We start from the raw sequence: 70658 nt of genomic DNA on the forward strand, positions 1-70658 counted from the left end.
CTATTCCATTAGGAACGAGGACGAATCCACACGGATTCTCCGTGTCAGACCCGTCAAAGGGAAAGTAGGGGATCAAAACCACATTTCTAAATTTAACTAAAAGTGCCCATTAAAATTATAGCTTTGCTGTTGGTAAAGAATCTATATTGCGGAAGAATCCAAAGCTCAAAAACGTAATCCAAATCGTACTATTAGAAACGGTACTGATTTATGCAGTAGGTACTGTACTGTACTGTACTATGTACTGCACGCGTTTCCGGACGGTTAATAAAGTTCTGGAAATTGACTCTAGCATTGTCCACCGATTCCTCTAAGTGTGTATCTATGTCGAATGAAAAGAAACGATTTAGTAGTATATTTTCATCACGTATACAAATTTTTCCAGAAATAAGCCCTCCTAACCCATCCTACTCCAACATTACCTTTATCACTGCCATGTACGGTGTGTTCTATTTTGGTTGAGACTGGTGTGTACCTAGCCGTTTTTAGTGATAGAGACTTGGGGTTTTCGCAACTCTGTGACACTTTTTTGTGAAACTTTTAATTCCACAAACGAAATCAATCTAGCTATAGGTTTTTTTTTTCTGAGATACAGGGTGAAATCGAAAGTTTGACTTTTTGGAATGTTATCATATTTCACTACCCATGTAAGAAAAAGGTAAAATCAGTTTCTTTTACGCAGAATCCAGTAGTAAAACAAGTTTTGGGTCACCGTTTCTGAGATTTGATCCAATGATGGTATTTTTTAGATTCAACGTCCTATCCTATCTACCTTAACGTCAATTATTTGCATCCGTTGTCCTGATTACACCCTGCATTTCTTGATGCAATAATTATTATATATTATACTAAGTATATCATATTTTTCAGAAATTTGAAATGAAATGTTTCTACCGTCAGCCATTTTGATTTATGGTTCATGCCTAAAATTAAACAAATGGAGGTTGTAATACATCATGTAAACAGGAAAAAGAATGAAAAAATTGATGTTAAGATATACAGGGTGTTACATTTCAAAAATACCAATATTTAGGTCAAATCTCAGAAACGGTCTTCCTCACTGGCGTCTACGTGAAAATATCTAGAACGGGAAGTTTTGACCTTTTTTTTATCTCACATGGGTAGATACGATAACATCCCAAAAAGTCAAACAAACATGGCTAGATTGATTCCGTTTGTGGTATTAAAAGTTATTACGAGTGGGTACGGGTCGCAAAAACGACATCTCTATCTTTAGAAACAGCTGAGATACACCGCATAGTCTCAACCAAAATATGGTACACGGTACATACACGAACATCTTGAACGTTGTAGTAGTTTTCTATTGTACAGGTTGGCCAACTAAGAATGCGAGGTACTGAGAACCTATCCATCGTAGAGGCTTGCGGTAAAAAAAGTTATTACTAAAACGGCTACGAGCAAAACCTGCATAGGTAATATTTTTAAGTTTCTGAAATGGCCACTAGGGGGCGTAACTGCAATCTGGAATCTAAAAAAGTGATGTTTCCGTGAATTCCGCTATATTAACCTAACAAAAAAATTTATAGGTAATACTCAGAATTCGGCTGTGCAACAATACAGCATTAACAGAGTAACATAATGGATATGGTAACTTGTAAAGTGAGCGCACGAGTGGTAAAATTCGTAGGGTAAAGTTACTAAAAATGTACGCAGATAATGAAAATTCCATCATACAGTAAAGATCTACTACAATTTTGTCACGCATTCGTTAATATAATATATAGTTCACATGTATCACAGGATACTTTAATATAATTTCTTTTCATTTAAACTTCATTAATTAAATTGAATAATATACAGTGTTCTTTTGAAAACTTTCCACCACGGATTTATCGAAAAACACTCTACCCTCCAGGTTCATTCCCTTAAAAGTTTTAAATGACAAGTGGTATCGAGTTTTAGCTTGTTTGGAAGGTCTTTGAAGCACTTTCTTTTGAGGTTTGATTTTTTCAAATCGGTCGATTAGTTTTCGAGAAAACTAGAAAAATATGCAAGCCGCTAGTAAATTATACAGTAGTGTACTTAACCCCCAGGTTCACGCTAACTTCACACTACAAGAACACGGAAATAAAGTCAACACGGCAACGTTTAAAAATGGCCACCCGAATGACAATTCCCTCCACAAAAAAACAAGATCCCGCTTAAATTTGAAAAGTGGCACGTGATCAAACATCTAAGGCAGAACCCCCTTACGTTAGTTGTAGACAACGCTTTGACCTGAAGCACGGTAGGGAAGGAACGTAAAATAAAACACTGAAATTGTGAAAAGTTTGTTTAATAATGATTGTAATTATTAAAATTGTGAAAGCCTGGAAAGATGCCAAACGTAACCCCCGTTCGTGCTTTCTAGGTGGCGCAGGCAGCTTTTCCCCACCTAGAAAGTGCATGGTTGCCAACTCTCAAAAATGTATGTATCGTCGTAAGTTGTATATACAGGGTGGAATCTTTCAAACTTAACGACAGTTTTGCCAGAAACACCTAAATTAAGAAATACTACTTACATAACTTTAACCCTGAGAAGGGGGTGAATTGTACCTCAAAAATTTTAAATGGGAAGGGGTAGTAAATGTTAGATAGGTCGAAAGGAATGTGCATTATGTTTTCAGTACTGTTTTTATTTTTCAAATCCGATCAGTAGTTCCAGAGAAAACTCGATTTAAATGGATTTGCAGAGCCGTTTTAAATGTTAAATAAGTAGGCGTTGAAGTTGAAATAATTGAGAGCTTGTGTCATGAAAAGAACATCTGACATAAGTGCAATAAGTGCACAAGCAAAGAAGCGAATTTGTGAAGGCAGAATCGCCATTTTGAAAAAATCTAAACAATTTCCATCCCTTGCGCTAGAGTGTAAGTAAACCGTCATTGTTTTTGAATTTACCACAAAATTAAACAAGTCAATCACAAATTCGCTTCAATCAACGACAGGAATGATTGAGCCTCGATTCTGTAGTATAGAAGCTAATGATACAATCCACAGTCCTTATTGAGTTTAGCAGCAATTTGTTCAGTTTATTCAGATTCAGATTATTTTGTTCTTTCTAATGCATTCTCATCCACGATTTCGATTGATATCTTTGAGTATAAAGCTTTTCAAACCAAACGCCGAAGGGCCCATTTATTGATAAAAGTTGGTGTGGAATGCAAATTAAAAAGAGTTCATTTCCAAAATGTTAAAATACTACAAGACACAACGTAAAATCTGGGGTCCTAACGCTATAGCATCTAGGAAGTCTGATTCTATATTTTGACTTTAAGATGGTATTGTTTTTACACAATGTACGACCCGCCACTGATGCTGTATGCAATTAGCATTAGCATATCGTAAAGTGCACAATTAAACGCGACAATCAAATTGATGACAATATCTATCCTGGCTCCACCATTATTAATTGCACATATTTGTCGACGGTAAATTACCCTAACAACGGAAGAATTAACGATTGATAAACGTAGTAAACAACAATCCCCTGTTTGGTATTTGTGCATACGCAATTTTGGATGAATTCAATTACTTTGTCCATTATAGAAAATTCGCCAAAAACTTAGTACCCAAAGGCAACATGTACATTTAATTTGTAAGTGGAGGTCCAATTACGCCAAAACCTTTCACGACAATTACGCATTATTCCGTCATAATTGCACACCCAACCCTTTAAACTAAAGGCCACAATCTCAAATTGTAATTAACAGACGCATCTTCACGGAGAATTAAAGCGTTTGAAGTGTAGGTATCGTACCTACGCGCGAAGATAATTGCGTTTACCAATTTCGGCAAAATTAACTTCGACAAACAAAAATTACTGTCAAACTTTTGTATTCAATTAATAAAACGTTCATTATCCTCGGGCCGTAATAATAGAGCGAATTGATCCGCCGAAAGGGCCGACGGAATATGAACGAAATTATTTCATTTGCGATCGGATCACATCGAATTTACTTTTTATTTGGCGGGAAGTCGGTTTAAGCCTAGAAGAATTATCCAGGTCGTCCTCCTTTTCTCTGGCTGTAATCACATTTATCCTACTCAATTACTTGCACGTCTTACGGTCAGTACTCGCCTGGGAACTTCAACTTCTCGTCTTTTGTACTTTCAAGTCTTGTGCCAATTATTATTTCACTTATTATTCCTCCTTTCATCTCTTGTACGAGATTGCCTTCAATGGGACTAAATTCTTTATTAAGGATTTTAATTTAGAAAAAAAAAGAGGAGACTGTTTGAGATTCAATTTTATAATATAATGAACGTATTGTACGAGGCCGGGGTTATTAAAGCTAAAAGCACATAATAAAGCGTGTAGAAATACTGAATTTATAATCCGTTGTTGAAACTTTTGGACGGTAGACACTTCTATCGATTTTCCCTACACTTACGGTTTATTTATTTATCTGAAAATAGGAGCTTTTAATAGAGGATACGCAAGATTTTCCTGGAACCATTAAGGTGTCTATCTCTCGCGCTATTTAATTATACATTTTAACACATCAAAGCGAACTTTTGTTCATTAATTAATGTGTTTGTTTTCTTGTTTCAGGGACTACTACTACGACAGGTAAGTTAATACATGAGTTATTAATTAAGCCAGCTTTGTTGTTCATACAATTACACTATACTTTGAACTATTGTTCTCGTATACCATAAAACTTCATGCTTTGTCGTGCGTCAACACTGATCTTTATTTACCTGAACCAAGATAAATTCTGAAACTTTCCGTGGCATTACTAGTATTTAAATGAAATATTAGTTATTACTTTATAAGATTTCTAATACAGCTTTAGTTCACGCACAAAGTTTATAATATGTTTCATCTTTGCTGGCTGAAAGCTTTTCTCTAAAGCATAATAGGCAACAACGTAACAAAGGAGTTTTCACTAGCGGCTAACTGTTCATTTTGGGACCTAAGGTTTTCGCCTTACTTTTAAATGGTAGGAAATTTTTACCAAAAAACGCCTTGCAAAAGCAACCCTTAATTTTAGTTGAATAATGGATAAATCTAAAGTTCGTCCTAAAGTCCCTGTACGTATATACACTGTGTCCAAGATAAGGGTGTTCATCATGGGTATCTCGGAAACCATAGAAGATGCTCAAATTAGGGAAAATTTGCGCAATTTAACAGTTATTTAGATGCATTAAAAAAAACAGAAAATTCCGATTACTTTCGAAAATATGCCAGTTCGTTTGTTTTTCTGATGGTATGTGAGCAAATGTTGAAACCAGCGGCTTCAACTTTTGTATTTTTTGTGTCGTAGGTATCTCTTTGTACTCGTAAGAGTAAGAGTAAGAGTGTTTACTTTTTTACGTGACATACAAAATAAAGTTGGTGATGATTTCTTTGACACGAAACGTATTAAAATTCTCTCCTGTAGAGCTCAGAAAATGGCAACGAAAAAGTGTACTGGTTTATTGACAATAAATATCAAATGAAAAATAAACTCCACATTGGGATAGCGGAATACGCAAATATTCGAAATGATAAGTTACGTTACACAAAAATCGTAGATGGCGCCCAACAAAATGGCGGAATTAGAGACTAATAAAATGACGACCGATCCATGATGGTGGATATAGTGACTAATAAAATGGCGCCCAACAAAATGGCGGGATTGGAGACTAATAAAATGGCGCCTAACAAAATGGCAGATTTAATAATTAAGAACCGACCGATTCAAGCGGATTGAGTGACTAATAAAATGGCGACCGATCCAAGATGGCGCCCAAAAAAATGGTGGAATTAGAGACTAATAAAATTTCGACCAATCCAAGATGGCGGATTTGGTGACTAATGAAATGGCGCCCAACAAAATGGCAGCCCACACTGCTGATTGGCTGTGACGCCACAGGGGGCGGCCCCTAAAGGCTCCGCCTAACGTATCCCATTGGCCAAGTGGAGGGGCTTGCTCGTCTCTGCTTGGTTGTGACGTCACGAGCTCGTCTCTGATTGGTGTGACGTCACTTCCTGGTCCAGAACATACATAGGTCTTCTACTTGATTGCAATTAAAAAATTTTTCAGTTTAACAAACCTCCGATCAAGAATGGTCGATTAGCAAACTAATTACTGAATCTTAGAACAAGCTTCCACAAATAAATTGAAAATCCGGCCATATTCGCACGTATGGTGCCAAGGACTCGTGAAACTAGGCAACGCTTCCCTGACATCAAATTAAACGTTGATGCCAAGAAGTGAGCTCAGTTCTCGGATCCCAAAACCTGTAAAATAATAAACTAATACTAATACGCAAAAGTTACGGAAGTAGTCTTTTTGTTGAGGCTAGAAATCCCACTATCAAATCTCGTTAATGACCTGTTGACTCATTTCCAGCAAATGGCTGCTCATTATCGTCAGGTAGAAAATATATCAAAGGTGTTGGCACTCGCAGGCAAATGGGAAACATAACCCAAGGTTATCAACTTCAAACTCGTACGTCGACAGAATTGTAGGTAAAACGTCTCCGAAACTTAAGCCGATCCTTACAGTTGAATTAAATTGAATTTGTACTGGTCCGTTAAACTGGTAGCAATTAATAAAATTCATAAGCTAAAATGTGCATACCTCTTAAATAGAGGGTTAATTATAGATTAATGCAGCAATCGTCGATAGAAATTGTAATATGACAAATATCAGCTGAAACCTAAAGAAAATGTCGTACTTACGATAACAAGATAAAAGTGCAATTAGATCCTCCTACGGAGTTAAGGGCGAATCCTTTCACTAACAATATTTTCCAAATTCCCAAACTAATGAACCAAATCGCCAGAGATTAATAAAATATGGATGACGGCAATTAAAATTCCGTGCGTTTTCAACTAACGCACGCCTCAGCTGTTTAATTAAAATGAAGTGCTCTGTATCGCAGCAGAAGAAAAAGGAAGATGAAGGTCGAAAATCGATAAGCAACACCACGCCACCGGCAAAATGCGGCTATAATTGCGTGATTCAAATTCCAACAATAAAAAGACCGCACACAAAACACCAAAACAAAAACCTAGCTACCTCTTTCCCTTTACTTAGGCACAAAACCTCTCCCCAGCACAGAGGATAGATTCGACTCTGCTCTCACTTAACCTGTTAACTTTATTTACTTATTTATTTATTTATTATTCCTCTCTTGTTCTGCGCCCTCAAATTGTTAAATTGTCACAAATAGACTAAAATTATTACCTAACTTAGATTACTTGTCCGGGAATTGTAATATCCAATCAAAAAGGTATCCGTGCACAGTACAAAAACCATTTTCAATGAACACACTTTACACTAACGACCGGGTTCATCTTCTCTTCGGGTAGACCAGGAGGTTCCAATAAAAAAAACTGAGTCACGTTGAAAACACACTTATGGGGGAGCCGACAAACACCTCTTCTTGCAGCACATTTGATGGTCAAGACTTCAAAATGTATAACAATAATTAGCCGCAAATTCGGCTTCAGGCTACGCAATCGGAACTTCTTCGAACTTCTAACTCACATTAGTAAATTCTTCAATGAAATGTAACTCGATGCTACACGTAGCAAAAAGCCGATCTTAAACCTTCAACGAAACATAACTCTTCAATGATACGTAGTTCTGCGTTGACTGAAGCTAAAAGCGACGCTTTTTTGTTGGTGTCCTATTTAAGGCGAAACCCTTCCGAAAATCAAAATTATAACAATCAATCATACGCAGTTGACAACACCACTCCCGGTACGTTAATATACCAAAAAATAGAGGTCGAATAATTGTTATAAATAAATTTGTTATCAGACATTAAGAGATAAATCCAAACTTAAATTCTAGGAAAAAATAAAATTTCATCTCTCTTAACAACACAAAAAATGAGATAAATCATATCCACCTGTCAATTAAATTAAGCATTTACAATTGATAACAGATAAAGACTGTGGCAACACATAGAAAAATCCTTATTATTTGTTGCTAAGATTATCATTAAGTTGTTGCTAAGCGAGTTGCGAAGTAAAGAATGTTATGTCAGAATAATAAAAATAAAAATACAAAGATCAAATCAAGTCAAGAAGCGTATTTTTATTGAATAAGAGTGGTTTTTACGGGTAGTAGAATCCATTCTCAACATTTTGGTGACCCCGACGTGATTGTGTTGTGGATAAGCGTATACGATTTGTTTGTACTATGGATAAATTGAAGAAGGCAAGAGCACCAGTACGGACCCAATTAACAAGGTTAATAAATACAATAGGAGATTTGCTCAATCAAGAATCGGTCGATGAATTAACATTACAAGTCAAGTTAGAAAGTTTACACGAGAATGCTCGAAAAATCGACGATTATGACAGTAATATTTCGGAGTTAATGGCAGAAGATGATAATATAGGAGAAGATTGAGAAGATTCACAAGAAACTGAGTTTCTCGCACAAGAAGAGTATAGAGAATCTTATAGGATGGCTAAAATAAGAACTGAAAACTATTTTGAAGGTAAAAGGGTCGCGACTAATGATAAAGCTTCAAATGTGATAGTTAGTGAAGGACTTTCGTCTACAGTAAATGTACGAACACCACACAACACCAAATATCCAAAAATTACAATTAAAAGGTTTGAAGGCGATTTAAAGGAATGGTTAGGGTTTCTGGGCCCAATTCAAAAATATACACGAAGATCCGCAATTGCCTGTTTCAGAAAAGTTTCAATATTTGGTGCAGTCAATTACAAAAGGCTCCAAAGCATATGGCGTCGTGTCAAGTTATCCTCAGGCTGATGACAACTACAGTAAGGTGATAGAAGCTTTGAAGAAGAGATTTGGAAAGGAAGAGATTTTGGTTGAAGTATGCGTACGCGAATTACTAAAATTGGTAATCAGCAATTGTCAAAACCCAAAATCTAAAGCGTTAAGTGTCATGTTTGACACTCTAGAATCACATTTAAGGTCTCTAGAGTCATTGGGTGTTACAAGAGAAAAATATGCGGCTATGCTATTTCCACTGGTTTGCCCAATGAAATTTTACAAGCTTGGCAAAGAAGTTATTTTATTCAAGACACTAAACTCGATAAATTAGCCAATTTGATGAAATTTCTAGAAATCGAAGTAGAAGGAGAAGAGAGGATTAAATTGGCTCGAGATTGTCTTATCTCGAGATCTATACAAGACCAGCAAAAAGCACGCAATGAAATCGATGATAAATCATTCCATACAGCAGCTGGGTTACACACGGCTAGTCATATAAGTGCAGTTCGTAAAGACGGCAATTGTGTATTTTGTGATGGGAATCATGACAGTGACAGATGTGTAAAAGCACAAAATTTAACTTTAGAAGGGAGAAGGGCAAAGGTGCATGAGAAGAGGCGTTGTTTTTGTTGTTTGGCAGGAGGCCATGGAGCAAGGTTTTGCAGAAAACAAATAAGTTGTCCAGTATGCTCAAGGAAACATTTTGCTATTTTATGTCCTATTCCACCTCGTTCGCAAGATAACGACAAGCCAGAAGAGAAAACAGTACCAGTTACGACTATGGCTACTCAGAATAGAAATCATGTTTTACTACAAACCATAATGGTGAAACTCATTGGTTCAAAAGGGAGTTTTAATGCGAGGGTATTACTTAATAGTGGGGCACAGCGAAGCTACGTAAAAGAAGATGTCGCGCAGAGTGTAGGAGCAATGTTTGTGGAAACGGAGTATTTAGCACAAGCAGTTTTTGGAGGATCCATTACACCTGCTAGAACAATAAATAAATACAAATTTATGCTACAGTCTTTAAACAGTACAACAACTCAAGAAATCGAAGCATTGGGACAGAAGACAATTTGTGAATATATTCCCAAATTAAATAGCGGTCCGTGGTTACGTGAGTTATCCGACAAGAATATTTGGATTAATGATATGACGAGCGAGAACACTGATGTGGAGATAATTATTGGTTGCGATTACTACGGTAGTATTGTGTTCGGAAAAGCAGTGAGGCTCGAATGCGGACTAACAGCAATGGAGACCATTTTTGGATGGACAGTTCTTGGTGAAATTAAAAATAATTTTGTTTCAGAAGGGTTGGCAATGGCTGTCTCATGTTTAGCTTTGAGTAATGTTGATGTTTCAGATTTGTGGAGGTTAGAACTTTTAGGTATTACTGATCCAATTGAGGTACAGTCAAGGGAAGAGAGAGAACGTATATGTTATGAGCAGTTTTTAAAAACTATTCAAAGAGATGCTGAAGGGCGATATGTGGTGAGTTTACCTTGGATTAACGATAAAATTTCAATGCCTGATAATTTAAAAATTGCTGAAAAACGTTTGTCCAAGTTAACTCAAAAATTAAAATTATCTGATCAATTTAAAGTTTACAACAACATGTTTGTGGAATGGGAAGGGGAAGATTTAATTGAAAAAGTGTGTGATGGGGACATGAAGGGATATTACTTGCCCCATAGACCCGTATTTAAAGTAGAAAGCACGACGACACCGGTGAGACCCGTGTTTGACGCTTCAGCGGGAAATCCTTCTTTAAATGATCATTTGGAAAAAGGGCCTAATTTTTTGCAGCTTATTCCTTCCTTAATTTTAAAATTTCGTGAAAAACGTATTGGTCTTGTCGCCGACATAAGGAGGGCTTTTATGATGATTAAGGTTAACTCTAATGACCGTGATTATTTGCGTTTTTTATGGTGGAAGTCAGATGACACCAAAGAAATGCAGGTGTACAGGCATAAAAGAGTTGTGTTTGGAATAAATTGCAGTCTTTTTTTATTAAATGCAGTAATTGCTTATCATTTAGACAATGCTGCACCATCGAATCAAAAATGTGCACAAATTTTAAAAAATAGTCTCTATGTAGATAATTGCATTGTCTCTGTTGATTCGGTCGAGGAAATGGAGCAATTTAAAGTAACAGCTACGGAACTTTTGGCAGAAGCCAAAATGGAACTCCGTATGTGGGAGAATACTGTGATTCATAATAATGAAACTATCCCTACTGGTTCAAATCAAGTAGTAAAATTGTTACGCTTAAAGTGGAACAAAGTAACTGATACTTTAAGTTGTGATATACCTGAAGTTGAAAATGGTAAATTAACCAAACGACAAATGTTGTCTATTCTTAATGGGTTATACGATCCTTTAGGAGTCTTGGTAGCGGCCACTATTGTCCCACGTATTTTATTGCAACAAGCATGGGCAGAAAAAGTAGGGTGGGATGAGTCACTGCCAGTAAATATAAAAAATGAATTTGAAAAGTGGTCAAGTCAAGTTAAACTTTTAAACAATATAGAGATACCGAGGTGGATATCTCATAATTATGTAGATAATACTTGGGTTTTACACGTGTTTTGTGATGCAAGTAAATCAGCTTATGCTGCAGTAGTATTTTTACGATATCCTGTCAGTGAAAATAAATTTGTTGTTCAATTTGTGCAAGCGAAGGCAAGAGTGTATCCTCTCAAACCGGCATCAATACCTAGATTGGAGTTGATGGCTTGTTTGATTGGTGTTAGATTGGTTAAATCAGTAAAAGCTGTTTTACCAGTCACTAATTTAAAATGTAATTATTGGAGCGATTCAACCACGGCGTTAGCGTGGATTAAAAGAAAACAAGATTGGTCAGTATTTGTGCAGAACAGAGTTAATGAAATTTTAAAAAATAGTTCAATTAGCGAATGGAATTATATTCCAACTAGTAAAAACGCAGCGGATTTGCCTTCACGTGGATGCACTCCTGAAAAATTGTTAGAGTCACGTTGGTGGGAGGGGCCTAAATGGTTGGCAGATTCGACCTGGTCATTTGAATCAGCTAATGTCGATGAGTCACAAGTTGTTACAGAACTAAAAAGAACTCGGGTAACTCTAGTTGTTGGTGAAAAACTTTGTAACTGGTCAGAGGAACTATGCAAGCGGGGGGTAAAATACTCCAAAATATTAAAAGTAGTATCTTGGATTAAACGATTTGCATGTAATTCACGTGGTGGCAAGATTACAGGCCCATTAACAGTTAAGGAAATCAATGAGGCTGAAATTGCAATAGTTAATTTGATTCAGAGAGAACGTATTCTGAACCAAGGAAAGAATAAAATACGAACGATTATTGATGATAAGGGCACTATTCGAGTTTTTACAAAGATTTCTCGGAAAAATGACTCGTATGATTTTAAGTATCCAATATTATTACCTGCTAAACATGTACTGGTTGATTCATTGGTTAGGGAAAGTCATGAAACTAATTCTCATGCCGGGACTCAAATAATGATGAACAAACTTAGAGAACGGTTTTGGATTTTTAAAAGTAGAAAATCTATCAAAGCGATTCGTGAAAAATGTGTTAGGTGCAAAAGGTACGAGGCTAAGAGTTTTTCGACTGAGGCGGTCCCTCTGCCTAAAGATAGAGTAGATGAAGCCTCAGTGTTTCAGATTATCGGAATCGACCTAGGCGGTCCACTTTATTTAAAAGATAATAGTAAAAGTTGGTTTGTTGTTTTCACTTGCGCTGTGTACCGTGCGATTCATATTGAGCTGGTTTTTTACGAGCATTACGTAGGTTTATTGCTCGCAGGGGGCGTCCAACCATTATTTTTATACTGATAATGGAACAAATTTTTTGGGAAGTGAAAATGAATTTCGTGCATTAGTCTGGGATTATATTTCTTCTATGTACACCACTCAACGTATTCAGTGGAAATTCATTCCTCCCACTGCACCATGGTGGGGAGGATGGTGGGAACGTATGATTCAATTAATAAAAAAATTATGAAGAATTGCTATTCTGCTATAAAATAGAGTTTTGTATTATACACGACGATAAAGGGAAACTAGCATCTCAGTGGCGCAGCAGTGGTTTCTAATTGTTTCGAAGAATTTTGTATATATGTAGTTACCTCTTACATATCCTGTTCAATAAATTACTGTTACGATAGAATATACTTAATTTGCATAATCAACCAGCTGAGTTAATAATTCTGATGGACATTGAATATTCCAAAATCAAGCATTGTTAGTTACAAACATCCTTGGCATCTTCGAAATTATATTTGACCTACTACCGCATAGATTTCGGAAAGAACTTTGTCCTCGTCGGAGGGAGGCACCTGCATAATGCGTATGTTTTGTATTTAAAGGGCGGCCTCGATTCGCTCGATTTATGTTCCGCTTATCAATTGTACTAAAATGGTTATGGAAAAAAACGAAGGAGTCGCACTCGCTCATCCCTTGCAAGGAGAGGAGGTCGTCATTACTGGTAAGTGAGTTGAGGTGGTGATCAGACTGATGATGTTTAATGCAAAGGAATGGCTGGACGTTTTCCCGAGTCGGACGACATCTACCAGTACAGGAGCAACATCTACAATAAAGTTGACATGATCACCAGTGATAATCGACGCTGGTTACCGACCAACCCCGAGATACCCCATCGTATTGGTAAAATTAATCATCTCGACAAGCTGGATGCTGGTCACTTTGGTATGGCATGGACCTGTGGCTGGGCGTAGGTCTCATCGTGAGTGTTGCAGATTTGCATTACCACGAAGCCAATCAGATGGATCCCATGGTCAAGATTGCCTTGGAGAAGGCGTACGAGGCGATTATTGATGCTGGTTACAACAAGAACGAGATGGACGGTGCGAACTGTGGTGTCTTCATAGGGTGCTGCTTTTCGGAAAGCGAGGAGGCGGTGCATATGGCGACTAACATCAGTCCGAACTTTTCACTGACAGGGTATGTGATCATTCCCATTACGTTGCTTATATTATTTTCCATATGCATTTGAATTGATTTGATTTGAAAACGCCCTGTAGAAATTTCATTTCAGCATAGGCCATTACTAAAACAATAGATCTCCTGTCGCTCAGACTCCGCTACCTTACCTTTTCTGTTTCTTAAAACCAAGCCCAACTTCAATTCTGCAAGAATGCAAGGCTTAGAAGTCTCAAGACCTTATCCCTCAAATCTGCAAAACTTCAGCAATTTTAAAGTTAATGAAAGGGATAAAAACTCAACCATTATCAGAGATAAAAGGCATTTGAGGTGAGGTCCCAGACCGAATTTAGTTCATTTACTGGAATGGTTACCAATCTTCCGCAGTATGGAAATGTCCAAAAGACCCTTACAACTTGGGTTGTGGCAGCCGACAAAAGCGCTAATTAAATGTCTTTAACCTTTTTACTGGTTTTGCCGGTTTGTTTATAATATTAGCACAACTTTGACTAGTAATCTGTCTTTTAACGAAACTTGCCATTCCAAATATAGCGCAACGCAATGTTTTGCACCTTGAACCTTAACGCTTTCGGGGTAATAAATTATTTAAGTGTGAGCAGAATAATCCAATAATGCACCGCTGACGTACCAATATTAATTGTACACTTTTGCCGTTTATTGTGCTTATAAATTCTATACACTGGAATGCTTCTTGTAAAATAAAATTGAAATGCGTGCCACAGCTGAGCTAAATACCGTATTTGTGGACGGATCTTTACGAAATCTTAAAAGAAGTTGCACCTTGAAAATGGAACATGCATGCAAATGTCAAAACGTGTATTACTTATGGGCACATCTAACTTTCTTACTTGTGTTTGAACTGTAGCGTTAGGGTTGTAGATCCAAGGAGCCATAAGCCTTCTATCTAGCTTAGCGGTTAAGCGTTAGGCTTTATATTTAATTTCGAGCATTATGCCGGTCGAATTAGGTTTTCCTGTAGTTTTCCTAATTCGTAAGGTAAATATCGGCGTAGTAGAGAACAACTTAAGACCATCTGCAGGGGCACCTCAAAAAAATCATTATATGGGTCACTCTGTACAGAGAGAGAGAATAAATAAATAAATAATTATTTCGTTCAGGCTTTTCCCTGAACTGGAAGTGGCAGAGGCGTCAAAACACCCCCATCCTCCGATAGGTAATTTTGAGGGTTATTGCAATCAATTGTTCAATGGACGCTCAATTCTTGCTGGTAAGGCTTTCTGCCTCTTGGTTTTGGACGCGTCCATGATAGAGACCAAGCTTGTGTCTGGGTTCTGCTTTCGATATGAAACTTGGATGAAAAAATAACATATGAAACATGCTGCGGTGTTGCCGTTTGCAACTTCTGCAAGAATGTGCATGTAGCGCTTTAGACACTTGAAGCGTAACTAATTTTTCTTGGCAATTTGCCAAAGTTCCATTGTGGACAGTTTACCAAACTTCTTGCAGGGTAGCAGAATGTGGTGTGGTGTGCTCGTGCTCAACATTTGCACGTCCGGTGTGGGTTGTTGCCCTTGACGAAGTTAGTAGGAATAATGCAAAAAATCGCAATTGAATCTCTCCGTACTTGATGTGATATACTAATGCATCCTTCTCCGTTAGGGCTTCTCAATCGATGACCGCGCAACGAATGAGTCACTACCTCAATCTGCGAGGGCCTTCGCACACTGTTGACACGGCGTGCAGCAGCTCACTTTACGCTTTGGAGCACGCGTACCGAGCCATTCGGACTGGTCGATGCGACAGCGCGTTGGTTGGCGGACTCAGTTTGTGTCTAAACCCCATGACATCCCTGCAGTTTGCTCGGTACGTGATGGAGGATGTGAAAGTATCTGGTAACCGCGTTGTTGCAGGCTAGGTGTTCTGAGTGCTGACGGGATGTGCAAGCCGTTTGATGAAGACGCGAAGGGTTACGCGCGCTCTGAGACCGTTTCCGTTGTCTTCCTACAGAAGGCTAAGGATGCTCGACGAATTTACGCACAGGTAACAACCTTCCTTCGTCCGCTTGGGTCTAGTTCTCTCTTGCAGTTGCTGCACACAAAAACAAACAGCGACGGCTACAAGGAGCAAGGGATCACGTTCCCGTCGAGCGAAATGCAAAAGGTCCTCTTAGACGAGACGTACGAGGAATGCCGACTAGATCCCGCCGTAATCGACTTCGTCGAAGCGCACGCCACCGGCACCAGGGTCGGCGATCCCGAAGAAACGGCCGCGATGGAGCAAGTCTTCTGTACCAACCGTGTCAGACCACTAATTGTCGGATCCATCAAGTCCTATCTTGGTCATCCGGAGGGAGCGAGTGGAATGTGCTCGCTTGTCAAGGTTCTGATCGGAATGGAGGACGACTGCATTTTGCCAAACATTCACTACGACAAACCGCGGCAGAGCATAAAGGCTTTGGTCGATGGTAGAATGGTGGTCCCTCTGGACAGAACGCCGTTGCCGAAAAACGGTTCGGGGGTGGTTGCGATTAACTGCTTCGGCTTTGGCGGGTCGAATGCGCACGTTATCCTTAAGAAGTTCGAGCAACGAAAGGTCAATGGAGGACTGCCCGAAGATGACTTACCGCGACTGATGTGCGTAAGTGGTCGCGTGCCGGAATCGCTCAATGCCATCTTTGATGACATTGGTGGACGTAAACTGGACGCTGAGTATTGCAGGTTACTTCAAGAGGCATTCAAGTACGTATCCTTTTCAATTTCACCTCACCAAAATGTAGTATGATCTTTGACCTCACTTCTCTTCAAATATGCGGTTTAAAAAAGCAATACGCTATTACAACACGAATTCTCCTAGCCTATGCAAATATTTGCAAATGTTGTAGGTGCACCAAATTTGAGCACCCATACCGTGGGTACATCATCCACTCCAAGGCTGGCGAGCTGAAACGGAGCTCGACGAGATTCAATAGTAAGAGTCGCGTATGTCTGCTCTTTCCAAGGCCAACCTTAGAGCTCCTGGACATCGGCAGTGGACTCTTCAAATTTTCAACGTTTTCCGCGACCGTACAGAGGTAAGTCGATAATCGCAAGACCGCAACCTCAACCTCACCTTACAGAATCGCCTCACTACTACCGCCCCAAGTTGATGTGATCAAGATAATAAAAAATTGCGAATGTAAAGACGGACGAGAGTTAGTGCTTGCGAGTTTAGCCATTCAGCTCGCCGTCGCCGAGCTGCTCAAGAAGTTGAATTTATCGTTAGACTACACGGCGGGGATGTCCATCGGGGAGTTGTCCGCCAATTACGCAAACGAGAAGATCAATCTCGAGCAGGCAATCGCGGTCGGGTACGAAATTTCTCGACTGGTGAGCGATGACCTACGTCTCGATTACGCCTTAAGTACCAAAAGCTCGGTGCTGTTGAGCCGGCTACAAAAAGTGATACCCAATCCGGAAGGGATAATTCACAGTCTCCTAAATCCTAAACCTTTGGAAGCGCGCGTATTGGAAAGAAAACACTATCCCCGGTTGGCGCTTGTCGTGCTGGGTTCCCAACAGATACGGCTGAACGGTTTCACCTCCTTGAACATTTCAGGCTCGGATGCAGTTACCTCATTTCTGGACGTGGTGGGAAGGTGAGTAGCGACGATAGCGCGATCTTCTCCTACAGAGATCTCTTGCAGTATTTACATGCTGGGCCACAATCTCAATGTGGAAACTCTGTACCCGCCAGTCAAGTGGCCGGTTAGTTGTAGAACGCCCATGATCTCGCCGCTAATAAAGTGGAACTACAACATAGATTGGCTTGCAGATTTTCACTCAGTCTTCAAGAAGGTCTTGCATGCGGGCAGTCAAGTTATTGCTTTGGTTAATAAGGAGATTGACTGGTCTATCCTACCAGGTCACGTCATTGATGGTAAGTCAAGAAACTTCTTTATCAGGTCCCCCCTGGGTCGCTTTCTGAAAGGAGTGCTTCCGACTATCCTTGGCACCCTCCTCATTGCCGTCACAGGGAAAAACGCCTGATAAATCGCATCGATGACATCAGACGTAAGTTGGAACGGATTACACAATACATACAAGGAACTCGTTCTTCAAAACTAAACAATCACACCACACGAGAACAAAATACAAACTATAACGAACATAGAGATGCACAAAAACTATGGACACTACTGATAACAACATTTTATAACAAGAACAAAAAGGGTGTACCAAGTATTCCAGAGGCTGTAAAGAGCAACTCATTATAGACACTGTAATACTTGAACAATTCAGACATAACAAACGAAACGTACACCTTGCATACATTGATTACAAAAAAGCATTCGATTCAGTACCACACTATTGAATACAACAAATGATTATTGCAGATTTAACATACAAATAATGTAAAACATTTTATTTCATACTGCTCTTTTTTCTATTAAAATGCCATACAATTTATCATTATTTATCATTAGAATGTTGTACGCATTCAAATGAGAGCAAAAGTTGATCACTTGATGTGTTTGATCTGACAGTAGTTGGACACATTAATATATGTATAGGTTTCTTACACCGTGGTTTATATGGATGTCAGTTGCTAGGCAACATTTCCAGTCTGGTAAAAGTTTTCAGTCTGGTAAAATACGATTTACCAGACTCAAATGGGTCTGGGAAAGCGGCGATTACTAGATAGTATGAAATAAATTGTATTTTATTTCATACTGTCCGCTATACAGTACATTACATCATTTATTTGAGTCCGGAGAGTGACCTATTACATCACGAGGCCGGAAAGTGTTGCGTAGCAACTGATAATTTTTCTGACAAGAACAAACGTCAAATTTATTTAAGACGATAGCTACCTATTTACACTATTCGAATGCTTTTAAGAATTAATAGTACTATTAATTATACAATGAGAATTATTACTAATTTTAATAGTGGCCCTCGTAGTGGCCTCACCCCCCGTCGCTGGGGACTGTGATGATGGAAGTTCAAAAAGTTTACTCCATCGCACTCATTAATGACTGTAAATACGCGTCTACAGTGTGTTTTTGTGTGCTTCGATTATACAATTCTTCCCGTCGACAGCTACCAGGAATTCCTATCATAATTGCTACTACCTGATGAAACCGAAATTAAAAAGTTGTACAGTTAAGGCGTCATCTAACATTTACTAAAAGGTAATCCTTTGTAGGCGCCTCGTTCATGAATTTGTGTACATCTTCTCCGGAAAAAACTTCAGATTTATTTGGCTGATATCCCATGGATTTTTTAGAAATGCTGTCAACTTGCTTCGCCTTTTCATTTATCATGGTTTTGCACATTGAATACTTTAACCACAATGTAGAACTAGAGAACTTTTCGGCTTAGAAGATGTTTTATTAGTTTAAAGATTGGCTTGTTAGTCCTAATTATTTTCATACCGCATCCAAAATAACTATTACCAGACTGAAAATTTTTACCAGACTGGAAATGTTGCCTAGCAAAATTAACTGATATCCAGGTATATTGATGTGTCAAACAACTGTCAGATCAAACAAATGAAGTGATCGACTTTTGCTTTCATTTGAATGCGTACAACATTCTAATCAAAAATTGTATGGCATTTTAAATAAAAAATAGAGCAGTATGAATTAAAATGTTTTACATCATTTGTATGTTAAATCAGTTAAAGTTACTCGTTTCGAAATTCCTGCATCAGCTACGCTTCGGCAGTAAACATCTCACTCGTTGATTTAGCATACTCATATGTAAATAACTATATTTTTAATTACTATCATTTACTTTACGGGCATCTCCTCATGTTATCCCACATTAATAATAAATTGTCTCACATGGACAGGTGCTCCTCTCCTTCCTCTACTTCATTGGAATTCTAGATCCAAAACCAAGTTTGAAGTTGCACGTGTTTAGGTATGACGATAATGCCCGCAATCGGATACCTCTTCATGATCTGGGAGACGTACTGTAAAATTATGAACGTTCCAATGAACGTTTCTCGGGTGCGTTTCAACAATGTGCGATTCCATAAAGCCGTCCACATGACCAAATTATCGGAAATGAGTTTCAAGGTCACCATCGGCAGAGGAACCAACCGATTTGAGGTAAATTGTGTCTGGACCAACCCCCCTACATAGTACACTTTAGATCGGAGACATCGACGAAGTGATCGTCTCCGGAAGCATACGCACTCTCTCAGACACGGACGAATTCATTGACCTCGCTTTGTCACCTGAAGATGACAGGGGAATCTCCTTCGCAACAAAAGATATTTACAAAGAGCTACGCCTGCGGGGTTACAACTACTCGTAAGTGACTTGGCGAAGGTGATGGTTTGTATTGAATTCTTCTAGGGGAGCGTTTCGCGCGCAGGAAACAGCCCATATAACGGGATTGATCAGCTGGATCAAATGGGACCGTAACTGGATCGCATTTATCGATAACATGCTGCAGACGAAACTTCTCGGAGAAGATACCCGAAGTCTGTACGTCCCCACGTTCATCGGCCAGTTGAAGATTGACGCCATGAAGCACTTCGAGTACGTTAAGCAGTTGGACAACCCATCTCTACTGCCTGTGTACAATCACCGCGAGGCGGATGCCATCAGGTGAGTTAGGCAAACTCTTCGCTGTGATTTTAATTAGTGGAGTAGTTGTGGGGGCGTCGAGTTGCGGAACCTTTACGCGACGCCAATTCAGCGCCGTAAGGTGACCGCCGAGCCGGTCCTGGAGACGCACAAGTTCGTGCCGTTTAACACCGAGCTGCCCATGCAATCTGCTGTGCGCGTCCTGGTGCAGATCTTCCTTGAGAACACACTCTCGCTGAAGGTTAAGATCGTGGAGGTCGCGCAAACTGACGCGATATCTCCAATTCTGCAAGAGGCTTTGAATGATCAGCCGCTGGTTAAGACTGAAGTTACAATTTTGGGCGATGAAAGCTTGAGTGTTCCAAACATGAAGGTCCATAACAAGGCGTTGTCCACCGAAAAGCAGTGCGCGATAGTCATCCTCGAGGGGGCATCAGGTAACCTTGAACTACTCCAGGAGGCTGAAGGCGTCCTCAAGGAGAACGGCATTATTATCTCAAGGGAGGGAGATTATCTTTCTCCAAATTTCCCTGGCCTCGCGCTTCTGGCGCAAATAAAAACTGAAACGGAAACGCTAGTGTTGCTGAGGAAGGTTGTGAGCTACCCAAAAGAGCACGTGATCATGGCTAAGTTTGATGGTACAACTTACGACTGGTTGTCCAAACTTCAGAGTGCCATGCGAAATGAAACCAAAACGTTGGTTGTTGTTGAAAATGAGCCCTTAAGCGGCGTACTTGGATTTGTCAATTGTCTCAGGCGCGAACCTGGGGGGATGAACTTGAAATGCGTGTTCGTTCAGGACGAGGACGTTAAATTTAACCTCTCCGATCCACTCTTCAGCGAACAGCTAAGCAAAGACTTGGCGATTAACGTGTTGAAGGACGGCGCTTGGGGTAGCTATCGCCATCTGCCGCTGGAGCGCTTGAGGGAGGTTGAAAGGCAGCACGTCTTCTGTAACCAGAACGTCGTTGGAAACATGTCGACGCTCAGTTGGGTCGAAGGGTTACTCTCTCATGACAACGCTAAGGAACCCGAACGGACGGTCAAGGTTTGTACAAAGGTTCCACCAGGTGGTGGTTTAACGACTTGTCTAGGTATACGCCAGTTCCATCAACTTCATGAATGTTATGCTGGCTTCCGGTCGTGTTCCTTCGGAGGCGTACACAAAGGATCGGCTTGCTTTAGCCACAGCGCAAGGTGTTGAGTACGCTGGGATTGATGCAAAGTAAATTCTCTTAGTGAGTGAACCTGATGTAACGGGTAATTGTAGGGGCGAGAGGGTAATGGGAATTGTACGGTTGGGGGCTATGGCCAGTTCCGTTGTCCCCGACGGTATTATGACCTGGAGGATACCGGACGAGTGGACTCTGACGCAGTCTGCCAGTGTTGCGATTACCTACTCGACGGTGTTGTGCAGTTTCTTCGTGGTAAGTGTCGGCGTAGCCCTTTCGTCGTTTAGTAGCACGGTTTTAGAGCGCCCATCTCAAACCGGGACAAAGTCTTCTGATTCACTCCGGTGCTGGAGGCGTAGGGCAGGCCGCCATCCACATAGCCTTGTTTTGCAAGTGCCAAATATTTACGACTGTCGGTACCGAGGAAAAGAGGAAGTTCATCATGGAAACATTCCCAGAAATACCAGGTGAGCAAGTAAACTAATCCACACGAACTTATTCGGTCCCTAGCTAGCCACATCGGCAACTCTCGTGATACCTCCTTCGTGCAGATGGTTTTAAAACACACGAAAGGTCGAGGGGTCGACTTGGTTCTAAACTCCCTGGCCGAGGAAAAATTGAAAGCGACTCTTCAGTGCCTTGCACCGAAAGGATACTTCGTCGAAATAGGCAAATACGACTTAGTCAATAGCAACAAATTTGCTCTTTCTGTACTAAGGAAGGGGAGTAGTTATGCCGGTTGCATGTTGGACATGTACTTCAGAGACGCCCACAATCAAAAACACAAACTAAAACAAATCCTGGATCAGTTCTTAAAACAAGGGGCGGTTAAACCCTTGAACATTACCACCTTCAACATGGACCACGTGGAAGAAGCCTACCGTTACATGGCGGCAGGTAAACACATAGGAAAAGTTGTCGTCAAGGTACGCGATGAAAACCAGCAATCGCTCGATCTATTCAAGGCTCTCCCAAGGTATAGTTTCTATTCAAAGGATCGCTAGTGACCGACCATTCCAGATTCTCCTGCGACCCTTCCATGACGTACATCATTTTAGGAGGCTTGGGAGGGTTTGGACTAGAACTGGTTGATTGGTTGATCCTAAGAGGTGCCCGAAAGTTAGTTTTAGTATCTCGAAATGGTGTCCGAAATGGTTACGCAGCGTCCAGAATTAGGTGAGCCCAATTAGGTTTATCCCTTCACAAACATCTTCCCGTAGAGTTTGGAAAATGTACGAGGCTACCATAAGGGTGTCCACAGAGGACGTCACCATCGAAGAAGGTTGCGCGCGACTGTTAGAGAGCTCGGAGAAGCTTGCGCCTGTAGCCGGGATCTTCAATTTGGCGGTAGTTCTTCAGGACGACCTCTTCGAGAACCAGAAGGAGGAGAACTTCGTGAACACGCTCTCGCCGAAGGCCCGTGCGACGCAGCACCTAGATATCCTAAGTCGGCAGCTCTGCCCCCGCCTACAGTAAGCTACCCCAACCCGGTACTTCGCACTGTACTAACCGCCCCTTAGGCACTTCGTTGTCTTCTCGTCGGTCTCGTGCGGAAGGGGCAATACAGGCCAGACCACTTACGGCATGGCCAACTCCATCATGGAAAGGATATGCGAGAAACGGAAACGGGAGGGCTACCCAGGTTTGGCAATACAGTGGGGGGCAATCGGAGAGGTGCGCCTTTCGTCACCGTCCAGAATTCTTCACGTACTATTTTAGGTCGGCCTGGTTGCGGAAATGCAGGAGCAGCACAAAGAGATTGTTATCAGTGGCACATTGCAACAGCGTGTGGCATCCTGTCTGAGCACCTTGGAAATCTTCCTCCTGCAAAACGAGCCCATCGTAGCAAGTATGGTAGTGGCGGAAAAAAAGAACGTCGCGGAAGGCGCCGAAAGCGTCATCACCGTGATCAAAGGCATCATGGGTACGTTTACTTGAACTAGCACCCTCAACTACCTTGCTTTGTTCAGGAATAACCGATTTGAAAACGATCAGCGAGCACGCCTCTTTAGCCGAAATAGGCATGGACTCCATGGCCGCCGTTGAAATAAAGCAGATCCTCGAACGCGACTGTGAAGTCTTCCTAAGCCCCAAGGAACTCCGAACCCTCACTTTCGCCAAACTAAAAGCGCGGTTATCCAAAGAAGCATCCGACCCCGTAGCTTCAAGCCTACCCCCACGCAATAACATCTTCATCGCCCACTTCCGCACGGAGGAGGAATCAAAAATACCATTAAAACAACTGGAAAGTTTAGCTAAAAAAGAAGATGATGCGCCATTGGCGATCTTTCTGCCGGGAATTGAAGGAGTAGCCGAAACCATGGAGTCCTTGGCTAACAAGCTGAAGGCCCATGTAGAATGCCTCCAGTACACAAACGCCGCTGGTGATTTCCGCTTGGAATCCTTCGCTAAATCACTATCAAAAGTAATTATTTCCATCATTTCTTCTTTTCTAATCGGATTTTAGCTAATACCCCACGTCGAAAATCACTTCAACCTCGTAGCATATTCGTATGGTTGTGTGGTCGCGTTAGAGCTCGCTTCCATTTTAGAAGTCCGTGGATTGATCGGAAAAGTGGTTTTAATCGACGGCGCGCCGGAGATGCTAAAGAAACTCATAAAGGTGCAGTACCCGTCGGAACACGAACCGGAGGCCTCATTGGAGACGGCCGTACTGTTTAACTTAATCACCTCATACGTACCCATGGAGGCAACAATAGGGCACAGGGTAAACTTTTCCTCAATCCACACACCATTTCATCGATTTTTCTTAGGAAACTGTCCGCCAGTTGCAAACGTTGGAAGAACGCGTCGAGTACCTACTGGAAGCGATACCAGAAGGAATTCCGCATTCGAAAGAGTACCAAAGGCGGGTGGCCATCGCCATCTGCGAGAAAACGAAATCCGTGTACAACTACGAGGCGAAATTTCCAAAGCTGAAGTCGGAGGTGACGCTAATCAACCCGAACGAATCGCCCTTCGTCAACTACGACGAGGACTACGGACTGCAGAAGTTGTGCGAAAAACCTGTTCAGGTTCATACGGTCGAAGGAACCCACATGACGATCGTGGAAAATCCCGAACTTGCCGACTATATCAATAAGATAATCAACAATTAAAGAGTAATAGTTAAATTGTTGTTCTTTTCCTCAAATACTGGTAAAATGTATACCTAGCAACCAATGAGAACTCGACTATCATTTTAAACAAAATTCATTCCGTTGGTTGCTAGGGGGGGGGGGGGGTAGTCAGTATTCCAGGAAAATCATTGAAAAACGAAAAGGTTGCGATCAGGTTTTCTGTGGATTAAGAATACTATGAAAGGTTTTCAGACCTTGGAAAGTTTAGATCCAAGATTATCGCACTCTTCAGGATATACGAAACTTCTTCAACTTTTTCAATATCCTCATTGTCCCTAATACTTGAAAACTCTCGAGCGTCTTTACTGCATCTGGTGTCTCTACCGTCTCCATCACTTTCACCGTCTTCACCTTTTCTCTTTACCAGCTGTCTTTCTTTTCTGAAGAACAGCATAGCAGGGCTGGGGAAATACGTATATAACTGTGTAACGGCTTTGTTAGAGTTAAATAAATTATAATCCCTACGGAACTGGTAAAAATGTTCTTTAACAATTAATTTTTTGTAATGAGCTAATTCAATCCGCGCCTAGCTCAGTAATAAATTAACTTTTAATCACTCTTGGGTAATCATTTCCCCTTATAATCTTGATGCTTTGGCTTATTTGAATATATTGATGATTAGAATATCGTTCCAGCCTTCCAGCGCTCCTCCTTTAGCGAATAATTCTTCTCTCCCACCCAATTTTTCCTAACAAAGTCGCAGAACCCAAACACCGAAACGGACCCAACGAGAACCAAGCGTGGGCCACATGAAATAGTATAGCAGAAAATCTGCCCCCCCCCCCCCGTGCTCTTTTGACCTTTAGAACCCCGGAACACTGTGACGTTTTGTGTCTTATCGCTTGCACACTCGCTGCTGATCTGAAATCGCTTTATTCTCTCGCATTTTAGTATTGTCCTCTTTCACTATGGACCCCTGCGCCCTATACCAGCAAATTTGTGAATTCGAAACCAAATCCTTCTAAACCTCAAGCGACCACCTGTTACAATGGGCAGATGGTGAGAGAACACACGAACACAAGGTACAAGGAGTTGATAATGTAGGGGGTGTCAAAATATGGGAAATAGGAAAGGAAGGACACACATTAAACTAATAGGGAGATGCGGAAACGAGGAGAGAAGAAAGGAGAAATGGAGAGAAATAAAGAAAGGAAATGTAGACCGCCAGACTACCTGATATCATACGGAAATGTAGAAAGAACAATAAGGGATATCGTTACATTTGTATCAGGTGTGGGGTTTAATTATAAACAAGAAACGACAAAATGATTGGTGTGGCAACACATAGAAGATCCTTATTGTTCATTGTTTGTTGCTAAGGATCAACATAATTTGTTGCTAAGCGAGTTGCGAAGTAAATAATGTAATGTCAGAATAATAAAAATAAAAATACAAAGATCAAGTCAAGAAGCGTATTTTTATTGAATAAGAGTGGTTTTTACGGGTAGTAGAATCCATTCTCAACATTTTGGTGACCCCGACGTGATTGTGTTGTGGATAAGCGTATACGATTTGTTTGTACTATGGATAAATATAAGAAGGCAAGAGCACCAGTACGGACCCAATTAACAAGGTTAATAATAATACAATAGGAGATTTGCTCAATCAAGAATCGGTCGATGAATTAACATTACAAGTCAAGTTAGAAAGTTTACACGAGAATGCTCGAAAAATCGACGATTATGACAGTAATATTTTGGAGTTAATGGCAAAAGATGATAATATAGGAGAAGATTCACGAGAAACTGAGTTTCTCGCACAAGAAGAGTATAAGAATCTTATAGGATGGCTAAAATAAGAACTGAAAACTATTTTGAAGGTAAAAGGGTCGCGACTAATGATAATGCTTCAAATGTGGTAGTTAGTGAAGGACTTTCGTCTACAGTAAATGTACGAACCAAATACCCAAAAATTACAATTAAAAGGTTTGAAGGCGATTTAAAGGAATGGTTAGGGTTCTGGGCTCAATTCAAAAATATACACGAAGATCCGCAATTGCCTGTTTCAGAAAAGTTTCAATATTTGGTGCAGTCAATTATATTATTAATTATATTATATTATATTATATAATATTATATAATATAATATAATATACCAACCTTGGGCAGATTCGACCTGGTCATTTGAATCAGCTAATGTCGATGAGTCACAAGTTGTTACAGAACTAAAAAGAACTCGGGTAACTCTAGTTGTTGGTGAAATACTTTGTAACTGGTCAGAGGAACTATGCAAGCGGGGGGTAAAATACTCCAAAATATTAAAAGTAGTATCTTGGATTAAACGATTTGCATGTAATTCACGTGGTGGCAAGATTACAGGCCCATTAACAGTTAAGGAAATCAATGAGGCTGAAATTGCAATAGTTAATTTGATTCAGAGAGAACGTATTCTGAACCAAGGAAAGAATAAAATACGAACGATTATTGATGATAAGGGCACTATTCGAGTTTTTACAAAGATTTCTCGGAAAAATGACTCATATGATTTTAAGTATCCAATATTATTACCTGCTAAACATGTACTGGCTGATTCATTGGTTAGGGAAAGTCATGAAACTAATTCTCATGCCGGGACTCAAATAATGATGAACAAACTTAGAGAACGGTTTTGGATTTTTAAAAGTAGAAAATCTATCAAAGCGATTCGTGAAAAATGTGTTAGGTGCAAAAGGTACGAGGCTAAGAGTTTTTCGACTGAGGCGGTCCCTCTGCCTAAAGATAGAGTAGATGAAGCCTCAGTGTTTCAGATTATCGGAATCAACCTAGGCGGTCCACTTTATTTAAAAGATAATAGTAAAAGTTGGTTTGTTGTTTTCACTTGCGCTGTGTACCGTGCGATTCATATTGAGCTTGTGAATAGTTTAAGCACTGAAGGTTTTTTATGAGCATTACGTAGGTTTATTGCTCGCAGGGGGCGTCCAACCATTATTTATACTGATAATGGAACAAATTTTTTGGGAAGTGAAAATGAATTTCGTGCATTAGTTTGGGATTATATTTCTTCTATGTACACCACTCAACGTATTCAGTGGAAATTCATTCCTCCCACTGCACCATGGTGGGGAGGATGGTGGGAGCGTATGATTCAATTAATAAAAAAATTATTGGTTCGAGTATTAGGTAGATCATTGTTGCATTATGAAGAATTGCTCACTGTTCTTTGCGATGTGGAATCGACTATTAATGATCGTCCACTCACTTACATGTCGGAAGACATTGATGATTTGAAACCATTATCGCCCTCGATGTTTTTACGAGACAACCCCACTAGTCAAGTATGTAATTGATATAGACAAGGTAGAAATTACAAATTTTAATAAAAGACGTAGATATCAAGCTAGGTTGAAGGCAGACCTTAGAAGTAGGTTCCGAAAGGAATATTTGAGTCTGTTAGTGCAACGTTCAAACGAGAAGGGAGGAGTTAAGCCGAAAATGGGAGATGTTGTTATTGTAGGAAATGATGGGACTAAGAGAGGGAGTTGGCCTCTTGCTCTTATCATAGGAATGTATCCCGGGTCCGATGGGGTGATTAGAGTGGTTAGATTGCGTACTGCTTCAGGGGAATTGGTTAGACCAGTTCAACGGTGTTATCCCTTAGAAGGTGGGGAATCTATACCTCCATCAAATGTTAAACCTAATGATAGGGTCACTGAAGTCGTGAGACAGCCTGTCGCTGAAGTATGCCATGACAAAAAAGAGGAAAGTATTTTGGTCCCCATAAGACAGACTCGAGGAGGTCGTGCGACTTGATTTGTGTATTTTTTTGTAATATTTCATGTTTAATTCTTGTAAAATGAAAGGTGGGAGTATGTGGCAACACATAGAAGATCTCATTATTCATTATTTGTTGTTAAGATGGCCATAATTTGTTGCTAAGCGAGTTGCGAAGTAAATAATGTTATGTCAGAATAATAAAAAATAAAATACAAAGATCAAGTCAAGAAGCGTATTTTTATTGGAATAAGAGTGGTTTTTACGGGTAGTAGAATCCATTCTCAACAGTAAGGGTAGATAGAGTCACAGATCTACACATACACAGATTACTAACCTTATGCATTTTTTGGGAAACAAATTTAGGTATACTTAAAAGCGACCTCTATTGCGGAGCAGTATAAACATGTACCGTTTAAAACTGTAATATGACACTTATGGATTTATGCATTAGATGTCGCTGCAAAAAATTTAAAGCGGTAAAGTATGCATATAATCCAGTTTAATTGTATTTTTACCAGGCAAGTTGTGGGGTAGTTTTGATTTCTTTGATTCTATATGTTTTTTGGGGTGCTGAATCCGAACCTGAGGTTTGCTAACAAAATTTCATGACGCAACATTGAAAAACATACAAAAAAAGTTGAAAAAGATATTTTTTAGCAGTTTTGTGCTTACAACTCGAAAACTATCAACTTTTCGAAAATAACCTCCCTACCTTTTATCGGCGTGGTAAAGAGTGTAACGTTAATGATGGCAGAGATATACATAGTTTTTAAGTATGCCTTTACGGTTAGCAGTCTGTCAAGACCTTTAAAGCCGCAAATAGTTTCCGCCAACTTCAAAAAACCTTCACGATTATTTAAGAACCTGCCCTATGTTCGTGTGTATCTGTGACCACAGGGACCCGCTTTTAATAACTCCCTTACGACGAATGAGTAGCTCCAGTGTTCAATTAAACAATTATGGCTCAACGTACCTCCTATCATGTCATACCACTGTAATAAAACGAATATTAAGGAATTCGAATTGTGCAAACTTTAGCGCTTTAATTAAAGTCACTAGATATAGAAAGTACCGCAATCATCCGCCATTTTTGGGCAAATTTACTGCCAACTTAAAAAAATTGACAAATAAAATCTGAATAGCTGTCATTTTTTATAACCTAACTTCATAGTACTGTCATGTTTTATAAAAATATATACAGATATCTCCAAACAGGTGGAACAATCCCTAACATTAAAATTACTAGAATCTGGTAACTTCCGCCATTTTTTGGGCAAAAATCATGCGTTCTCTCTCTAACACACGAGCCCAATGGATTGCGGTACTTTCTATATTTAGTGACTTTAGCTTTAATTTTGTTTCAGCGACATCTAACGCATAAGTCCACAAGCGTCATATTACAGTTTTAAACGATACATGTTTATACTGCTCCGCAATAGAGGGCGCTTTTAAGTATACCTAAATTTGTTTCCCAAAGATGCATAAGGTTAGCAATCTGTGTATGTGTAGATCTGTGATAGAGTGAAACAAATGATTGTGCATTCTGATAACACCTGTCATTCTTAATTCAATTGCACGATATAAAATGACGTTCAGAACATATGACAATTTTGTTTCTATGGAAACGGTCGCGACGGCAGGACCTAAGCTTGCTGTTTTTGACGTCTCTAAATTAAATTCAGAATTGTCAGAAGCTTTACAATGATGTATATGGATTCTGCTATAAAATAGAGTTTTGTATTATACACGACGATAAAGGGAAACTAGCATCTCAGTGGCGCAGCAGTGGTTTCTAATTGTTTCGAAGGATTTTATATATAGTTACCTCTTACATATCCTGTTCAATAAATTACTGTTATGGTAGAATCTAATTTGCACAATCAACCAGCTAAATTAATAATTCTGATGGACATTGAATAATATCTTTTGATTCGAAAATCAAGCATTGTTAGTTACAAACATCCTTGGCATCTTCGAAATTATATTTGACCTACTACCGCATACATTTCGGAAAGAACTTTGTCCTCGTCGGAGGGAGGCACCCGCATAATGCATATGTTTTGTATTTAAAGGGCGGCCTCGATTCGCTCGATTTATGTTCCGCTTATCAATTGTACTAAAATGGTTATGGAAAAAAACGAAGGAGTCGCACTCGCCCATCCCTTGCAAGGAGAGGAGGTCGTCATTACTGGTAAGTGAGTTGAGGTGGTGATCAGGCTGATGATGTTTAATGCAAAGGAATGGCTGGACGTTTTCCCGAGTCGGACGACATCTACCAGTACAGGAGCAACATCTACAACAAAGTTGATATGGTCACCTGCGATAATCGGCGCTGGTTACCGACCAACCCTGAGATACCCCATCGTATTGGTAAAATTAATCATCTCGACGATCTGGATGCTGGTCACTTTGGTATGGCATGGACCTGTGGCTGGGAGTAGGTCTCACCGTGAGTGTTGCAGGGTTGCATTACTTTGAAGTCAACCAGATGGATCCAATTGTGAAGATGATATTGGAGAAGGCTTACGAGGCGATCTTGGACGCTGGTTACAACGAGAAAGAGATGGACGGTGCGAACTGTGGTGTTTTCATGGGGTGCTGCTTTTCGGAAACCGAGCAGGCGATGCAAATGACGCGTAACGTCAGTCCGCACTTTGCAGGGTATGTGATCATTCCCATTCGTATTCTTTTGCATATGCATTTACTAGGACAATAGATCTCCTGTCGTGAATGCAATTTGCTCAGACTCCGCTAACTTATCTTTTCTGTTTCTTAAAACCAAGCACAACTTCATTCTCAAATGTATCAGAAGCGTAGGTGTTAAAAATTTCTTCTCAAGACCTTATCCCTCAAATCTGCAAAACTTCAGCAATTTTAAAGTTTATGAACGGGATAAAAACAATTATCAGAAATAAAAGGCATCTGTGTTGAGGTCCCAGTCCGAATTTAATTCATTTACTGGAACGGTTACTAATCTTCCGCAATATGCAAATGTCCAAAATACCCATACAACTTAGGGTTGTGGCAGCCAACAAAAGCGTAATTAATTGTCTTTAACTTTTTACTGGTTTTGCCGGTTTGTTTATAATATTAGCACAACGTTGACTAGTAATCTGTTTCTTAACGTAACTTACCATTTCAAATATAGCGCAACGCAATGTTTTGCACCTTGAACCTCAACGCTTTCGGGGTAATAACTTATTTAAGTGCGAGCACAATAATCCAATAATGCTCCGCTGACTTACAATATTAACTTTACACTTTTGCCGTTTATTTGCTTCTTGTAAAATGAAATTGAAATGGCGTGTCAAAGAATAGGTTGTACTAACTTTCGTATTTGTCGCCGGATTTTTAGGAAATTTTGTAAGAAGTTGCATCTTGAAAATGGAACTTATGGGCAGATCTAACTTTATTACTTCTATACCATGGTTTTCTGAAATTTTAAATGTAGCGTTAGGGTTGTAAATCCTAGGAGCGATAAGCCTTCTATGTAGCTCATGTAGCATTTTTCCGTCCGGTCTCTGTTGTTGCCCTGAAGGGCAATATTACATTTTTTGGGATATACTAATGCATCCTTCTCCGTTAGGGTTTCTCAATCGATGACCGCGCAACAAATAAGTCACTACCTCAAACTGCGAGGGCCTTCGTATACTGTTGACACGGCGTGCAGCAGCTCACTTTACGCTTTGGAGCACTCGTACCGAGCGATTCGGACTGGTCGGTGCGACAGCGCATTGGTAGGTGGAGCCGGCTTGTGCCTAAACCCCACAACGACCCTGCAGTTTGCTCGGTACGTGATAGAGGATGTGAAAGGGTCCGGTAACGGAGTTATTGCAGATTAGGCGTTCTGAGTGCGGACGGGATGTGCAAGCCCTTTGATGAAGACGCGAATGGTTACGCACGCTCGGAGACCATTTCCATTGTCTTCCTGCAGAAGGCTAAGGATGCTCGACGAATTTACGCACAGGTAACAACCCCCTTATGCACCTAGGGTCTAGATTTCTCTTGCAGTTGCTGCACAGTAAAACAAACAGCGACGGCTACAAAGAGCAAGGGATAACGTTCCCGTCGAGCGAAATGCAAAAGGTCCTCTTAGACGAGACGTACGAGGAATGCCGACTAGATCCCACCGTTGTTGACTTCGTCGAAGCGCACGCCACCGGTACCAAGGTCGGTGATCCCGAAGAAATGACTGCAATAGAGCAAGTCTTCTGTACCAACCGCGACACACCACTAATTGTCGGATCCATCAAGTCCTACGTTGGTCATTCGGAAGGCGGGAGTGCAATGTGCTCGCTGGTTAAGGTTTTGCTCGGAATGGAGGACGACTGCATTTTGCCAAACATTCACTACGACAAACCGCGACAGAGCATAAAGGCTTTGGTGGATGGTAGAATCGTGGTCCCTTTGGACACAATGCCGTTGCCGAAAAACGGTTCGGGGGTGGTTGCGATTAACTGCTTCGGCTTTGGCGGGGCGAATGGGCACGTTATCCTTAAGAAATTCGAGCAACGAAAGGTTAATGGAGGACTGCCCGAAGATGACTTACCGCGACTGATGTGCGTAAGTGGTCGGGTGCCGGAATCGCTGGAAAGCATCTTTGATGACATCGGTGGACGCAAACTGGACGCTGAGTATTGCAGGTTACTTCAAGCGGCATTCAAGTACGTATCCTCCTCAATTTCCTGCAGAAGGCTAAGGATGAAGCTCGACGAATTTACGCACAGGTAACAACCCCCTTATGCACCTAGGGTCTAGATTTCTCTTGCAGTTGCTGCACAGTAAAACAAACAGCGACGGCTACAAAGAGCAAGGGATAACGTTCCCGTCGAGCGAAATGCAAAAGGTCCTCTTAGACGAGACGTACGAGGAATGCCGACTAGATCCCACCGTTGTTGACTTCGTCGAAGCGCACGCCACCGGTACCAAGGTCGGTGATCCCGAAGAAATGACTGCAATAGAGCAAGTCTTCTGTACCAACCGCGACACACCACTAATTGTCGGATCCATCAAGTCCTACGTTGGTCATTCGGAAGGCGGGAGTGCAATGTGCTCGCTGGTTAAGGTTTTGCTCGGAATGGAGGACGACTGCATTTTGCCAAACATTCACTACGACAAACCGCGACAGAGCATAAAGGCTTTGGTGGATGGTAGAATCGTGGTCCCTTTGGACACAATGCCGTTGCCGAAAAACGGTTCGGGGGTGGTTGCGATTAACTGCTTCGGCTTTGGCGGGGCGAATGGGCACGTTATCCTTAAGAAATTCGAGCAACGAAAGGTTAATGGAGGACTGCCCGAAGATGACTTACCGCGACTGATGTGCGTAAGTGGTCGGGTGCCGGAATCGCTGGAAAGCATCTTTGATGACATCGGTGGACGCAAACTGGACGCTGAGTATTGCAGGTTACTTCAAGCGGCATTCAAGTACGTATCCTCCTCAATTTCACCACATTTCGTGTGGTTTCTTACCTAAAAGAATAGGTAATTTCGTCGACCTCTCGATAACAATATAAATTACTCCTTAGTGACGAGTACAATGATGAAGCTTATTAATCGTTAGCAACCATTAATCGTTAGCAACCACTTATACATAACAACCATTTTATTAAAGGGAAATGTCAATTATATAACAATTCACTAAACATCTCACTCACCAATAAAACGCCTCATTTATACACTCCTTGCATAAATAACTATTATAAATGAGTCCTGTCACGGATTAAGTTCAAATCGTTTTATTTTTATTTTCCTGTCAAAATCGCAAAATTTCTCATCTGACGTTTTACAAAAACAAAAACTCATCACACTTCAATAATAAAATCAATTCATCCTTTAAACATACACAAACACACTTTCCCATTAATCGTTAGCAACCACTTATACATAACAACCCATTTTCCACTTCAGCATTTTTATTCAGTTCATCAATAGAACTATGAATCTCTAGTGTTTCTAAGTTATTTCCCTCGATTCTTAAATCCGTTTGTATAAGCTTAAATAGGTGTTCCTCTGCCATTCCTATTTCTTCTACAGTGAGATCTGGGTCGAGATGCTCACCTATTCGAAATTTTCTAAAAAATTACGTATCCAAGCTAGAACTCGAACTGCCTTTTGAAACGAAGAGTAGCGTATTAAGAAATGGTCTTTCCAATTCAATTTTTCAGTGCAAAAATGTACATTTTCAATCTTTCTCATTTCTTGACCAATTTCTATCTCATCTGAAGCTTCTGTTTCATACGGCCATTCTTCTAAATTTCGTAGCCATGATGGTCCCTCCCACCATTTACATTCTAGAAACTTCTTAATACTACATCCACGCGATGGTAAATCTGCCGGGTTCGTAGCTCCAGGTATATGCCTTATAGTTACATGGGGTGTCAAATTTCTGCGAATTTCTATTACTCGGTTCTTTACAAAAATTGACCACGCTTCATTTCGCTTTATCCATTGTATGACTGTAGTTGAATCGGACCACAGGAATACAGGTTTATCCTTCCAAGAAAGTGAATCTAATACTGATTTTAACAATCTTACACCGATTAAAACGGCCATCAGTTCTAATCTTGGAATTGTTACATTTTTCGGAGCTCCGTGGAATTTTAACCTTCTTCAACAAATGAATATCTTTACACCAATCTGCAACTTCTTTTCGATCTTCTTCATTGATTGGGGTATCCCAATCTATTTTATTCTTCCAAATCTTTTGCATAAAAATTCTAGGAACTATTGACACAGACGATACTATGCCAATAGGATCAAATAGCTTATGAATCTAACTTAAAATACGACGCTTGGTGTCCCGCTTCTGCAACTTTTCTTCTTCCCACCAATCAATGTTTAATCCTAATTCGTCTGTGTCCGTAGACCAGAGGATTCCTAAAACTGTCACGTCATGTGTATATCGCAATCGCTAAATTTCCATTTTCTCAGAATCATCGAAGAAGACTCTATAACATTTGTAGCTTGAATTAAAAATTCATCTAACTCTTCCTTAGAATTCACACTGCAGACTAGATGATCGTCCATGTAAAACTAATTACTTTCAATTACCCAAGGAAAGTTGAAATTGCTGTCTTTCAGTTTATTCAAATGAGTCTTGTGATTACTGCACATAACAAAAATGGACTCGGTTTTAGGCCGAATACAACTCTGGTATGTCTTAATGAATTGATCTCTCCTTCCTTGTTCCCCCAAAGTATTTTCAAAAAATCGCGATCCTTTTCCTCCACGTTAATTCTAAGAAAAGCCTTTAATGCATCGGCACAACAACCGATTAAATTTTCTCTAAATTATTGGCAATAATTCAATAAAATGATGCATCGAAAACAGGTCTCACTCGGGTTGTGTTACTTTGTTCACGTACGACAGCTCGGTGCGGAAGACAGTGTCCTTTATCGTTATCTTCAGCTTCCTCTAAAATGCCAGTCAGAGTTGGACTGGGTCAAGCATAGAGTGACCCAGTGACCCGGTGACCCAGTTAGTTTACTGACCCAGTGACCCGGTGACCCAGTGACCCGGTGACCCAGTTGACCCGGTGACCCAGTTTGACCCGGTGACCGAGCTTGACCCGGTGACCCTGCTTGACCCAGTTTGACCCAGTGACCCAGCTTGACCCAGTTTGACCCGGTGACCCAGCTTGACCCAGCTTGACCCAGTGACCCAGCTTGACCCGGTGGCCCAGCTTGACCCAGTTTGACCCGGTGACCCAGCTTGACCCGGTGACCCAGCTTGACCCAGTGACCCATCTTGACCCAGCTTTACTCAGTGACCCGTCCTGACCCGGTGGCCCAGTAATTAAATTATTGTTAGGTATCATCCAAAACAATTTCAAGTAACTTTTAATTTAAAAAAAAAACTTCCTCAATAATATTCGGCAACAAGCACGTAGCCCAATTTCATTCAAGAGAACTAATACCTAAAAAAATCAAATGCATTTGTTCATTTCTCCAAGGTAACGAAACAGTGTAGCGTTTATTTTCGTACTTCAAATTCTCATGAAAATTTTTCATGGTCTCTTCTTTTTTTATCACAATTGCATCATCTTTGATACCAAGAAGTTCCAATTCCCAGAATTTAGTTTCGAGGTCGTGTATTTCTTCTACGTGATTTATGGCAACACACGTTGAGACGGTCCTAAGTGCAGAGGGTCTTCCTAACACAGTCCAGCCAAATAAAGTTTCAAATGCCGTGAGATTTTTATCTAAAACTCGTCGGTTTCCGTTCAGTAGAGAACCGAAATAGTCAGCTCCTATCAACATTTCTATTGGACCGCTACTAGCTCTAATTTCTGTATCTTTTCCTTCAAGTTTAACATTAACCTGCGTGGTATAGTTGGTTATCCAATCTGTTCCTAATACTTCCATTTCTAAAATAGTGTCTCTTGATTGTGCTGTAATTTTATAGCAATTCAGTTCTTGTTCTTTTGATGTTACTCCACTGAAGAGGGCAAATGCTACTTTTCCAGTTCCAATAATGGGCAATTGCAATTTTGTCGCGATGCTACTAATTACATAAGATCTCTGAGATCCCGAATCTACAAGGGCTTGTACTTTACGGACTTGTCCCCATCTTCCTCTAATTGGAACTAAAATTGTTGGCAAAATCGTAGCAACTGATATAACTACAGAGTTTGAAGATGTTTCCTTATTTTCGAATTTTTCAGGATTCGGTTGCACTTCACTCTCATTCTCTTCTTGTGGAACTCCTCTTCCAGTCGAATAGAAGCGGTTTACAGGACACATAGGTAGAATATGCCTCTTCTGACAAACAGGGTAGTTTTCATTCATTTTACAATCTTTGAGAGTAGACCTTTTTCGGTACATATAAAGCATGCTCCCTTCTTCAATAAAATAGCCTTCTTATCGTCTATTTTCATCCTAAGCGCCTTCCTGCAGTTTTTTCCTTTATGTCCGGGTATTTCACAAAAAATTATCAAGTCCTCGTTTGAGATCGAAGGGACTTCAGCGCATTTTTGTGTGGCAGATCAGTATTCTATTAGCCACTTTCGACTCAACCATCAATAACAGATCTTGTCGAAGGCTACTACATTCACTAACCGCTTCCCACTTTCCGCGTGCACCCGCAATTCGCTTTTAAAGTTTTGACTCCACCATCAGTAAGATCGTGTCGGGGGCTACCACATTCCCTTTGACGGTACCCACTTCCGACGTTCCGTTCACCCGCAATTCGCGTTTGAAGATTTGACTCCACCATCAGTAAGATCGTGTCGGGGGCTACCACATTCCCTTTGACGGTACCCACTTCCGACGTTCCGTTCACCCGCAATTCGCGTTTGAAGATTTGACTCCACCATCAGTGAGATCGTGTCGGGGCTACCACATTCTCTTTTACGGTACCCACTTCCGACGTCCCGTTCACTCGCAATTCACTTCTATTGGCGACACGAGAAAGAGAGACAGCGATTCGAGATTTACGAAACGTTAAACCGCGTGAGTTCGCAACGGAAGGTAAAAGGCGCCCGAAGTTGACTACTTCTCGAAGACGCGCGCGCGCGCCTCGCAAAAGGTCGTTAATTTCGCCCCTATGACAAAAAACAAAATTCCGCCACGCAGGAGTTGTGCGCGTTTACAACATCTTTCCGACGACACCAATTTCAAAAGAATCGGACCAAAACTGTAGTAGAAGATAGGAAAAAACTGAAAAACCTTCACGTTAGTATACTACGCTCGAGGATGACGCCCAGATGTCGCCAACCCCACATCATGTAGCCCTGTCCCCAAGGTTTACAAATTACACGGCCTTGTAGATACACGTACACCCGTTGCCTTTCTACAAGAGTTCTTCTACGCGCCCACATTTGCTGCCAGCCAGCCAGCCAGCCAGCCAGCCAGCCAAAGTGAGATTAAAAGCTACTTTTTAGCGCATTTTTGCAAAAAATTTTTTTTGTAAAAAGTAGCTTTTAATCTCACTTTGGCTGGCTGGCTGGCTGGCTGGCTGGCTGGTCGGCTGGCTGGCTGGCTGGCTGGCAGTAAATGCGCGCCCGTAGAAAAACGCTTGTAAAAAGACAAGGAGTGTACATGTAACTATCGGGGCCGTGTAATTAAGAACGTTAGGGATGGGGCTACAAGATTTGGAGTCGACGACATCTGGACGCCATCCCCGAGCGTATTATACTAACCTGGAGATTTTTCAGTTTTTATCTATCTTCTTCTACAGTTTTTCTCCGATTGTTTTCAAATTGGTGTCGTCGGGAAGATCTTGTCAACGCGCACAACTCCTGCGTGGCGGAATTTTGTTTTTTTTTCCTAGGGGCGAAATAAACCACCTTTTGCGCGGCGCGCTACGAGGGGTAGTCGACTTTGGGCGCCCAAAAGTTTCTTACAGCGCGAATCGCGGTCTCTCTTTCTCGTGTCACTAATAGAAGGTCGAGCTATGTGAAGTACCCAAAAGTTGAATACGATTTTATGCCGGGATTTTAGCGAAATCTACCAAAATGTGAATTACGAATGAACGGGACGTCGGAACTGTGTATCGACAAAGGGAATGTGGTAACCCCCGACGAGATCTTACTGATGGTGGAGTCGAAACTTCAAATCCGAATTGTTGCGGGTGATCAGAAGTGGGTGTCGACAAAGGGAATATGGTAACCCCCAAAGGATTTTAATGATGGTGGAGTCAAAACTTCAAACGCGAATTGCGAGTGCACGGTAAGTGAGAAAATGGTACCGACAAAGTGAACGTGGTAGCTTTCGGCAAGATCTTATTGATGGTGGAGTCAATATTGGCTAATAAAACACTGATCTGCCACACAAAAATGCGCTGAAGTCCCTTCGATCTCACACGAGGACTTTGATCATTTTTACAAATAAATTTGCAAAAATGCGCTAAAAATACAAATATTTTCAAAGGTTCTTTCTTTAGTATGTAGCACTTGAGCTGTACGCGTTCGTGTTGGAAAAGGGTCAAAACATCGAGAAGCTAATTTTACCCTCTGCTCTGTATTTGCTTCTCAACAGGTAGTGCGCGTCGAAATGCTTTGAGCGTTTCTTCAGGAAGAGTAGATTCAACTATTGGGGTAATTATAGGAGCACAATCTTTCATGTTAATTTGCAAACTTTCTAGAGAACGTAATGCTGTCTCAACCTTATCATGTATTTGAAGAATATCCTGTCTAGATTTCGACTGCCGTATGCAAAGCTGCAACAAATCTCTCGTGTACAATTCGCCTAATAAATCTTGGTTTCCGTAGCGTTCTTTTAGGGAATTCAAAGCCTTAGGATAATTTTCAGACGTTGGCGGAAATCCTAAAACTAATTCTTTCGCAGGCCCTGAGAGAGCCTGCACCAGATATTGAAGTTTCTCTACGTCGTCCAAAGAAGCTTTGTCGAACTTTTCAAAGTGAGCCCACCAGCCGAGCCACTCCTCTAATTCTCCATTAAAAACTCGTAAATCTAGCTTAGGTAACTTAATTCTACCTACTTCAGGTCCATTCGATACATTAACACCAGCGGATGTAATTTCACAACGCGTATTCAATAAAGTGCAGCGGTATATTTCTTCTTGGTAGTGCTGCGCGCCTTCGGCTTCGGTTATTAGGACTTCTTCCGAATCATTCGACTCGGCAAGAAGATTCATCATTTCTTCATTCATTTTCGCTAATTCTTCACCTTTCATTTTCAACCAATGAATCTTTGTGTCAAACGTCGTCTGATCTCTGGTATCTAGCGCCAATTCAATTTCCTTAATAGTCTTTGTAATCATTGCTCGCATTGGAGCGCGCTTCCTGCTAAGGGATGCTTGGTTCATCTTTCCTTCGTTTTCTTGAGATTGCAAGATCTATATACACGGTCGCCAATTATGTGGTTTCTTACCTAAAAGAATAGGTAATGAATTCTATTTATAAATGAGTCCTGTCACGGATTAAGTTCAAATCGTTTTATTTTTCTTTTCCTGTCAAAATCGCAAAATTTCTCATCTGACGTTTTACAAAAACAAAAACTCATCACACTTCAATAATAAAATCAATTCATCCTTTAAACATACACAAACACATTTTCCAACATTTCCCTTAAAATGTTCGGGTTAAAAAAGCAATAGGTACGCTATTACAAAAAGCATTCTCCTAGCCTATGTAAATATTTTCAAATGTTGTAGATGCACCAAATTTGAGCACCCATATCGTGGGTACATCATCCACTCCAAGGCTGGCGAGCTGAAACGAAGCTCGACGAGATTCAATAGTAAGAGTCGCGTATGTCTCCTCTTTCCAAGGCCAACCTTGGAGCTCCTGGACATCGGCAGTGGACTCTTCAAATTTTCAACGTTTTCCGCGACCGTACAGAGGTAAGTCGATAATCGCAAGACCGCAACCTCAACCTCACCTTACAGAATCGCCTCACTACTACCGCCCCAAGTTGATGTGATCAAGATAATAAAAAATTGCGAATGTAAAGACGGACGAGAGTTAGTGCTTGCGAGTTTAGCCATTCAGCTCGCCTTCGTTGAGCTGCTCAAGGAGTTGAATTTATCGTTAGACTACACGGCGGGGATGTCCGTCGGGGAGTTATCCGCCGGTTACGCAAACGGGCGGATTAATTTCGAACAGGCAATCGAGGTCGGGTACGAAATTTCTCGACTGATGAGCGATGACCTGTGTCTCGATTACGCCTTAAGTACCAAAAGCTCGGTACTGTTGAGTCGGCTACAAAAACGGATACCCAATCCCGAAGGAATAATTCACAGTCTCCTAAATCCGAAACCTTTGGAAGCGCGCGTGTTGCAAAGAAAACACTATCCTCAGTTGGCGGTTGTCGTACTCGGTTCCCAACAGATACGGCTGAACGGTTTCACTTCCTTGAACATTTCGGGCTCGGATGTCGTTACCTCATTTCTGGATGCAGTGGGAAGGTGAGTAGCGACGATAGCACGATCTCCTCCTGCAGAGATCTCTTGCAGTATTTACATGCTGGGTCACAATCTCAACGTGGAAGTTCTGTACCCACCAGTCAAGTGGCCGGTTGGTCGTGGAACGCCCATGATCTCGCCGCTAATAAAGTGGAACTACGACATAGATTGGCTTTCAAGTTTTCACTCGTACTCCAAGAAGGTCTGGTATGCGGACAGTCATCTTATTACTTTGGTTAGTAAGGAGATTGACTGGTCTATTCTACCAGGTCACGTCATTGATGGTAAGTCACATCACAGTTGTTAAAAGACAGCTTTTAAATTATGAGCTCGAACAGGTTAATTTTGTAAATTTCATGGACAAGAATGAAACTTATAAGTATCTTGGTTTTCAGCAAAACACACACCTACATTAAACATACGAGTATAAAACAAACACTTATCAGACATTACCTACAAAGAATACGCAGTATAAACGGTAGAAATACAATCAAAGCTATTGGACAGATACAGATTTAGAACAAATACAGAGAAACACCCGTACACTATTAACAAAACACCATATACATCACCCTCACTCCTCTACTATACGACTTTACCTTCCTCGTTCGGAAGGAGGTAGAGGACTTACAGATATAAAACTATTACACCAAACACAAATACACAATTTGCGACAATACTTTTATAACAAATCAGATACTTCAATCCTAAACAAAACAGTAACATTATGCAGACAAATCTTAAACAATACTTAACCTACACGAAACTAATATACTCTCACCCATGTCCAAACTTACATACGTCACAAATAACATACAGACATGGAACCAAAAGCCTTTACATGGACGATTTCCACAGGAGGTTAGCCAGGATTGTGTTGATTCTATAGCAACGCACACTTGGTGATCTGAAAGTGATATCTTCCCGGAGACTGAGGGTTTCATGGTAGCAATACAAGACCAGGTCATTAATACACGCAACTAAAAAAAAGACATACATAAAGACAAAACAGTGACAAATGTTTGTTCTCGACTCTGTTCACAAACATCAGAAACAATCCAACATATAATATCGGCATGCACACGACTTGCACAAACTGAATACAAACATCGACACGATCAGGTAGCTAAAATCATACATCAAAAATTAGCACTTAAACACAATCTCATAACAGATAAGACACCATATTACAAATACACGCCACAGATAATACTTGAAAATAACACACGTAAATTATATTGGGACAGGACACTACTCACAGACAAAACTATCGACAATAATAGACCAGATATTACACTTATAGATAAAACACAAAAATCCATTTGTATTATAGACATTGTCATTCCCAACACTAACAACTTAACTAAAACAAATGCAGAAAAACACCGCAAATACACTGATATAGCTCTAGAATTTAAGGCGCAATGAAAAATGAGATCTACTGTTATAGTTCCTATTATTCTTAGTGCCAAAGACAATACATCATAATTTACAACTATTAGGTTTAGATAAAAACACATACAAACATTTACAAAAAGGAGTCATTATCAACACATGCCATATTGTTCGTAAATTTCTAAACATAACACAAGATACTATATACACACATGATGCACAACGTATATATGTAAACAACAGCACTCGTTCACAACACGGTACACAACATACTGTAATATCTCCATCTCTAACCCAAACAAACACACAAATACAACAAACGATACAACAATTATTACAATCAGTAAAGATGCACGTCTTAGCACGAGTAAACGACACAAAACACCTTCCACTCTGAAACAAACCACATTATCACAACCCATTCGTATTCAACCCAAACGCAAAGCCAAACAAACACTATCACAATAAACAACACCAATTTGCTAAACTTGTAGGAAACGTGTTTTTTTTAATTTATTATAATTTTTTAATTAATTAATTTATTTATTCTTAATTACTATCGTTTACTTTACGGGCATCTCCTCATGTTACTCCACATTATAAATTGTCTCACATGGACAGGTGGTCCAAAACCAAGTTTGAAGTTGCACGTGTTTAGGTATGACGATAATGCCCGCAATCGGTTACCTCTTCATGATCTGGGAGACGTACTGTAAAATGGTGGACGTTCCAATGAACATTTCTCGGGTGCGCTTCGACAACGTGCGGTTCCTTAAAGCCGTCCACATTACCAAATTATCGGAGATGGCTTTCAAGGTCACTATCGGCAGAGGAACCAACCGATTTGAGGTAAATAGCGTCTGGACCAACCCTCCTACTTTGAATACTTTAGATCGGAGACGTCGACGAAGTGATCGTTTCCGGAAGCATACGCACTCTCTCAGACACGGACGAATTCATTGACCTCGCCCTGTCACCTGAAGATGATGAAGGAATCTCCTTCGCTACAAAAGATATTTACAAAGAGCTACGCCTGCGGGGTTACAATTACTCGTAAGTGACTTGACGAAGGTGATGGTTTGTATTGAATTCTTCTAGGGGAGCGTTTCGCGCGCAGGAAACAGCCCATATAACGGGATTGATCAGCTGGATCAAATGGGACCGTAACTGGATCGCATTCATCGATAACATGTTGCAGATGAAGCTTCTCGGGGAAGATACGCGAAATCTATACGTTCCCACGTTCATCGGCCACTTGAAGATTGACGCCATGAAGCACTTCGAGTACGTTAAGCAGTTGGACAACCCATCTCTACTGCCTGTGTACAATCATCGCGAGGCGGATGCCATCAGGTGAGTTAGGCAGACTCTTCCGCGATGATTATAAAAAGTGGCGTAGCTGTGGAGGTATCGAGCTGCGGAAGCTTTACGCTACTCCGATCATGCGCCGTAAGGTAACGGTCGAGCCGGTCCTGGAGACGCACAAGTTCGTGCCGTTTAACACCGAGCTGCCCATGCAATCTGCTGTGCGCGTCCTGGTGCAGATCTTCCTTGAGAACACACTCTCGCTGAAGGTTAAGATCGTGGAGGTCGCGCAAACTGACGCGATATCTCCAATTCTGCAAGAGGCTTTGAATGATCAGCCGCTGGTTAAGACTGAAGTTACAATTTTGGGCGATGAAAGCTTGAGTGTTCCAAACATGAAGGTCCATAACAAGGCGTTGTCCACCGAAAAGCAGTGCGCGATAGTCATCCTCGAGGGGGCATCAGGTAACCTTGAACTACTCCAGGAGGCTGAAGGCGTCCTCAAGGAGAACGGCATTATTATCTCAAGGGAGGGAGATTATCTTTCTCCAAATTTCCCTGGCCTCGCGCTTCTGGCGCAAATAAAAACTGAAACGGAAACGCTAGTGTTGCTGAGGAAGGTTGTTAGCTACCCAAAAGAGCACGTGATCATGGCCAAGTTTGATGGTACAACTTACGACTGGTTGTCCAAACTTCAGAGTGCCATGCGAAATGAAACCAAAACGTTGGTTGTTGTTGAAAATGAGCCCTTAAGCGGAGTACTTGGATTTGTCAATTGTCTCAGGCGCGAACCTGGGGGGATGAACTTGAAATGCGTGTTCGTTCAGGACGAGGACGTTAAATTTAACCTCTCCGATCCACTCTTCAGCGAACAGCTAAGCAAAGACTTGGCGATTAACGTGTTGAAGCACGGCGCTTGGGGTAGCTATCGCCATCTGCCGCTGGAGCGCTTGGGGGAGGTTGAAAGGCAGCACGTCTTCTGTAACCAGAACGTCGTTGGAAATCTGTCGACGCTCAGCTGGGTCGAAGGGTTACTCTCGCATGACAACGCTAAGGAACCCGAACGGACGGTCAAGGTTTGTACGAAGGTTCCACCAGGTGGTGGTTTAACGACTTGTCTAGGTATACGCCAGTTCCATCAACTTCATGAATATTATGTTGGCTTCCGGTCGTGTTCCTTCGGAGGCGTTCATAAAGGATCGGCTTGCTTTAGCCACAGCGCAAGGTGTTGAGTACGCTGGGATTGATGCAAAGTAAATTCTCTTAGTGAGTGAACCTGATGTAACGGGTAATTGTAGGGGCGAGAGGGTAATGGGAATTCTACGGTTGGGGGCTATGGCCAGTTCCGTTGTCCCCGACGGTAATATGACCTGGAGGATACCGGACGAGTGGACTCTGTCGCAGTCTGCCAGTGTTCCGATTACCTACTCGACGGTGTTGTGCAGTTTCTTCGTGGTAAGTGTCGGCGTAGCCCTTTCGTCGTTTAGTAGCACGGTTTTAGAGCGCCCATCTCAAACCGGGACAAAGTCTTCTGATTCACTCCGGTGCTGGAGGCGTAGGGCAGGCCGCCATCCAAATAGCCTTGTTTTGCAAGTGCCAAATATTTACGACTGTCGGTACCGAGGAGAAGCGGAAGTTCATCATGGAGACATTCCCAGAAATACCAGGTGAGCAAGTAAACTAATCCACACGAACTTATTCGGTCCCTAGCTAGCCACATCGGCAACTCTCGTGATACCTCCTTCGTGCAGATGGTTTTAAAACACACGAAAGGTCGAGGGGTCGACTTGGTTCTAAACTCCCTGGCCGAGGAAAAACTGAAAGCGACTCTTCAGTGCCTTGCACCGAAAGGATACTTCGTCGAGATCGGCAAATACGACTTAGTCAATAGCAACAAATTTGCTCTTTCTGTACTAAGGAAGGGGCGTAGTTATGCCGGTTGCATGTTGGACATGTACTTTAGAGACGCCCACAATCAAAAACACAAGCTAAAACAAATCCTGGATCAGTTCTTGAAACAAGGGGCGGTTAAACCTTTGCACATTACCACCTTCAACATGGATCAAGTGGAAGAAGCCTACCGTTACATGGCGGCAGGTAAACACATAGGAAAAGTCGTCGTTAAGATACGCGATGAAAACCAGCAATCGCTCGATCTATTCAAGGCTCTCCCAAGGTATAGTTTCTATTGAAAGGATCGCTAGTGACCGACCATTCCAGATTCTCCTGCGACCCTTCCATGACGTACATCATTTTAGGAGGCTTGGGAGGGTTTGGACTAGAACTGGTTGATTGGTTGATCCTAAGAGGTGCCCGAAAGTTAGTTTTAGTATCTCGAAATGGTGTCCGAAATGGTTACGCAGCGTCCAGAATTAGGTGAGCCCAATTAGGTTTATCCCTTCACAAACATCTTCCCGTAGAGTTTGGAAAATGTACGAGGCTACCATAAGGGTGTCCACAGAGGACGTCACCATCGAAGAAGGTTGCGCGCGACTGTTAGAGAGCTCGGAGAAGCTTGCGCCTGTAGCCGGGATCTTCAATTTGGCGGTAGTTCTTCAGGACGACCTCTTCGAGAACCAGAAGGAGGAGAACTTCGTGAACACGCTCTCGCCGAAGGCCCGTGCGACGCAGCACCTAGATATCCTAAGTCGGCAGCTCTGCCCCCGCCTACAGTAAGCTACCCCAACCCGGTACTTCGCACTGTACTAACCGCCCCTTAGGCACTTCGTTGTCTTCTCGTCGGTCTCGTGCGGAAGGGGCAATACAGGCCAGACCACTTACGGCATGGCCAACTCCATCATGGAAAGGATATGCGAGAAACGGAAACGGGAGGGCTACCCAGGTTTGGCAATACAGTGGGGGGCAATCGGAGAGGTGCGCCTTTCGTCACCGTCCAGAATTCTTCACGTACTATTTTAGGTCGGCCTGGTTGCGGAAATGCAGGAGCAGCACAAAGAGATTGTTATCAGTGGCACATTGCAACAGCGTGTCGCATCCTGTCTGAGCACCTTGGAAATCTTCCTCCTGCAAAACGAGCCCATCGTAGCAAGTATGGTAGTGGCGGAAAAAAAGAGCGCCGCGGAAGGCGCCGAAAGCGTCATCACCGTGATCAAAGGGATCATGGGTACGTTTACTTCAACTAGCATCCTCAACTACCTTGCTTTGTTCAGGAATAACCGATTTGAAAACGATCAGCGAGCACGCCTCTTTATCCGAAATAGGCATGGACTCCATGGCCGCCGTTGAAATAAAGCAGATCCTCGAACGCGACTGTGAAGTCTGCCTAAGCCCCAAGGAACTCCGAACACTCACCTTCGCCAAACTAAAAGAGCGGTTATCCAAAGAAGCATCCGACCCCGTAGCTCCAAGCCTACCCCCACGCAATGACATCTTCGCCCACTTCCGCACGGAGGAGGAATCAAAATTACCATTAAAACAACTGGAAAGTTTAGCTAAGAAAGAAGATGAGGCGCCATTGGCGATCTTTCTGCCGGGAATTGAAGGAGTAGCCGAAACCATGGAGTCCTTGGCTAACAAGCTGAAGGCCCATGTAGAATGCGTCCAGTACGCAAACGCCGCTGGTGATTTCCGCTTGGAATCCTTCGCTAAATCACTATCAAAGGTAATTATTTCCATCATTTCTTCTTTTCTAATCGGATTTTAGCTAATACCCCACGTCGAGCATAACTTCAACCTCGTAGCATATTCGTATGGTTGTGTGGTCGCGTTAGAGCTCGCTTCCATCTTAGAAGTCCGTGGATTGATCGGAAAAGTGGTTTTAATCGACGGCGCGCCGGAGATGCTAAAGAAACTCATAAAGCTACAGTACCCGTCGGAACATGAGTCAGATGCCTCATTGGAGACGGCCGTACTGTTTAACATAATCACCTCATACGTACCCATGGAGGCAACAATAGGGCACAGGGTAAACTTTTCCTCAACCCACGCACCATTTCATCGATTTTTCTTAGGAAACTGTCCGCCAGTTGCAAACGTTGGAAGAACGCGTCGAGTACCTACTGGAAGCGATACCCGAAGGAATTCCGCATTCGAAAGAGTACCAAAGGCGGGTGGCCATCGCAATCTGCGAGAAAACGAAATCCGTGTACAATTACGAGGCGAAATTTCCAAAGCTGAAGTCGGAGGTGACGCTAATCAAGCCGAACGAATCGCCCTTCGTCAACTACGACGTGGACTACGGACTGCAGAAGTTGTGCGAAAAACCTGTTCAGGTTCATACGGTCGAAGGAACCCACATGACGATCGTGCAAAATCCCGAACTTGCCGACTATATCAATAAGATAATCAACAATTAAAGAGTAATAGTTAAATTGTTGTTCTTTTCCTCAAATACTGGTAAAATGTATACCTAGCAACCAATGAGAACTCGACTATCATTTTAAACAAAATTCATTCCGTTGGTTGCTAGGGGGGGGGGGGGGTAGTCAGTATTCCAGGAAAATCATTGAAAAACGAAAAGGTTGCGATCAGGTTTTCTGTGGATTAAGAATACTATGAAAGGTTTTCAGACCTTGGAAAGTTTAGATCCAAGATTATCGCACTCTTCAGGATATACGAAACTTCTTCAACTTTTTCAATATCCTCATTGTCCCTAATACTTGAAAACTCTCGAGCGTCTTTACTGCATCTGGTGTCTCTACCGTCTCCATCACTTTTACCGTCTTCACTGCCTTTTCTCTTTACCGGCCGTCTCCTTTTCTGAAGAACAGTGTTGGAACCAAGCATAGCAGGGCTGGGGAAATATATAACTGTGTAACGGCTTTGTTACATTTAACGGTACTGGTAAAAATGTTCTTTAACAATTAATTTTTTGTAATGAGATAGGTAATTAAATCCACGCCTAGCTCAGTAATAAATAAACTCTAAATTACTCTTAGGTTGCGAGAAGTTGGGTAATTATGTCCCCTTAGAATTGATGCTTTGGCTTATTTGAATATATTGATGAAAATAATATCGTTAGCGACTTCTCTCCCACCCAATTTTTCCTAACACAGTCGCCGAACCCAAATACCGACACAGCCACATGAAAGGGTATAGCTCCTCGTGCTCTTTAAGATTTCCCATACCTCTCTCTTTTGCTCTCGTTTTCTTCCTTTCTGTTTCTCCCTTTCTTATTAAGACAACAGTCTTCTGCCTGTCCCTTTTTCTGTCTACTCCTCCCTTGACTCCATGTGCTTCTGTATAATTCTTCCTCCACCTCCAGTACTCTTGTAAATTATCGAGTTAGTAGATGTATGTCAAAAACTGTCAATAAAAATTAAGCTTTAGTCTTGTATCCTTTTTGTAAATATAAGCTTGTAGAAAGAAATATTGTGGTTGGTTAAACTCTTTATTTCAAAGACAATAACTCTTATACTTTCTTTCTTCATGTTGTCTTTGTCTCTGCTCCACTCTTCCCATCTTTAGTATCAGAATCACAGAGGCTGCCACCATTTGGTGATTAGTGGTGTTCCATGTGTTGGTTGGAGATTCCTACACTGCTGTCTTATAATTTAATTAATTACGCGCGCGTTATTTGTGTCTTGATAAAGACAACTACCGCCTGTGTTTCGAAAAGTTGGAATTATAACCCGCCCCGTAAAATTCTCACGAAAAAATCGAGAAAATGATGCCAAAACGGTAACCTTCAAGAAGATTTAAAAAGAGAATTTTTATAAACTTATCCAAAATTGTAATTGATCCAAGGACTTCTGGAAAATGAGTTTTTGAACATTTTATGATGGGCAATACATCCTGTGCTCCTTTCTTTCCGTTTGAATTATTAAATGCTCCTCTTGCATAATCAACCAACTGGCGCCCAAAATCAGTCAATTGACGTATAGAACAATGTCACCTAATTAACAATTCAAGGATTGTTAGTGACGAACGGCATTTGTATGCACGAAACTAGATTTGACCTACTATCGCATAGATCGGCCTATTTGCATTTGTCAAATTGTTCTAGTCGGGAGGGAAGGAAAATTGCAGAATCCGCCAAGGATGTGATTTAAAGTTGTGAACTTGTGATCGAACTTAATTGTAAAATTTCCACTTTGCTGTTCCTATGCACAGACAATGGTGGTTAAAGGTTAATACGAAGAGGTCCCCGATATTGTTTGGAGACATTGACACTATGGCCTTTTGCTTAGAAATTTGCATACCTAATGTTTTTGATATGTATTTAAAAGGCGGCTCCCCCGTTCGTTCGATTTAGTTGACCCTTATCAATTGTGCTGAAAATGGTTTTAGAAAAAAACGGAGGAGTCGCACTCGCCCATCCCTTGCAAGGCGAGGAGATCGTCATTACCGGTAAGTCAGTGGTAGTGGTGATCAAACTGATGGTTCTTTACGAAAAGGGATGTCTGGGCGTTTTCCCGAGTCGGACGACGTATACCAGTACAGGAGCAACATCTACAACAAAGTCGACATGATCACCAGTGATAATCGACGCTGGTTACCGACCAACCCCGAGATACCCCATCGTATTGGTAAAATTAATCATCTCGAAAAACTGGACGCTGGTCAATTTGGTATATGACATGGTCCCGTAGCTGGGCGCAGGTCTCATCGTGAGTGTTGCAGGTTTGCATTACCACGAAGCCAACCAGATGGATCCCATGGTCAAGATTACCTTGGAGAAGGCGTACGAGGCGATCGTTGATGCTGGTTACAACGAGAGCGAGATGGACGGTGCGGACTGTGGTGTCTTCATAGGGTGCTGCTTTTCGGAAAGCGAGGAGGTCGTGCTTATGGCGACGATTGCCAGTCCGAACTTTGGCGTGACAGGGTACGTGATCATTTCCATTACTCTATGAAAGGAGTAAAACTGTAAATCGTCCTTTATCAACACGACGACGTCTCCCACCTCTAAATTGTCAGTCTGGTTACTCCATTTTCTCCTATCATGTAGGGAATCTAGACATTCGGTCGATTTTCCAAAAATTCCTCGTCATCTTTGGAGTAGTTTACATCAGGCCATTTGAGCTTCTTGCGGGCGCACGATCAAAATTTTATAAGTAAGAGGAAGGGGGGTGCCACTTCGCGCATCATTGATGTTGGAATGAGCCCCTGTGGGCCCTTCTTCCATTCCCATTGAGTGGCATGTTTTTCCACCCCCAACCACTACTGAACTCGGTGGTAAGTTTGGTAAGCGTGAAATATTGCACCATCTTCCATTAGTGACAAACGGGCCATAGAGATTTTTGAGATTCTTAAGGTTCTTGGGGTTCTTGAGACTTTTAAAGTTCTCGAGATTGTCGAAATTCTTGTTTGTTGAGGTTCTTGATAACCTTGAGATCCTTGATATTCTTGAGTTTCTTGAAGTTCTTGAGATTCTACAAATTTTTGAGATTTTTTAAATTCTTTTAAGATTCTTGAGATCCTTGATAGTCTTGAAATACTTGAGATTGTTGAGATTCTTCAGACTCTTGAGATTACTAATAGATTTTTGAGACCCTTGCGATTCTTGTGATTCTTGAGATTCATAAAATTCTTGAGGTTCTTCAAATTCTTCAGATTTCTCAGTTTCTTCAGAATTTTCAGATTCTTCACATTCCTCAGATTCTTCAGATACTTCAAATTTTGGAGAATCTTCAAATTTCTCAGATTATTTACGTTCTTCAAATTCTTCAGGTTCTTGTTGAGATTCTTGAAGTTCTTGATATTTTTGCGATTCTTGAGATCATTGAAATTGAGTTTCTTGAAATTCTAAAGATTTTTGAAATTCTTGAGATTTTTTAGATTCTTAAGGTTCTTGGGGTTCCTGAAGCTTTTAAGATTCTCGAGGTTGTCGAGATTCTTGAGTTTGTTGAGGTTCTTGATATTCTTGAAACACATCCATCATTTGTTCGTCTGAAAACTGAGCGTTCGTTCTAAAATTCAGCTCCTAGGTACCTGACCGGTGGTCAGCCTCGCTTATAGATCTACGAAGAAATTCTTGAGCGTGGATGCAATATCGCGCGGACTTCTCCACGGAATTGAGGTTGCTACCTTTCACCAGCTTGTCGCTGTTTCCCAAATTTGGTTGCAATCAGTTCTACCGTTTAGCCGGAAATGATAGTACAGGCAGACAGACCGACATCATCGTGGTTTTGGTTGATTCGGATTCCTGGTGTTTCAAAAAACGTGCGGGTGGTAAAAATGGATTGAATGGATCCTTCTTCTTTAGGGGTTCTCGATCGGTGACTGCCCAACGAATCAGTCACTACTTCAATCTACGAGGGCCATCGCATACTATTGACACGGCGTGTAGCAGCTCACTTTACGCATTGGAGCACGCGTACCGAGCCATTCGGACTGGTCGCTGCGACAGCGCATTGGTTGGTGGAGTCAGCTTGTGCCTAAACCCCACAACGTCCCTGCAGTTTTTTCGGTAAGTGATTGAGGATGTGGAAGGGTCTGGTAACGCAGTTGTTGCAGGTTAGGCGTTCTGAGTGCGGACGGGATGTGCAAACCGTTTGATGAAGACGCGAATGGATACGCACGCTCCGAGACCGTTTCCGTTGTGTTCCTGCAGAAAGCTAAGGATGCTCGACGAATTTACGCACAGGTAAAAAAACCCCTTAGTCAGCTCGGGTCTAGTTCTCTCTTGCAGTTGCTGCACACAAAAACAAACAGCGACGGTTACAAAGAGCAAGGGATCACGTTCCCGTCGAGCGAAATGCAAAAGGTCCTCTTAGACGACGCGTACGAGGAGTGCCAAGTGGATCCCGCCGTAGTCGATTTCCTCGAAGCTCACGCCACCGGTACCAAGGTCGGCGATCCCGAGGAAATGACCGCGATGGAACAAGTCTTCTGCACCAACCGCGACAGACCACTGATTGTCGGCTCTGTCAAGTCTTACCTTGGTCATCCAGAGGGCGCTAGTGGAATGTGTTCGCTGGTCAAGGTTCTGGTCGGAATGGAGGACGACTGCATTTTGCCAAACATCAACTACAACAAACCGCGGCAAAGCATAAAGGCTTTGGTCGATGGTAGAATGGTGGTCCCTGTGGACAGAACGTCGTGGCCGGAAAACGGTTCGGGGGTGGTTGCGATTAACTGCTTCGGCTTTGGTGGGTCGAACGCGCACCTTATTCTTAAGAGGTTCGAGCAACGAAAGGTTAATGGAGGACTGCCCGAAGATGACTTACCACGACTCATATGCGTTAGTGGTCGCGCACCGGAATCGCTGAAAGCCATCTTTGATGACATCGGTGGGCGTAAACTGGACGCTGAGTATTGCAGGATACTTCAAGAGGTATTCAAGTAAGTACCTTCCTCTAATTTCCCCTCAATTCTCCTGGTGAAGGAAAATATACGGTTTAAAGAGTCATTCGTTGGATGGGGATCATTTTAATCTGAATTACACGTACAATCTTTCCCGAGTCCAACATTCTTTTGTAAATGTTTTAATCAGGATCGCAGAAACTTTAGAACGTGTGAAAATGTTGTAGGAGTCCTAACTTTGAGCACCCTTACCGTGGGTACATCATCCACTCCAAGATTGGCGAGCTGAAACGGAGCTCGACAAGGTTCGACAGTAAGAGTCGCGTATGTCTGCTCCTTCCAAGAACAAGCTTGGAGCTCCTGGAGATCGGCAGTAGACTCTTCAAATTTTCAGCTTTTTCCGCGACCGTACAGAGGTGAGTAGACAACCCCAGGGCCGAAACCTCACCCTCACCTTACAGAATCGCATCACTCCTGCCGCCCCAGGTTGATATATCCAAGATAATCAAAAATTGCGAATGCAACAGCGGGCGAGAATTAGTACTCGCGAATTTAGGCATTCAGCTCGCCTTCATCGAGCTGCTCAAGGAGTTGAATTTATCGTTAGACTACACGGGGGGGATGTCCATCGGGGAGTTATCCGCTGGTTACGCAAATGGGCGGATCAACCTCGAACAGGCACTCGCGGTCGGGTACGAAATTTCTCGGCTGGTGAGCGACGATCTGCGTCTGGAGCACGCCATAAGTACCAAAAGCTCGGTGCTGTTGACCCGGCTACAAAAAGTGCTACCCCATCCAGAAGTGATACTTCATAGTCTACTAAATCCGAAACCTTTGGAGGAACGCTTGTTGCAACAGAGTCGCTATCCCGACCTAGCCGTTGTCGTGCTTGGTTCCGATCAAATTCGGCTGAACGGTTTCACCTTCTTGCACATTTCGAGCTTGGATGTCGTGACCTCATTTCTGGATGTGGTGGGAAGGTGAGTAGTGACTATGAAGCGACCTTTATTCCTGCAGATATATCTTGCAGCCTTTACATGTTGGGTCACAATCTCAACGTGGAAGCTCTGTACCCTCCAGTCAAGTGGCCGGTTAGTCGAGGTACGCCCATGATCTCGCCACTAATCAAGTGGAACTACGACATGGATTGGTTTACAAAACTTCACACGAAGAAGGTCTTGCATAAGGGAATTAACGTTATTCCTCTGGTTAATAAGGAGATTGACTGGACTATCCTACCAGGGCACGTCATTGATGGTAAGTAAGCGGTTCCTTTATCACTTATATAATGCTTAAAGTTACGTGTTCCAACAAATCTCCAAAGTTCTCCCAGATTTGTACTCCTTCAAAATTTATTGTACTTATAAGGATCACAGAAACGAAAAATTGTGTGGAACTAAAATCTGTTTAGTTCGCGTTACATGCTCTCCTAATATCAGTTCCCCCTTACACCATCTCGTATTAAGAGGCGCTCCTGTCTTTCATCTATTTCGTTGGGATTCTTAATCAGCACCATTGATCCAAACCCAGTCTGAACTTGCACGTATTTAGGTATGACGATAATGCCCGCAACCGGGTACCTCTTCATGGTCTGGGAGACGTACTGTAAAATTGTGGACGTTCCAATAGCCGGTTCTCGGGTGCGCTTCGACAACGTGCGATTCCACAAAGCCGTCCACATTTCCAAAATATCGGAGATGGAATTCAAGATCATCATCGGCCGAGGAACGAACAGATTTGAGGTAAATATAGTCTGGGCCAACCCTCCTACATAGTACACTTTAGATCGCAGACGCCGACGAAGTGATCGTTTCCGGAAGCATACACACTCTCTCAGAAACGGATGAATTTATTGACCTTGCCTTGTCACCGGAAGATGACGAGGGAATCTCTTTTGCGTCCAAAGATATTTACAAAGAACTACGTCTTCGGGGTTATAACTATTCGTAAGTGACTTGGCGAAGGTGATGGTTTGTACTGAATTTTTCTAGAGGAGCGTTTCGCGCCCAGGAGGAAAGCCATATTTCCGGATTGATCAGCTGGATTAAATGGGACCGTAATTGGATCGCATTCATCGATAACATGCTGCAGACGAAACTTCTCGGAGAAGATACCCGAAGTCTGTACGTCCCCACGTTCATCGGTCATTTGAAGATTGACGCCATGAAGCACTTCGAGTACGTTAAGCAGTTGGACAACCCATCTCTACTGCCTGTGTACAACCATCGCGAGGCAGATGCCATCAGGTGAGTTAGGCAGACTCTTCCGCGGTGATACTAATTAGTGGAGTAGCTGTGGAGGTATCGAGCTGCGGAAGCTCTACGCTACGCCAATTCTGCGCCGGAAGGTGACAGCCGAGCCGGTCTTGGAGACGCACAAGTTCGTACCGTTTGACACCGAGCTGCCCATGCAGTCTGCGGTGCGCGTCCTGGTGCAGATCTTCCTTGAGAACACACTCTCGCTGAAGGTTAAGATCGTGGAAGTCGCGCAAACTGACGCGATTGCTCCAATTCTGCAAGAGGCGTTGGATGATCAGCCGCTGGTTAAGACTGAAGTTACAATTTTGGGAGACGAAAACCTGACTGCCCCAAATTTGAAAGTCCACAACAAGGCGTTGTCCGCCGAGAAGAAATGCGCGATAGTCATTCTCGAGGGTGCATCGGGTAACCTTAAACTACTCACGGAGGCTAAAGGGGCTCTTAAGGAGAACGGCATTATTATCTCAAGGGAGAAAGGTGGGTTCGCTTCAAATTTCCCTGGTCTGGCGATTTTGGCGCAAGTAAAAACTGAAATGGAAACGCTGGTGTTGCTGAGGAAGGTTGTGGGTTATGCGAAAGAGCATGTGATCATGGCCAAGTTTGATGGTACGGCTTACGACTGGTTGCCCAAACTTCAGAGTGCCATGCGAAATGAAACCAAAACGTTGGTGGTGGTTCAAAATGAGCTCCTCAGCGGCGTACTCGGCTTTGTCAATTGTCTAAGGCGCGAACCTGGAGGAAGGAACTTGAAATGCGTGTTTGTTCAGGACGAGGACGTTAAATTTAACCTCTCCGATCCACGCTTCAGCGAACAGCTGAGCAAAGACTTAGCAATTAACGTGTTGAACCAAGGCGCTTGGGGTGGCTATCGCCATCTGCCGCTGGAGCGCTTGAAGGAGGTTGAAAGGCAGCACGTCTTCTGCAACCAGAACGTCGTTGGAAACTTGTCGACGCTCAGTTGGGTCGAAGGATTGCTCTCACGAGAGAACACTAAGGAACCCCAACGGACGGTTAAGGTTTGTACGAAGTTCCACCAGGTGATGGTTTAACGGATTGTCTAGGTATACGCCAGTTCCATCAACTTCATGAATGTTATGCTGGCTTCCGGTCGTGTTCCTTCGGAGGCGTACACAAAGGATCGGCTTATTTTGGCCACATCGCAAGGTATTGAGTACGCTGGGATTGATGCAAGGTAAATTCTCTTGCTGAGTAAACCTGGTGTAGCGTGCAATTGTAGGGGCGAGAGGGTAATGGGAATTGTACAGTTGGGGGCTATGGCCAGTTCCGTTATCCCTGATGGGGAGATGATCTGGAAGATACCGAGTGAGTGGACCATGGCGCAGTCTGTCAGTGTTCCCATTACCTACTCGACGGTGTTGTGCAGTTTCTTCGTGGTAAGTGTAGGCGTAGCTCTTCCGTCGTTTAGTAACACCTGTTTAAGAGCGCCCATCTCAAACCGGGACAAAGTCTTCTGATACACTCCGGAGCTGGAGGCGTAGGGCAGGCCGCCATTCATATCGCCTTGTTCTACAAGTGCCAAATATTTACCACTGTAGGTACCGAGGAGAAGAGGAAGTTCATCATGGAAACATTCCCTGAAATACCAGGTGAGCAAGTAAACTGCAACAAAAGAACTCATTCGGTCCGTAGCTAGCCACATCGGCAACTCGCGCGACACCTCCTTCGTGCAGATGGTTTTAAAGCACACGAAAGGTAGGGGAGTCGACTTGGTTCTAAACTCCTTGGCCGAAGCAAAACTAAAAGCGACTGTTCAGTGCCTTGCGCCGAAAGGCTACTTCGTCGAGATAGGCAAATACGACTTGGTCAATAGCAGCAAACTTGCACTCTCTGTACTTAGCGAAGGGCGTAGGTATGCCGGCTGCATGTTGGATATGTACTTCAGGGACTTCCACAATCAAAAGCACACACTTCAACAAATTCTGAGTAAATTCCTGAAACAAGGGGCGGTTAAGCCTTTGTCCCTTACCACCTTCAACATGGACCAAGTCGAAGAAGCCTACCGTTACATGGCGGCAGGTAAACACATCGGAAAAGTCGTCGTCAAGGTTCGCGATGAAAACCAGCAATCGCCCGAACTTTTCAAGGCTCTCCCAAGGTACAGTTTCTATTCAAAGGATCGCTAATGGCCGACCGTTCCAGATTCTCCTGCGATCCTTGCATGACGTATATCATTTTAGGAGGCTTGGGAGGATTTGGACTGGAATTGGTTGATTGGTTGATACTAAGAGGTGCACGCAAGTTAGTTTTGGTCTCTAGAAATGGTGTTCGAAATGGCTACGCTGCGTCCAGGCTGAGGTGAGACCAATTGCGATTAGCCCTTCACACAAACATCTTCCCTTAGGGCTTGGAAAACGTACGAGGCCGTCGTAAAGGTGGCCACAGAGGACGTCACCACCGAAAAGGGTTGCGCGCGGTTGTTGGAGAGCTCGGAGAAGCTTGCGCCCGTAGCCGCGATCTTCAATTTGGCGGTGGTTCTTCGGGACGACCTCTTCGAGAACCAGACGGAGGAGAACTTCCGAAACACGCTCTCGCCAAAGGCCCGTGCGACGCAGCACCTAGACACCTTAAGCCGACAGCACTGTCCGCGCCTACAGTAAGCTACCCCAACTTGATTCTTCGCACTCTACTAACCGCCCTTTAGGCACTTCGTTGTGTTCTCGTCGGTGTCGTGCGGAAGAGGAAATGCAGGCCAGACCACTTACGGCATGGCCAACTCCATCATGGAAAGAATCTGCGAGAAAAGGAAACGGGAGGGCTACCCAGGTTTGGCAATACAGTGGGGGGCGATCGGAGAGGTGCGCCTTTTGTCACCGTCCAGAATTCTTCACGTACTATTTTAGGTCGGCCTGGTTGCGGAAATGCAGGAGCAGCACAAAGAGATTGTTATCAGTGGCACATTGCAACAACGTGTCGCATCCTGTCTGAGCACCCTGGAAACCTTCCTCTTGCAAAACGAGCCCATCGTAGCAAGTATGGTGGTGGCGGAAAAAAAGAGCATCGCCGAAGGCGCCGAAAACGTCATCAACGCGATCAGGAGCATCATGAGTACGTTCACGTCCAGTACCAACTTCAATTCTCTTTCTTTGTTTAGAAATAACTGACATGAAGGCGATCAGCGAACACGCCACCTTATCCGAAATGGGCATGGACTCCATGACCGCGGTTGAAATTAAGCAGACACTCGAACGCGACTGTGAGGTCTTCCTAAGCCCTAAAGAAATCCGAACCCTCACTTTCGCCAAACTAAAAGAGCGGTTATCCAAAGAAGCATCTGACCCCGTAGCTCCAACCCCCGCTGCGCGCATTAACTTCTTCTTCGCCCACTTCCCCACGGAGGAGGAATCCAAAATACCATTAAAGCAACTGGAAAGTTTAGCTAAGAAAGAAGATGAGGCGCCATTGGCGATCTTTCTGCCGGGAATTGAAGGAGTAGCCGAAACCATGGAGTCCTTGGCTAAAAAGCTGAAGGCTCACGTGGAGTGCGTCCAGCACACAAACGACGCCAGCGACTTCCGCTTGGAAGCCTTCGCTAAATCACTATCAAAGGTAATTATTTCCATCATTTCTCCTTAAAAATCGGATTTTAGCTAATACCCCACGTCGAAAATCACTTCAACCTCGTAGCATATTCGTATGGTTGTGCTGTCGCGTTAGAGCTCGCTTCCACCTTAGAAGTCCGCGGATTGCTTGGAAAAGTGATTTTAATCGACGGATCTCCGGAAATGCTAAAGGAACTGATAAAGCAGCAGTATCCGTCGGAACACGAGCCGGAAGCCTCCTTGGAGACCGCCATATTGTTTAACTTGATCAATTCATACGCCCCCATGGTGGCAACAGTAGTGCCCCGGGTAAGCTTTGCCGCAGCCCACGCATTATTTTATTGATTTCTCTTAGGAAACTCTTCGCCAGTTGCGCACGTTGGAGGATCGCGTCGACTACTTACTCGACTTGATACCCGAAGGAGTTTCGCACTCGAAAAAGTACCAAAAGCAGGTGGCAATCGCCGTCTGCGCGAAAACGAAATCTGTATACAATTACGAGGCAAACTTTCCAAAGCTGAAGTCGGAGGTGACGCTAATCAAGCCGAACGAAGCGTCCGTCGTAAACTACGACGAGGACTACGGACTGCAGAAGTTGTGCGAGAAACCTGTTCGAGTTCATACGATTGAAGGGACCCACACAACCATCGTGCAGAATCCTGAGCTTGCCGATTTTATCAATAAAATCATCAGCAATTAATAAATAGTTGTAGTTGAATAGTAGTTCTCTTAGAGCCCCACCAGTTTCCTCAATTATTTGTAAAACCTAACCACCCATACCTAGGAAACAATGGGAAAGCAAACGGTCGCTTCACTTTTGACGTACCTTCATAGGTACTTAATTTGAGATAACCCTATCAACGCTCCTTCCGTTGTTGCTCGAGAGTTAATATTCCAGGAGAATGGCTGCTTTTCGAGGTCCGAAATATTAGGTTGCACTTGGGCTCATTATTGGATTTATTCACCACAGGATCGACATACTTGAATGCGAGTAGGGCATTCTGAGGAGATGTGGTCGATTTTGGTGCACATGGAGCAATGTATTGGTGCATGATTCAAAAACTGAATTTTTAGAAATTTAACAAAAACAATTGGTAATCGTATCAAAGATTTCATGAAAATTAATTCCTGGAAGATTCTTGGGCCTCTTGAAAATAACCGAACTTTTTATGACTTGTCTATAACTTTTGTTTGAGAAAGCTGATCGAAATAGTACGAATTGACTTGGATTCTACGCACCCAAATTAATAAGAAAAAGTGTTTTCCCGAGAAATTTTGGTGCAGTCGATTTTTGGTAAAAAAGGAAGGTTATACACTGCCTTTTTTTGAGGCCCTCACAAAAAATTGTCTCAGATCGACCCGGAAAAAATTTTTTCTTATAGAATGTCGCCTGTAGAATCCATAATTTCAAACAGTTCCAAGATTGGGCTACTAGTTCCAAAGTTACAGCCCTTTGAATTTTTTTTCGAAATTGATTTCTAGTCTATAACTTTTGATTGAGAAACCTGATCGAAAAAGTACGAATTGTTTTGGATTCTACGCACCAAAATTAATAAGAAAAAGTGTTTTCCCGAGAAATTTTGGTGCAGTCGATTTTTGGTAAAAAAGGAAGGTTATACACTGCCTTTTTTTGAGGCCCTCAAAAAGAAATTGTCTCAGATCGACCCGGAAAGAAATTTTTCTTATAGAATGTGGCCTGTAGAATCAATAATTTCATACAGTTCCAAGATTGGGCTACTAGTTCAAAAGTTACAGCACTTTGATTTTTTTTTCAAAATTGGTTTCTAGTCTATAACCTCGTTTTATGATGTGTGCAATGCATCCTGTATTCCGTCGTCCCCTTTCTCTTTGAATTATCTATTAACTCCCCCCACCCCTCTCCCTTTCATAATCAACAAACTGACGTAACATTTTTATAGCTCAATTGAAATGTGCAACAATATCATCTGATTAAAGATTCTAGCATTGTTACTTACGAACACTTCACATCAGATTTGACCTACTATTGCATAGATCGACCCGTTTGCAAATTAAAACGTCAAATTCAAAATTTCAGACAGAACTTTGTCCTCGTCGGGGGTAGGAGGATATATCAGAATGCCAAGAATGGGATTTAATGTTGTGATCGAACTCAATTTAAAAATTCCTACTGTGCTATCCATTGTTTTTACCGAGCACAGACAATGGTGGTTAAAGGTTAATACGAAGAGGTCCCCGATAATTTTTGGCGACGTTGACACCGTCGACCGGTATATGCGGTTTCGCATAATGATCTGCTTTGTATTTAAAAGGCCGGCCTCAGTTCCTTCGATTTAGTTGACCCTTATCAATTGCGCTGAAAATGGTTTTGGAAAAAAACGGGGGTGTTGCACTCGCTCATCCCTTGCACGGCGAGGAGATCGTCATTACCGGTAAGTCAGTGGTAGTGGTGATCAAACTGATGGTTCTTTACGAAAAGGGATGTCTGGACGTTTTCCCGAGTCGGACGACATCTACCAGTACATGAGAAACATCTACAACAAATTTGACATGATCACCAGCGATAATCGGCGCTGGTTACCGACCAACCCCGAGATACCCCATCGTATTGGTAAAATTAGCCATCTAGAGAAGCTGGACGCTGGCCAATTCGGTATATGACATGGTCCCGTGGCTGGGGGTAGGTCTCATTGTGAGTGTTTCAGATTTGCATTACCACGAAGCCAACCAGATGGATCCCATGATCAAGATTTCCTTGGAAAAGGCGTACGAGGCGATCCTTGATGCCGGTTACAACGTAAACGAGATGGACGGTGCGAACTGCGGTGTCTTCATGGGGTGCTGCTTTTCGGAAAGCGAGGAGGTCGTGCTTATGGCGACGAATGCCAGCCCGAACTTTGGCGTGACAGGGTACGTGATTATTTCCATTATTCTGGTTGTTCGATTGAAAACCTGCTGTCCGTCCCTGAGAATTTGTTCATCAAATTTCTCATCACCCTTGCTCTTCCCCCGCAACTCTTCATCGCTCTGTTGGCCAATTCGTTCTGCACGATTTTCCCGTTCCTCGGCAACTTCCGGTTGATTTTCTTCATTCATTTCAACCATTTTCATCATACTCTCTAGGTCGAGGCTCAATTTTTCCTTTCGTTAGGTTTCCTTTACTACTTTTTGGTTATTTGTATGCACCTCTTTTAGTTCATGATTTAGTTCCTGTTTCAGTTTCTTCTGTCTGTTTTAATCGTTTCTTTATAGTTTTGCACGTCTTAATTCTTTTTATCATTCTTCATGGAGTAGATTTTTGTTGGTTCTTTTACTCATTCAGTTTCTTACTTTTTTAAGTGTCTATATATACCCGTTCCGGTCCCCTTTCCGTTAGGGACCCTCAGCCTTGAGGAACGGCCGATTTGAGTACAGCCACTACTCCATGTCTGGTAGAGTGACTTTATAAGCCTTTAGTTTTAGTAATATAGCCCGAATCACATCCCTTCTTGCGAGGAGAGAATCGGACCTGAAGGATTCCTCCCAGATCCGCCCATATCAACGGCTACCTCAATCCTTCCACTCGTCCCAATCTGTTAGCCGCATGGAATCTTTCCGCACCTCTGCCTCCCCACCTAAGTTTAAAGGTTATAATAGTCCTAGAAGTGTCTTCATGGCCACAATGGTTTTGATGGCTCTAGTGACTCCCAAACAAGCGAGTCTCCATACCTTACCCAGTTGTTTCCTATAGGATGCCCTGACAAGCCCCATGTACAGCCAAAATTATTCGCTCAATGTGACCTTTTCAAGTCAAGCGGGAGCCTATGATGACTCCCAAATATTTCACTGACCTGGTCAGACCCAGTTGACGCCCTCTACGTGTGAGCTTATCAAAGTCCTATTACCTTCCATTCGTAAATGGCACAACGTCGCTTTTTTCCTGGTTAACAGAGAGGCCATGGATATTGCACCACCTATCCACTTGTTCAAGAGCCCTCTGCCTCCCGTACTCCTTCACAGAGCGGAGAAAACCCGTTTTACACCAGACCTGCAGCAGCGGAGATAACACTCCACCCTGCAGACATCCCCATCCCCAGTATACATTCCCGACTCCAGCCTGAAGGTCCTCCATGATCTTCGTCTACACCTTCGGATATGGTCCTTATACCTGCGCTGAGCGATCTTGAAATCTCCCCAGTCCGCAGGCAACTATTAGTTCGTATGGCCCTGTTAAAGGGCCCGCGAACCTCCTTACGAACCTTTTCAAGGTCTGAGTTCCACCAAGGTGTTCTCTCCGTTCCTCGAAAGGTCCGCAGATTGCCGCAGTCCCCCATATGGAGCTGTTGTGGCGTCGTTTACTAATACGGCACCTTCTTCGGCCTGTCTCCTGGTTTTCGACAGACCAAAGGTGGTCATCACGGAACCCGTATAACAGATCCATCACCTTGGTTACCCCGGGGACGTGTCTCTGCACTTTCAGAGGGGCGTTATCCCAGGGTCAAACAGGAGGGATGGTCCTTTCCGGCCGGTCCAAGGTCCAATGGCCTTCCCATTCGACCGCTATGCCACCCTGCGGATTCCAGCTGAACTCCGCCAGCCGTGGGAAGGCCCCCCCCCCTCCATCTCGTCAACAACTGCATTCAATGCAGCTATCATACACTTCGACTGAGCCTCGGTGATGTCCACCTCCGGTTGTGGGTGCTCCAAAAGCTCTGGACTGTTTTGAGCCAGACATTAGAGCGCTTTCTTTCTCTCTGAGACGCTTGGTCGCTAAGCCGCCGACCCAGACACCGCCTTGAGCTTTGACGCAGAGGCCGCTTGACCCTAGGTTTAATTCTCGAGCTCCTCGCCATCGTTTTCTGTGCGCCAGTCCTATTCCTCTCGCGAATAGGAGCTGGTCAACCACCATGTCCCCCATGACAAGGATCCTAGAAAGGGTTTGTTTGGTTTGAAATCATCCATTCGATTCCCACGAGTAGTGCGGAAATCCGGTTTCACCTGAGCAGAGCCGCTTGCCCAGGGATTGGCTGCCAGTCCCTTCCCGAAGGAAAGGGTCCACCGCTCAGAGATCGTCCGGTTACGAAGGGGCACCGCAGCGCCAAGCGAGGACGCGTCCGAGACGTACCTCCACCATACCTTTACTTGAGTTTAGAGATCTTTAGCATTTGAGGTCAATTTTTTAAATTGAAATATTCCATGCACGAGAGTTTTAAGCGGTGATATTTACTTATTCTTAATGTCCCATTTTATTTTATTTTATGCAGAGGCGATCAAATTAGATTTTCCTTTACACCTTCCTGGATGTAATATATTGGTTTGGCTTATAAAAAGAAATACAAAAAAAATGTTCTTATAGGTCGATTCCTTTAAGAATATTAAAATTACTTCAAAAAAACAATTTCTCAGTTTAATGTTTACATACCTGATTGAGAAAATATAAGTGTATATGTTAATGCATGCTTCTTCTTTAGGAGTTCTAGATCTATGACTTCGCAGCGCATCAGTCACTACTTCAATCTGAAAGGGCCATCTTATATTACTGACACGGCGTGCAGCAGCTCACTTTACGCTTTGGAGCACGCGTACCGAGCGATTCGGACTGGTCGATGCGAGAGCGCATTAGTTGGTGGCGTCAGCTTGTGCCTAAACCCCATAGCATCTCTTCAGTTTGCTCGGTACGTGATGGGGGATGCGGAAGGGCTCTGGTAACAGAGTTGTTGCAGGTTAGGTGTTCTGAGTGCGGACGGGATGTGCAAGCCGTTTGATGAAGACGCGAAGGGTTACGCGCGCTCTGAGACCGTTTCCGTTGTCTTCCTGCAGAAGGCTAAGGATGCTCGACGAATTTACGCACAGGTAATAACCCTCCTTGGTCACCTTGATTATAGTTCTCTCTTGTAGTTGCTGCACAGCAAAACAAACAGTGACGGCTACAAGGAGCAAGGGATAACGTTCCCGTCGAGCGAAATGCAAAAGGTCCTCTTAGACGACACCTACGAGGAATGCCGATTGGATCCCACTACAATCGACTTCCTCGAAGCGCACGCCACCGGTACCAGGGTCGGCGATCCCGAAGAAATGGCCGCGATGGAGCAAGTCTTCTGTACCAACCGCGACACACCACTGATCGCCGGCTCCATCAAGTCCTACCTCGGCCATGCGGAGGGCGCGAGTGGAATGTGCTCACTGGTCAAGGTTCTGATCGGAATGGAGGACGACTGCCTTTTGCCAAACATCCACTACGACAAACCACGGCAGAGCATAAAGGGTTTGGTCGATGGCAGAGTGGTGGTCCCCTTAGACAAAATGCTGTGGCCGAAAAACGGCTCTGGGGTGGTTGCGATTAACTGCTTTGGCTTTGGCGGATCAAATGCGCACGTTATCCTTAAGAGGTTCGAGCAACGAAAGATTAACGAAGGATTGCCCGATGATGACTTACCGCGACTCATGTGCGTAAGTGGTCGCGTGCCGGAATCGCTGAAAAGCATCTTTGACGACATCAGTGGGCGTAAACTGGACGCTGAGTATTGCAGGTTACTTCAGGAGGCATTCAAGTGAGTACCCTCCCCGATTCCACCAGTTCTCCATACGGTTGATGCTCTGAATCTTCCAGTTCTTCCTTGCATGTAGGTATTTTTTAGTCTAGTTTCCAATTCAATCCATCAGTTCTCGAGTCAATCGCCGAGAATTCTTGATTTCGAATAAACTTTGGTAGATTGATCAACATGTTTCTACTATACGACACGACTAAGTTCCAAGCAACTCACAATGCATTAATAAAGCACACACGACAATAATTTCGTTGAAATGGTGGAACAGTTTTCCCTTAAAATTCAATTTTCGCAATAAAATATCTGGTACCACTACGTGGATGACAAATCTTTCATAAACTTAATGACCGAATGAAACCCCCGAAACGAACCCAGAGCAAAGCAAGCTCCGGTTATGCTGTGTATGCATGTAAAGGTACGAGTATACCTGCAGTTCCCACTTTGTGTTCATTCTTCAATCATCCTTTCATCTACACACTTTTTTTTTCTCTCTTATATTTAACTCTCTGTGCCCCTGCCCCCCCCCCCTCAACTTACCAAATCTCATCTTCGATTTTTGGAGATACAATTCCATTTACTTTTTCCCTGTATCTCTCCATTCTTCCCCCTCTTCCTCTCCCCAATTTCTTTCATTAAACACTTCAGACGTCTTCCCTCTTATAATTACCATGGGGAAGAGTGAGGATTGTGGGGAACGGTTATCGAGTCCTGCTTTACTGTCAATATAATTTTAGGAAATAGTCATTGAACTTTCCTGTTTTACTGGAGGTTATTCCATACCACCCACACCTTCCGGTGTTACGTCCTCTGCAGTGCTTCTTAGGAGAAGAGTATCTGATTACCTTTTCCCAAAAATAACAATGCGATTCCTAAAGGCTGCGCGTTTTATGAAAGAAAGTGTTACCGAGAGGTCTGGAGGTATGAAATACCCTCAGCATATACGACAATTCCCTTGTCATTTTCCGAAAACTACCAGGAGGGTTCCCATGGGAAAGGGTGTGGGTGATCGGACAGGGTTATCCAGTCCTTCTCAATGTAATTTTAGAAAATGGTCATTGACTCTTTCTTTCTTTTGCTGGGGATATTCCATACCCCCCACTCTTATGGGGGGGGGGTACTTCATACTCCCCACATACACCCTGTATCCTCTCCAGTGCTACAACCTCTGCAGTATTTCTTAGGAGTTTTTTTTTTATTTTTCAAAAATAACGGTTACATTCCTGAAGGCTGCACGTTTTGTAGAAATATAGAAGTATTTAACTTTCAAAATGATTTTCCGGAAATGGTAATCGAATCTTTCTTTTTTTCTGGCTGGTATTCCATGCCCCCCAGACTCCCCGGTGCTAGGATCTCTGCAGTTCTTTTTAGGAGAAGAGCACATGTCTGTTGATTCTTTTCCAAAAATAATCATGAGATTTCTGAAGCCTGAACGTTTTGTGGAAGACAGTTACCGGGGGGTCTGGGAGGAAAATAAGACAGTTCTCTTACGATTTTCAGAAAAATACCACAAGGGTACCATGGGAAAAGGTGCGGGTTTTGGGGAAGGGTTGTCGAGTCCTCATTATAATTATTGGAAACGGTCATCGACTCTTCCTTTTCTGGGAGGTATTCCATGCCATTCGTTGTCTTTCTGGTTGCAGAAATTTGACCATGTGTCTCTTCTTCCCACAGCACCTGCAAGGGAATACCTTGTTTTCCTTTTCACTATTCCCCGATGACCTTTTGTCGAAAATCTTCTTTGCGACAATGGCATTCTGAGTACCTTGACCATGATGACCTTGATTCTCAGCTTCTTGGAGTCCGGCAGTGTGTCCTGAAACTCCATCATGATACAAAATACCAATAAACTTGATGGGAAATAATCGAAAAGCCTTTTGGACTTAATACTTCTTCTTTGGTTTTTACCCTAGACTGCGCCTATACAATATATGCTTGTTGCAGGGGTACCACCACTGACCACCCTTACCGTGGCTACATAATCCACTCCAAGGCTGGCGAGCTAAAGCGGAGCTCGACGAGGTTCGACAGCAAGAGACGCGTATGTCTGCTCCTTCCAGGACCAACCATGGAGCTCCTCGAGATCGGCAGTGGACTGTTCAGATTTTCAGCGTTTTCCGCGGCCGTAGAGAGGTGAGTTGACAACTCCAGGGCCGCAAACCTTATCCTCACCTTACAGAATCGCCTCGCTTCTACCACCTGAGGTTCATCTAACCAAGATAATAAAAAATTGCGAATGCAATTGCGGGCGAGAATTAGTACTCGCGAATTTAGCCATTCAGCTCGCCTTCATCGAGCTGTTCAAGGAGCTGAATTTATCGTTAGACTACACGGCGGGGATGTCCATTGGGGAGTTATCCGCCGGTTATGCAAACGGGCGGATCAATCTCGAACAGGCAATCGCGGTCGGGTACGAAATTTCTCGACTGGTGGGCGATGATCTGCGTCTCGAGTACGCTTTAAGTACCAAAAGCTCGCTGCTGTTGAGCCGGCTACAAAAAGTGATACCCAGTCCGGAAGTGATGCTTCACAGTCTACTAAATCCGAAACCTTTGGAAGCGCGCGAGTGGCAGCAGAGCCATTATCCCGAACTGGCAGTGGTCGTGCTCGGTTCCGATCGGATTCGGCTGAACGGTTTCGCTTCCTTGCACATTTCCGGCTCGGATGCCGTGACCTCATTTCTGGATGTGGTGGGAGGGTGAGTAGCGACGAGGGCGCGCTCTTCTCCTACAGAAATCTCTTGCAGTCTTTACAAGCTCGGGCACAATCTCAACGTGGAAGCTCTGTACCCGCCAGTCAAGTGGCCGGTTGGTCGTGGAACGCCCATGATCTCGCCGCTCATTAAATGGAACTACGACTTAGATTGGTTTACAAAACTTCACACGAAGACAGTCTTGCACACGGGCGCCCAAGTTATTCCTTTGGTCAACAAGACGATTGACTGGTCCATCTTACCAGGCCACGTCATTGATGGTAAGTCAAGTCCTCCCCGAGTCGCTTGATCCATAGGATGCTTCTTTGGTGAAGGTATTCACTAGAGCCCCTTGTCTTCTTATAGAGATGACCGTTAATATTGTACTCCAACATTTTCCAAATGGTTAAGGTTAAGCGTTTGGACCGATCTACAAGGTTTTGCCATTTCCAGAGGCTGTCCAGATTAATGTTGCAAGGATAATTGTTTCAATAGTAGTTTAGACTACAACCACGATGAGTTTAAAGTCACTTGGTGCATGCGCAGTAGTTTCAAATTTGGAGTTGGCGCATGCGCAGAATTGAAAGTCAAAGTGATCCAGGATGGGTGTACTCTCGTTGTTTTATGTCTTGGCACATCTTCACGTGTCGACTACTACTCTTCATTCCTCTAGCTCATTGGGATTCTTAATCAGCACCATTGATCCAAACCCAGTCTGAACTTGCACGTATTTAGGTATGACGATAATGCCCGCAACCGGGTACCTCTTCATGGTCTGGGAGACGTACTGTAAAATTGTGGACGTTCCAATAGCCGGTTCTCGGGTGCGCTTCGACAACGTGCGATTCCACAAAGCTGTCCACATTTCCAAAATATCGGAGATGGAATTCAAGATCACCATCGGACGAGGAACGAACAGATTTGAGGTAAATATAGTCTGGGCCAACCCTCCTACTTAGTACACTTTAGATCGGAGACGTCGACGAAGTGATCGTTTCCGGAAGCATACGCACTCTCTCAGAAACGGATGAATTCATTGATCTTGCCTTGTCACCGGAAGATGACGAAGGAATCTCTTTCGCGTCCAAAGATATTTACAAAGAGTTACGTCTGCGGGGTTACAACTACTCGTAAGTGACTTGGCAAAGGTGATGGTTTGTATTGAATTCTTCTAGGGGAGCGTTTCGCTCGCAGGAAAAAGCCCATATATCCGGATTGATAAGCTGGATTAAATGGGAACGTAACTGGATCGCATTCATCGATAACATGCTGCAGACGAAGCTTCTCGGGGAAGATACGCGAAGTCTGTACGTCCCCACGTTCATTGGACAGTTGAAGATTGACGCCATGAAGCACTTCGAGTACGTCAAGGAATTGGACAACCCATCTCTACTGCCTGTTTACAACCATCGCGAGGCTGATGCCATCAGGTGAGTTAGGCAGACTCTTCCGCGGTGATTCTAATTAGTGGAGTAGCTGTGGAGGTATCGAGCTGCGGAAGCTTTACGCAACGTCAATTCTGCGCCGTAAGGTGACCGCCGAGCCGGTCCTGGAGACGCACAAGTTCGTACCGTTTAACACCGAGCTGCCCATGCAATCTGCGGTGCGCGTCCTGGTGCAGATCTTCCTGGAGAACTCACTCTCGCTGAAGGTTAAAATCGTGGAGGTCGCGCAAACTGACGCAATTGCTCCAATTCTGCAAGAGGCTTTGAATGATCAGCCGCTGGTAAAAACTGAAGTTATAATTTTGGGCGACGAAAACTTGAGTGTTCCAAACATGAAGGTCCACAACAAGGCGTTGTCCACCGAGAAACAGTGCGCGATAGTCATTGCAGAGGAGGCATCGGGTAACCTTGAACTACTCAAGGAGGCTGAAGGCGTTCTCAAGGAGAACGGCATTATTATCTCCAGGGAAAGAGGTGAGTTCACTGCAAATTTCCCTGGCCTCGCGCTTCTGGCGCAAGTTAAAACTGAAACGGATACGCTGGTGTTGCTGAGGAAGGTTGTGAGCTACCCCAAAGAGCATGTGATCATGGCCAAGTTTGATGGTACAACTTACGACTGGTTGCCCAATCTTCAGAGTGCCATGCGAAATGAAACCAAAACTTTGGTGGTTGTTGAAAATCAGCCCCTAAGCGGCGTGCTCGGCTTTGTCAATTGTCTAAGACGCGAACCTGGGGGAACGAACGTGAAATGCGTCTTTGTTCAGAATGGAAACATTAAATTTAACCTCTCCGATCCACTCTTCCGCGAACAGTTGGACAAAGACCTAGCTATTAACGTGTTGAACCAAGACGTTTGGGGTAGCTATCGCCATCTGCCGCTGGAGCGCGTGACGGAGGTTGAAACCCAGCACGTCTTCTGCAACCAGAACGTCGTTGGAAACTTGTCGACGCTCAGTTGGGTCGAAGGGCTACCCTCCAAGGATCCCGAACGATCAATCAAGGTTTGTACAAAGGTTTCACCAGGTGGTGGTCTAACGGCCTGCTTAGGTATACGCCAGTTCCATCAACTTCATGAATATTATGTTGGCTTCCGGTCGTGTTCCTTCGGAGGCGTACACAAAGGATCGACTTATTTCAACTTCAGCGCAAGGTATTGAGTACGCTGGGATTGATGCGAGGTAAATTACATTACTGAGTAGACCTGGTGT

At 42.9% G+C, this 70658-nt stretch overlaps 4 protein-coding genes across 4 annotated transcripts in view; all 4 read left to right on the forward strand.

The window, feature by feature from the left end:
* Window positions 1-13105: 13105 nt before the first annotated feature.
* LOC116173285 (fatty acid synthase-like) lies at window positions 13106-24502 on the forward strand. The gene is made up of 24 exons (XM_031490657.1): window positions 13106-13182; window positions 13230-13403; window positions 13454-13658; window positions 15279-15482; window positions 15530-15659; window positions 15705-16357; window positions 16501-16689; window positions 16735-17253; window positions 17302-17534; window positions 19523-19713; window positions 19757-19917; window positions 19963-20217; window positions 20263-21244; window positions 21291-21421; window positions 21467-21623; window positions 21670-21835; window positions 21879-22344; window positions 22389-22544; window positions 22589-22840; window positions 22889-23042; window positions 23088-23292; window positions 23339-23793; window positions 23836-24096; window positions 24143-24502. The coding sequence occupies exons 1-24, from the start codon at window positions 13113-13115 to the stop codon at window positions 24485-24487; spliced, it is 6714 nt and encodes a 2237-aa protein (XP_031346517.1). The 5' UTR covers window positions 13106-13112; the 3' UTR covers window positions 24488-24502.
* A 5822-nt stretch (window positions 24503-30324) lies between these two features.
* Window positions 30325-48124, forward strand: LOC116174560 (fatty acid synthase-like). The gene is made up of 26 exons (XM_031492497.1): window positions 30325-30412; window positions 30460-30633; window positions 30684-30882; window positions 31808-32011; window positions 32059-32188; window positions 32233-32874; window positions 32916-32948; window positions 32993-33645; window positions 40336-40524; window positions 40570-41088; window positions 41137-41369; window positions 43139-43329; window positions 43373-43533; window positions 43579-43833; window positions 43880-44861; window positions 44908-45038; window positions 45084-45240; window positions 45287-45452; window positions 45496-45961; window positions 46006-46161; window positions 46206-46457; window positions 46506-46659; window positions 46705-46909; window positions 46956-47407; window positions 47450-47710; window positions 47757-48124. The coding sequence occupies exons 1-26, from the start codon at window positions 30343-30345 to the stop codon at window positions 48099-48101; spliced, it is 7380 nt and encodes a 2459-aa protein (XP_031348357.1). The 5' UTR covers window positions 30325-30342; the 3' UTR covers window positions 48102-48124.
* A 1885-nt stretch (window positions 48125-50009) lies between these two features.
* LOC116173286 (fatty acid synthase-like) lies at window positions 50010-59528 on the forward strand. The gene is made up of 24 exons (XM_031490658.1): window positions 50010-50094; window positions 50142-50315; window positions 50368-50572; window positions 51953-52156; window positions 52204-52333; window positions 52379-53031; window positions 53220-53408; window positions 53454-53972; window positions 54023-54249; window positions 54544-54734; window positions 54778-54938; window positions 54984-55238; window positions 55285-56266; window positions 56312-56442; window positions 56488-56644; window positions 56692-56857; window positions 56901-57366; window positions 57411-57566; window positions 57613-57864; window positions 57913-58066; window positions 58112-58316; window positions 58363-58817; window positions 58859-59119; window positions 59166-59528. Exons 1-24 carry the CDS (start codon window positions 50025-50027, stop codon window positions 59508-59510), a joined length of 6708 nt encoding a protein of 2235 aa, XP_031346518.1. The 5' UTR covers window positions 50010-50024; the 3' UTR covers window positions 59511-59528.
* Window positions 59529-61151: 1623 nt separating this feature from the next.
* The window catches only part of LOC116174561 (fatty acid synthase-like), a 12542-nt gene continuing 3035 nt past the window's right edge, over window positions 61152-70658 (forward strand). The window contains exons 1-14 of the mRNA XM_031492498.1: window positions 61152-61221; window positions 61269-61442; window positions 61495-61699; window positions 64240-64443; window positions 64492-64621; window positions 64667-65319; window positions 67258-67446; window positions 67493-68011; window positions 68060-68286; window positions 68741-68931; window positions 68975-69135; window positions 69181-69435; window positions 69482-70451; window positions 70498-70628. Of these exons, the coding sequence (XP_031348358.1) occupies window positions 61152-61221; window positions 61269-61442; window positions 61495-61699; window positions 64240-64443; window positions 64492-64621; window positions 64667-65319; window positions 67258-67446; window positions 67493-68011; window positions 68060-68286; window positions 68741-68931; window positions 68975-69135; window positions 69181-69435; window positions 69482-70451; window positions 70498-70628 (4079 nt within the window). The remainder of the gene's footprint in view (window positions 61222-61268; window positions 61443-61494; window positions 61700-64239; window positions 64444-64491; window positions 64622-64666; window positions 65320-67257; window positions 67447-67492; window positions 68012-68059; window positions 68287-68740; window positions 68932-68974; window positions 69136-69180; window positions 69436-69481; window positions 70452-70497; window positions 70629-70658) is intronic.

The sequence above is a fragment of the Photinus pyralis genome, unplaced genomic scaffold (genome assembly GCF_008802855.1).
Source record: "Photinus pyralis isolate 1611_PpyrPB1 unplaced genomic scaffold, Ppyr1.3 Ppyr1.4_LG6, whole genome shotgun sequence".
NCBI lineage: Eukaryota > Metazoa > Arthropoda > Insecta > Coleoptera > Lampyridae > Photinus > Photinus pyralis.

Bases quoted from the DNA above. Each gene is read 5' to 3' on its own strand.
- LOC116173285 (XM_031490657.1), top strand. From the start codon at position 13,113: ATGGTTATGGAAAAAAACGAAGGAGTCGCACTCGCTCATCCCTTGCAA. The intron at 19,714-19,756 runs GTAAATTGTGTC...AGTACACTTTAG, and splicing joins GAGGAACCAACCGATTTGAG to ATCGGAGACATCGACGAAGT. The intron at 21,422-21,466 runs GTAAATTCTCTT...GGGTAATTGTAG, and splicing joins TACGCTGGGATTGATGCAAA to GGGCGAGAGGGTAATGGGAA.
- LOC116174560 (XM_031492497.1), top strand. From the start codon at position 30,343: ATGGTTATGGAAAAAAACGAAGGAGTCGCACTCGCCCATCCCTTGCAA. The intron at 41,370-43,138 runs GTAAGTCACATC...GCACGTGTTTAG, and splicing joins ACCAGGTCACGTCATTGATG to GTATGACGATAATGCCCGCA. The intron at 43,330-43,372 runs GTAAATAGCGTC...TGAATACTTTAG, and splicing joins GAGGAACCAACCGATTTGAG to ATCGGAGACGTCGACGAAGT.
- LOC116173286 (XM_031490658.1), top strand. From the start codon at position 50,025: ATGGTTTTAGAAAAAAACGGAGGAGTCGCACTCGCCCATCCCTTGCAA. The intron at 50,316-50,367 runs GTATATGACATG...TGAGTGTTGCAG, and splicing joins ACTGGACGCTGGTCAATTTG to GTTTGCATTACCACGAAGCC. The intron at 55,239-55,284 runs GTGAGTTAGGCA...TTAGTGGAGTAG, and splicing joins CGCGAGGCAGATGCCATCAG to CTGTGGAGGTATCGAGCTGC.